At 42.5% G+C, this 72,089-nt stretch overlaps 1 protein-coding gene and 1 long non-coding RNA gene across 2 annotated transcripts; both read right to left on the bottom strand.

Annotated features, from left to right (window-relative positions):
- Positions 1 to 2,993: 2,993 nt before the first annotated feature.
- LOC131563658 (uncharacterized) lies at positions 2,994 to 27,009 on the bottom strand. The gene is made up of 4 exons (XR_009275308.1): positions 26,889 to 27,009; positions 11,629 to 11,769; positions 9,953 to 10,039; positions 2,994 to 4,507 (listed from the first exon to the last, which is right to left on the bottom strand). It is a non-coding gene; the product is annotated as an uncharacterized LOC131563658 (long non-coding RNA).
- Positions 27,010 to 34,344: 7,335 nt separating this feature from the next.
- Positions 34,345 to 37,474, bottom strand: CBLN1 (cerebellin 1 precursor). Its single transcript, XM_058813624.1, has 3 exons — positions 37,208 to 37,474; positions 36,894 to 37,013; positions 34,345 to 35,731 (listed from the first exon to the last, which is right to left on the bottom strand). Exons 1-3 carry the CDS (start codon positions 37,472 to 37,474, stop codon positions 35,534 to 35,536), a joined length of 585 nt encoding a protein of 194 aa, XP_058669607.1. The 3' UTR covers positions 34,345 to 35,533.
- Positions 37,475 to 72,089: the final 34,615 nt, after the last annotated feature.

Genomic DNA, 72,089 nt, shown 5'->3' on the forward strand with positions numbered 1-72,089 from the left:
GATCAAATTAATAGGAAAAAAATCAGTTTTCAATTTACTTTAATTGACTCCTTGTAAGTTCTAAAATTTTTGTCTGTCTGCAATCAGAGCATTTCTACTGTCCTCAAAAAGAGATATTATAACAGGATTCAGTGCCCTGCAATAAACCCTAAAGCAAACCCACCACAATTGTATTTGGCAACTGTACAACAAACTACTTCCCAGCAAAGCTCTAAGAAAAGCTCACTATTTACTAAAATTATACTGAATGAGCATCAGGGCTCAAGTCCTTGAATGAAACTTGTATAGTGTGAAAGTGATTCTCTTTTCAAAAGATTTGATAAAACTGACATTGTGTTTCCCTTAAAAACAGTTAAATCTGGGGTCACGGAAAGAGAAAGAAAAATCTCTGAATGATTGATAGAAGTGGAGAAGGTAGAGAGCAGAAATTACTCTGAGTTTGTAACTACAACATAACCACTCCCTAAAAGCCTTTTGGGTGAGTGTCTGGGATGCTTGACCAGTGCCAAAGTGGGCAATGAGACAAGGAAGAATTAAAGGTTTAGTGAGCCATGCTGTCAGCTACAGAGACACAGGGATCTGCCCCCCTTCCCTCAGCACCCTCTGATGCAGTAAAGGAAGGATGTTCTGTTCCCCTGGCCCCCAGCTGATTGAATGGGCCTCAGAGCTGGTTCTAGTCTTGTTCCATTTCCTATTATTTCCTTCCTTTTTATGCAATAAATGTTACACTGCTAGGAAAAGTATGTGTCTTCTTCTGGTACTGCAGCAGTGATTATTGGGAAACAGCACGTTTTCTAGTTATACATAAACACACAATATATAGAAAATTATATATTATTACTTTAAAATTTATTATAATTTAATTAGTTATATATTTTAAATTCTATAAACAACATATTTATATGCATATTTTATAGATATACCTTTATATATATTTATATATACCTTTATATATATTCGTTCATTAATACTTTATCTATTGGATGTGTTCTATGTTTATAGTATATAAATTGCTTTATAGAGTAGGACAATATTATGTGTGTATCAAATTATATTATGCATTTTCTCATTTTATATGGTTAGTATATGTCCAAAATGATAACATGAAGGCTTATAGGCCCTTTCCACCTATTTAAGTGGGTGGGCAGAGTAGGTAATCAGAATATTTTTCTAAATTTTTTTATTGAGTCAGTAATATCAGCTGCTCCCATGTCCCAGGCTCAGGCTGGTGTTCCAGGAATGAGTGTTGGGGATCTGGAGGGGAAAGGTTTGAGGCTACAAGTGTTGACATCTTATCGTAAGGGCTCCATACTGTTGTTTCCTAACCCCATAAGTTTCATAACTTCTTCGTCCTTCTTGTGGGCACCTCCTCAGAGCACTGACTCTTCCTTCTTCACAAAGCAGCCGGTGACTCCAGCTCCCTCTCACCCAGCCACCCCACTCTTTTATAGCACTCTTCTTCTCACTGCTTACAGCTGTGGCCTGTTAAAGTCAGGCCTGTTCCTAACAATTCTTTGCTAATTGGCCCAGCTGCAACTCCTTAGGGGTAAGATTACTTTCTGCACTATCTTTATATTCTTATATTCTATCCCCCTACATACAAGGGATGCAGCAGCAGCCATCTCTGAGCATCAAACTTGTGCTGCTCGCAGGGTCCCCAGTGGGCGGGTGATGGGGGCTGCACAGAGGCTTTCAGCACAGCTCAGCCTTGCCTTGGGGGGTGCAGGTACCAGCCCAGCCCCGGGGGTGCAGGTACCAGCCCAGCTCCGGGTGCTGGCTCTGTCCCAGGTCAGGGCTGTGCAGGACAGACCAGGGCCTGCAGCTCTGCTTGCCCAGCGCAGGGCACGGCTAATAAGGAGCAGGCTTTTGATATTGCAAAATTCTCCATCTGTTCCCGGGATTTCTAATTACAGGCATTAATCTGTGCCCCTCCAATGAGCCATAATTGGTAGGCGTTTGCCTCATTAATCATTCAGGTGCTGAGCCTCTCCACGCACAGCCGCAGCAGCTATGGCCGAGCAAATGTATCTGTACGAGCTTTGTGTGCGGCACCATTGCAATTCTTGGAATTGTGGTGGATTCCAAGGACATTCGCAGTTACTGTCGCTCAGGGGCGTTTCAATATCCTGAAATGCCACAAGATGGCACTGACTGATTCCGAGGCCCCTGGTCCCGGCCGCCCGGGCAGGGCTCTGCCATGGCCGCAGGTGCGCTCTGGGCTGCTCAGGGCCTGTTTTACAAACCAGCTGCACTCGGCTGCTCCTGCTTTGTTTTGATGTGGTTCGTTTTAAGCTGTGGCTATGAAATGCTACAACTCTGTGACAGTGACATAAAGCTTTTGGATTTAGGCAGATTTGATTTTCCAATGTTTATGCAATGGCTGTTGGCCTGTTAAAGGCCTGAGCCAAACTTTACAAACAGAATACGAAGCCCAGGCTGCCTAAGTCCACCAAGAGCTGACATTTGTTATTCTTACTGAAAGGCAGAATGCCATAGCTGTGGGACACGCACAGAGCCCGGCTTTAGGGGTCACTGAGTAGCTCTGTAATTCACAGTGTGCCACCATGGCTACTTCTTTATGGGCCTCTTCCTGCCACCATGTGCCAATGTGGCTGCTTCTTTACAGGCCTTTTCCTGTACTTGAGCATTGGACACTCTTGTCTGGACTCTCCAGGTATCCCCAGTTGGCTCGTAAAGTCTCTTCTTGTTTTCCTATCATGGTAAAGTATCATTCCCTGCTTTTGCCCAAACGGTGCCTTTTAGGCTGGCTGTAGCCTCCTGAAGGGTGCTGCAGTGGCTCAGTTGATCAATGAGTTGCAATAACTACTTTTGAGTCCCTTTGTTGTGACACTGGTTTTGAGTTTCCTCCATGTATAATGAATAGCTTAACAAACATAGTGTATTATTTCATTTCTTTATTAAGTCATTTATTATACAGCAAGTTCTTTAACTGAATCAGAAAAGTTTCTGCATAGAACCAATTTACTGTCATCATGGTGTAACATATGGCTCTTACAAGGACTTATTTTCAGCAAATCCATACATTGCAGAACCTGCTCAACACTAAAACAATATTTTTTTCATTTAACAAACTTGTAGTCAAATATAATCCAAATATAATCTTTGTTTTGCCTGGGAACTGATTTTTTTTCTGATTACTGAAAAGAGAAAAATTATCTTTTAAATTACCTTCTCGTCCTTGAGAAGATACACATTGGCCACATGCTGAAATACTACCAAAATTCTACTTCTTTAAAAATAAGATGAATCCCACACTTTTTCTAGGTTTAAATCAAACTTTTAGTCAAAAGAAAATAAGAAATAAAGAATAAATAATAGAGTCAGTACAAACACAGAACAGATGCTTACATTTAAACATATGCCATTCGATAGTTAAAAAAATGATTCAGACACCATCATATCAAAGGCATATTAGTGACATATGGTGTCTGACATGCTTCCACAAATGAATACATACACTGGCTTTGATGACAACCATGAAAATTGTATCTTTCCACATGAACAGTTTATTGGGAACAGTCAGATTTGTGCCTGCACAGCAACATGTACTTTGGATTTCCTGTGGAGGACACACCATGTTGTAAGCACACAGTATGTCAAATCAGGGGAATGTGTGTCAAATCATTCTCCTCCTTGTTTCCACTGAGACCCAGGCTAAGACTTTAAAGCATGTGAGCCCCAGCAAGCAGCTCTGCTTGGCAATATAGGCCAGCTGGCAGCTGTGCTGCTGCATGGGACTGCATTACAGCTCCAGGAAGAACTTCTTCTGGGACAGCAACCCTGCCCCCAAAAGAAGGTTCAGGGCAGGGAACCCTCTAAACCAGCCAGACAACACAGGCAAATTTCAGTCAGCCACACCAGGTTGGTTATTTGCCCTCTGCACTGTAGATTTGCCAGGCTCCTCCAGTCCCTCAGCATCTCTGAGAATACAAAACCCAAGCACCGTCTCCCAACAGTTGTCACAACACAATCCTCATTTGGTGCATTTGCTGAAACCATTGCAAAGCATTCACATTGCTCATGATAAAACAGGAGCCCAGGAAGAGCAGAGCCCAAGCACTGCTGCTGCTGGGCTGTTCTCCCAGAGACAGGCAAGCAGAGTGAGTTGGACACAGGGCACTTTCTCACCGAGGGCTGATTTCCTTGGCAGATGGTTGGCACTTCCAGCACATGGGAGGGGATTATTTTACCACAGGAGAAATACGTGTTAAAGTTTATTAATATTAGGGGGAATGGTCAGGCTAACATGGGGCTACATGTCAAGGCACTTGAGTCCTGTCTAGACTTCAGCCTGTTTCAGTGGAAAAAGCATAATTTCAGGTGCTGGCCAAAATTTGAGGTACCAACTCAGAGACTCTCAAAGGCTCCTGGGATCAGATATAGGGTTAAGGGAACTTTTAAGATTTTAGCTTTAGAACCCCATGGCTCAATTTTGCCTATGTTCCTTTCTACAGAGTTGTCAGGGGATAGTTGTTCAGTTCAGAGCCTGTAAAAGCAAGAACAGAATAAGCAAAGGTCATACTGAAGTTTACACAAATAGCAGCCAAAGAAGGTCAGGTTGTTGAGAGAGACTTTACTGTGCCCACATATCTAAATAAACAGGGACAAAAAACCACCCCAACAAAAGCCCCTCACTTAAAAAAATCTAAATTAGCTCCATAGTTCTCCACAAAACAGCTCCAGCTCTAACACTGATTTCAGTGGGCAGTAGCTTAAATAAATATTTTTCTCCATTAAACAGCTATTGCATTTCTTCATCAGAATATCCTTGAGACTGTCAGTTAATTCATCATTTTTAACAATTGCCATACAATCATGGAGGGTCTCCTAAGAATGCAGTAAATAAGGAGAAATGCCAAAGTGTTATTCCTTCTCTGGCTACATTTAGAGCCTAACAGAGTACATGTGCTGGTCCCACTGATGCCTGGACAAGGCTTTCAGCTCATGGCTGGCTCACATCCTGTCACTTTAGAGAACAGAGAGCAAGCTGTCCTCCCTCCCTGGGGACAAGAGTACATCTGTTCCTCAGGCCAAGGTGCTGAAGACAGGCAGCAGCTCACCAGTGTTCAGCATAAAAATGCCAAGCAACTTGGGCTAGCCTAAAGATGCAGGTTTGATTGCAGGAGCTCTGCCTTGACGTTTTCTGTATTTTGGCTCCCAAGCTTACTGCCCTTAAATAAAAATAGTGTTTATAGAATTTCCAGTTTATTTTATCAGCCTCTCCTGTGTATTCTCTCTGGTATAATACATTGCACTTTTCCCAAAAGGGGGAGAAAAGTGCAATATATTGTCTTCTAGTCACTAGTTGGTCCTCCTTTAAGGACCTTGTAAGACATTTTTTGTGTATTGTTTCCCTGCATATGTGAGCAGCTTTACTACTTCATCCCCCTTAGGACCACTTAACAACATCAGCAAAGCAATTAAGTGTAGTTTTCAGGAAAATGCCAGAGGCATTACACTGTCTGGATGGGAGTCTCAACCCAATTATTTTCAGCTAGTTGTGAACTGTGGAAAGTGGACTTTACTTCATTATAACTTCAGTTCCCACTGATTAAAAGTCTAGTATGTTACAGACGGTAAGGAAAAATGAAACAATTAAACTTTCCATCAATAAAATTGCTGCATATTCTTCAACATAGGAGTTTACTTCTCTCCAGAGAAGTGATTAAAATGAACTGATTGAACTATAATTTGATTGACTGAAGAGCTGCAATCCATTGCACTAAAGCTGAAATTCCATCTTATTGCTCTATTTAACTCTGAATATAAAAATTACTCGTGGTCTTGCAAAGCCCTTCTGCAGTCATGCAGCTGAAATTTCTTGTTGCTCACAGGGTGCAGCAGGTTCTGTTCTTTCACTGATGTGTCTGCATGATTCACAATGGATTGATGTTGAGAAATACACAATGACATGTAAAAAATTATATCAATACAGCTTTAGAAAGAATAGAAAAGGCCTGTTATATTATCAGGTATCTTCTACCTATTATGTAATCATTTGGGGATTCTAAACACACCCACAGATAAAGCGAACCCAAGAGACTGGAGAGAATAATTGCCAGGTAATATACAGTTGTTGCAGCAGAAATTAGCATATTCTCCTGATGAAAAATGCAGCTGTGATGCTCCTTCCCGCTGCAGAGCTGTCTTCAGGAAGGTGTGAGGCTGCCAGATGCAGGGATTTGTAGGTGTGCACACATATGGATGACTCCTCCCTCCCAGGGGATACCAGAGTGCCCCACTGGGTCTGGTCTCAAGTAAGCTGTGCTGGTTGTGAATTAGGATGCCTGAGTTCCAGTGCAAACACTGTTTCTTGGGACTCAGCAAGTTTTAATGGTTGGCTTATACTGTGAGGCTTTGTTTCCACAGATGTAGAATTCTGCTGCCAGAGTCAGGGGCTCCTATGGCAGAGTGAGGGCTAATGAACACCAGCTAAAGAACAATGAGCTGCCTCCTTCTGTCAGCAGGCTACCAGGGTGTTCTGGTCTATGAAGTACCCAGAATATCATTCCCCCTCTGAAGCTTTAGTTGAATTGCCATTTCCTGTTATGAGGTTGCCCCTCTGTTGTATGACACCTGCTTCTCTATTCTCACCATGTATTTGGAAATAAAACACAGTATTTAACCTATAGTTACATAGGGTAAGAATATAATTCTGTACTAAGTCACAGCAAGAACACCTTATATTGGTAATTAAATGCCTCAAGCTGGGTAAGATGTGTGGATGAAGATGAGCAACAGCTGGCTTAAATACTTAATGCACTTCCTCTGATAGGCAGCTCAAACTCTGAATTCAAGACATGTTTTCCTACTAAGATCACCAAGAACCAGGGCATGTACCCCCTGATAATATTTACTACTGAGCTCAGTTTGCTGTGGAGCTTTGAACTTCTGGATGTGCTGATCTACGAGGCTGGCTCATAGCTAATCAGGCCATGGATGTGATTTGTGCCAGCTTCAACCCTTGCATATTGCCAGTCCCAGTTTTGCAGCACACCTGACCACAGTCAAGACCTATTGGCAAGGTTACACAATACCTGACCACAGTCAAGGTTCATTAATCCACTAAGTTCTTTGGTCTTAATGTTTACACCTAGGACATATCAATTCTTCTTATTTGTTAGCCAAAAGCTACCAGAACTGTGCTGGTACTGAGGCAGTATTGATCTGAAAAAATGCTGCATTCATCCAATTTAGAAGGAACTCCTTTGACAAATTATATTTGGCACTTAATAATTGTCTTGTATTATTGGCCTTTTCCTTTGTTTCCTTGTTTCCTCTTTCCTTTTGATTACCAATTACTATAAATGTTCTACTCTGCCTCACCAGAGGTAACTTTGAATAAAGATGTGCAGCAACAGGAGCCTTTTAAAGGGAGACAAGGGCAAATACAGAACTACAAATTTGTAGGTATCTCTGGAGGCTGCAGAATGTTTGTTACATTCCCTGAGCTGAGCTTTATGTACACACAGCAGAGGCACATAGGGCTCCAAACAGCTTAAATGCCTGTTTAATGTCTATTTAATCTTTCAGTTCTTACACGCATAAATTCTCTCAATTATAAGACCTTTGCATCAAAGTTGAAGCAGAAGGTGCTGTGCTTGATGTAATTTGAATCTTATTTTCTTGCAGGACAACAAAATGGCAAAAAAGAGGTGCCTAAAGTGTGAAACTGGCCTTGAGACTTCTCTAATTGCTGCATGAGAAAGTGGCAGGGATCTTGCAAAGCATTTATTCATCTCTAACAGCACTCCTACATCCAAGGCAGCAAGCAGAGCCTGGGAAGGGCTTTTTCTCACACTGACACAAGTCACAAGAAATCTGGGCAATGTGCAAACAACATCAAGAGCAGGGCAGGACCTTCTCCCAAGCCCAGCCTTCACTGCCACACAAAGGAGGAGGCACAGACATCTGGTGACCCAAGCAATTGCTTAATGTGGTTCCCCAGAGAAGTGTCAGCAAGTGTATGGACAGGAACTGCAAACAGTTCCACCAGACCATGCTGGCCTAGCACATCATGGAAAAAGGGAAGAATGATTCAAGCTGGATGTGTTTTCTGTACCCCTGGGCCTCCTGGCAGATGCACAGGAATAACCACATCTACCAAAAAGAACATAATTCTGCTATGGATGCTGCAAATCACACATGTGACTCCTCTCTCCTTACCCTGTAATGGAGAGGCAACAATTTTCTGTGTTTCAACAAGTTGATTTCAAAATCTCCAATTACAAAAATATACAAAAATTTATTTGCCAGCAGATTTTTGTTGGAAAAATACAGCACTTTAATTACATAGTGCTGTAATAACTCCCTATTTTTACAGAAATGTGATTACTGCAATTTCTTCATTAGGGAATAGTTTCACTATTTAAGAAAATCTTATTTAAGAGGTGTGGTGTTATCTGTTTATCCCACACTGTTAACACCCCAGCAAAACATAAGCAAACACTTGAATGCTTTCCTCCTAGCAACCAAGGTCTCTCACATCAGAAAAGCAGCATACTTGTCTTTTTCTCTGCCTTGTATTGAGCCAAATTTCTAGTTTACAGCCCCTTGGCCATTCAATAACTATCAGATTCTTGGAATATAATTTTAGGTGAAAGGCTAAACCAGTAACTATGGTCACAGGGCCAGATTTTCAGGCTTTTGTGTATCCCTTACTTTCGCTGATGGAAATATTGTAAAATTTATCTTAGGAACTAAGGTTCTTTACATTTCCTAACCTGCTGCATGACTTAACTCTTCAAATTACCAGCAGCTTTTACAAAGTGCTGAGTTTCTGCAGATCCCACTATGGTGAGTCTAAAATACAGACACTGAGTATTGCCTTGGGATCTCACTCTGTCTTTCAAGGCTGGGATAATGGTGCTGTTTCTACTGAAGAAATGGGGAGGTTCAGATCTCTTGAAATCTTTGTAGGATATTGGGGACCCAAACCCCCCCCCAAAACCAGCAAATACACTATCAGAATCCTCTCCTTTTCTACCTCCTTCTTTCCTTACATAAGGGTAAGTTCTCCTTTCTTTTTTTTCTTATCTGAGGGAGACATGGTCTCCCTGCTAACTAGAAAAACAGAGGAGCACCTGGGAAATCTGTCTTCCAAGGAAAAGATGAAAGCTGTAGCTAAGTGAGAGGATGTGTCCTTCTCAGCACTGACAGTGTGGTCAAAGAGACAGCTCCCCCTGACTTCTCCCTGAAGAGTTCACAGACAACTGTCCAGAAGAGGCCCGAGCTCTGTGAGCAGCAGGAATCACTGCAGCACTCTGGGCTGCTGCTGCCGTGTCATTCCAGTGCCTCTGGGGTCACCTGAGTGCATTAAATTAACACTGTTCCCAGGCAAAGCAAAATGTCTGGCAACAGGATGGTGCAGCATAATAATGGGATAGGAGGGGTGGCTCCACACCTAAATATGAAATGATTGGAAGGAGAGGGGAGTGCTGATTCTGAGTGACATGACTTAGTGCCAAATGCACGTTCTCACACACATCTCCCAGCAGATTACGTGTCTCTTCACCAGCACTTAACATTTTTATAGCTTATTTCAGTATTTTTGCATTTGTTTCACCTGTAATAATTTATTTATGAGTTTTAGATTATTAAAAATTTGAATCTTCATTACAAACTATCCTGGGGGAATCTCACCTGCCTCATCCTATTACATTATTATTACCAAGTGTCTAATTTATATTTAATCAGACATCAATTGAACATCAATAAAATAATAATGAATTAATAAGATATATCTTCCTAGAAATACTTGTAGCTTAAGTATGTAAGCAAAGGCAGTGCACTGTCTGTCGGTCAGCTATCAAATCTCCCTAAGACTATTTGACAGAACAGTTTAGTATTTAGAATATGATAATAAGCCATAAAAATAGTTAATTGCTATGGTCTTCAGCTAATTCTTGTGATAATTATGACCCAGACCAACCTGTGAACCTGAGCTGAGAAGTGACCCAGAGTTCCAGGTAAGACAGTCATTTCCAAGCACTGTAAATGCCTAAGGGACTCCGTGTTCCTACAACATGAAATTACAAAAGAATTTTGGTTTGGATAAATGCTTAATTTTTCACTTTAGCATGACCTCTTAAACTGAAATTATTTCTTTTTCTACACAGAAAAATCAAAAGAATTTTTTTTTACAAATTAATATAACATCTACCTATGAACATTAAAATAGCATAGTTCAACATCACTGGTTGACTGTTCTAACAAAATATCAACCCAATTAACAAGCTCTGGAAAATACTTCTTTACAGACTGAAGTAGCCTTATTTCAGTCTGGGGAATTTCAGTAAAGACCCTACTCCTATTCCCCCTATGGCTCCAGAGTGTTTGTCATCCCTAAACAGTGATGAATGTCACTAATTGGGGACTACTTCCATGTGCACTTCTTAGGCTTATATGTTTTCCCCTTCCTCTGCTAAGCCTCAAGAATTTTCATTCTGGATCTTTTTATTTCTTCTTCAATTTCCTACTATGTATTCTTCTTTATGGTTCAAATTTTATCAGAGATTGAAAAAGAGCCCTAGATGCAGAAGATAACTATGTTGTCAGTATTCTTCTCTGTCCCAGTCCACTAAGAATCACTTAACCCTATTCTTCAAAATGATCCCACTGAAGTCAGGGGAACTGTCTCAGCCCCTCACTTCATCACATTTACATGAGGGCTTTAAATACCCATCTGTGGAACTTGAGCCAAAATACAATGTTATCCTTCTATGACAGTGGTGTTTTTTAATATTCACTGACTCTCCTTTCCTTTTCATCCACAACACATTTGTCTCTTTTAGCTGCTTGGGTCCACTCTGGCTGTCTGTATTACCCAAGCAAGGGTTATAAGGCCAAGTGTCCTCAGGCATGCAGCATGGGCTCGTGCAAAATTACAGTCCCATGGAAGCCTCAATGCTACTTGGGCTATTGTGAAGTCCACCAAGAAGTGCCATTCAAATCTAACATAAAGAGATTCCAGTTTAACATTTAAAATTTTAATAAGATCTAAAGTGGCCATCAGACATTCTGGTCTAATCTCATATGAGATTTTCACTCAGTTATTTCTGCATCAATCCCCACAACTCCTGTCTGAGTAAAACACATCCTATTGAAATGCTTCCAGTGTTAATCTGTAAATGGAAAATCCATTGTCTCAGTGGCTTACACCAGTATTTATTACCCCACACATTTATTACCCCACTTTTCATCTGAACTTGTCAGGCTCTCACTCCCACTCTGACTTGTCCTTCCCTCCATGCAGGGCTTTGGCAGCCCACGTCCTGCTGGTACACCACAACCTGAATGGGCTGCACTCCTCAAAGCTATGGGCAGTCCCACCACTCAGAAATGTGAAAGCCATTGCATGCTTATGTTCCATCCTCTTTACCATGAAGGATCCTCAAAGTTCAGAATCAAGGACATCTCTTCTTCCTGAGTAGACCTAAATACACTCCTTTTTGGGACACGCTCATGGGGAAATGATGACTAGTTTAACACAGAGAGCACCTTCCCACACCTCTGAGGGATGCTTCTAATTTTTGGGCAACTCACTTACTGGACTTCACATTTTCTGCCATACAACCACAGTCAAATTTTGAAAAAAATGCCACTCACCTCTCTTTTTAAAAATCTTCCACCATAGAAAGCAGTTTCACTGCTCTCATTCAATCAAACCACTCAGTGACTTGACAGATATTTCTCATGAGTAAGAAAGAATAAAGGTCTTCCTTTACTGGATGTGCTTTGCAATGGATCCTGTAAAAATCAAGATAAATAATGTGCACTAATTCATCTTTAGTGAGCACAAAATTAGTCCCCTAGAATGACAGCTATCAGGTTGTAGCCAGTGAGTGCTGCATAACCCCTTCTGTAAACACAACAATGAGTAAAGATCAGTTTCTTACTCCTTTCTTACTCTCTAGTGGGACAGACCCTTAATTATGGCTATTACATTAATAATGACTTCAGAGAAACCCCCATGGCTGAGGCTGCATTCTCCTCCGGACATCAAAGACAATATTAAAACCCTGCCTGGGGAAACTCCTCAGTAACTTCTGCTGATGTTCATCCCAACCAATGCTCTGCTCTAGACAGAAAGCACAAATGTCCAGCTTACTTCCTCTGCCCTGGGTGATAAGGCAGTCTGCAAAAATTGATACACTATTGAAAAGGGAAAGATTTATGCCTGAAAACACTGAGAGAAAACACCACCTCTCATTAAGATCTGAAAAACTGCTAGAGACTTTGGGTGCCTTACCCAGGCCTATAGATCCTGCAGAGTTTGCCCATCTTTAGTAAGTCCCTGACTGACAGTGTTTGTGACACAACAATGCAAAAAAAGTATCACAAATTGTGATTGTGTAACAGACAATTGAACTAGAAACCCCCACTAGGGCCCTGTATCACCCTCATCTCTCACTGCACCACAATAGCAACATTTTAATTCTGTATGAGTAGCATTTATGGGCACCCTTCAGGTACAAACATGCTTCTGCAGTCAGCTGGGGAGGATGTCTACACAAGATCCCAGTGAGGGGACAACAGGACAGAATTGAGATTCAGGTTTGCACCAAACGATGAATAATTCATAAACTCTTTACATGTAGGTAGCTTGTAATTCCTACATAACAATTACTAGAAAATTAATGTAACTGCCTCTCAAGAGAATTACTAGAAAACACCATCATCCTCTGCAGGTATGCACATGCAAGCTAGAGATAAGTTGATACAACAGGTGATGACACATTTTGTGATAAAATATTTGGTTTAAACTTGTTTTGGAATATGCAGCTTATTGATAGACATCTTACAACATTGCCTATGTGGAAAACAATGCCTGGCAAATTATCAATTCTTAATACAGCTATGTGCTTCTATGTATCACTGTTGATGCTGCTCTTGATTTAGATTCAGTTAATTTTTGTCTAGACTCAGCACTGTGGCTCATCCACGTTTCTCCATTTCCCTGAGGATTTGGAAATACAAAATTTGACTTGATGAGCCTATTAAAAAATTAAGAAATGCATATGCAGCACTACCCTTGTCTGTCCATGAAAGTAAAACTGATTCAGGATGATAAAGGCACATATGTGTACTAAAAGCCCTGCCCCCAAGATGGATACTGTGTTATCTACAAGCAAATTATACTGTCCTAAAACAGCACTGTCAAGGTGCACTGCCACACTTAAGTAAGCCTGGATGTGCCATGCAAGAAAAGAATTTTCAGAGAAACCAACTCTGTAAAGGTAAGTTTCCTCAGAATTTCATAGCCATATGGTGATGCTGCAAAAATAAGCAGAATCAAACAGCTCTCTGCCAAAACTTAACACAGTTTCATACCTGTATATTCACCACACAGCACGCTTCATCGTCAAGAGCTGCTGTAAGCAACACAAATCTCAGTTATAACCTTAGCAGTAATATTTTTTGTGAATGTTTGCCCTTCCAAATAGCTTTTACCCAACACCATATCCAGTACTCTGTAAGCCATGATCCTCAGCTGTGGGAGCTTAGCAGGTTGCCATTCATTTAGTCAGCTCTGGGCATTGCTAAAGATCAGGTCTCCTGTAATTCTGAGTTAAAAAAAAAATCTTCTGAAAAAATAAATTTAAACTATTTATGATCCTTTTAGCAGTGTCAATCTTGTATATTTTTGATGGCACTTTTTTACTTCAAAAACCCACAGTTTAAACTAAGGTCTAAAAAAACCCCCTCTGATTTGCCACAGAAATCAATCTTCTGCTGTCCAATTCCATTCTTAATGAAAGAGACAATTCAGAAACCTACAGGAACATGCTTTATTGATTCATTCACAAGTCACTAAAGCCTGTGCCTATGTTCCCTCCAATAAACCTAACCACATAGTGCTTCTCATGCACTGAATTGCAGGGAAAGACAATGACCCCAGATCTGTTCTGCTGCAAGTCCAGTGAGACTTAACACACCCAATAAATGGAGACACAGCACACCACTAAGTTAATGACAAATGCGTGTAGGAGAAAAGAGACTTATGTTTCCTTCCTTTCTATTTCCTTTATTATTCCTTCAGCTGAGCCTCTGTCTTTATAATTTATTTACCCAGGGCAGTTGTACCCAGATGCATACCTGTTTCTTCATGAAGGTCCTTGTTTTTCTCAATTTTGTAGATGGATTAAACAAAGCAGGAGGAGGCCAACCTCCATGTGTGAGGGCACAGGGTGACCTGTAATCTGCACTGCAGCAGATGCCCGAATCCATTCAGGTTCAGCACCTAATTTGGCATAAATCTGGAGTGTAGCTGCACTGCACTAGGTATTTTATAAATATGTCTTTCAATAATCTCCCTCACTTCTTATGAAAGCAATAAGGAGCCCTAAGAACAGCAGAGCCCATATTGGGTGAGCTTTCCTATTAAATTCCTCTAATGCATCTCAGCTGTGACCTGCAGTAATTTGGGTAATCTAATAAGGCTGGATGCCCTGTAAGACTCTGGGATGACACACTGCCTACCTGCCAGACAGAAGTACAAGAGAGCAGCGAGATACCAGGTATCACCCAGCAGTCAGAACAAGAGTGAACTTAAAAAATAGGTGTTAGAAAATACAGGAAAACACATTATCAAGAAAATATGCTTTGCACAGTCCTACTGGTACTTTCAAGTACCACCAATACAACTTGCATTTCCAATTCAAAGCATTGCATCTACTTGTCCTGCTTAAGGGAATATGCTACACTCAGATTTAGCATCAGGTTTAATGGTAACTACAGTTAATCCAATTATTCCAGTAGAAATACCTTGAAGTACAGTATTTTTTCAGGTTCACCCAGGTTTTGCCAGAAATCCAAACAGTCTTTTGCCTTCTACCTTATGACACAATAGATTATAGGGAGCCCACTTCTATCATTCCAATATTCTTCCCCCTTTACATATGCTTTTGATAAGTGTGCACAGACCCAGTCAAGAACACCATTATTTACTGCAAAACTTATCTGTCACCTGCATTAAAACTTAGTGGGTTTAGTAATTCTAGTGAAGAATAGTTTCAGAATGCAACCTCTGCTGTTAACTGGATAAATAAGGTAACAAGTGTATAGTGGTGTAGAGAGGAATTAAAGTAGTTTGTTATGCTCTTTAGTATTTCCATTAATTCTAAAATCAATCAAAACTCCAGCATAAAAATGACTTTTCCTTTAGAATTGGCTGTCAGCAGGGTAGTGGGCACAAGTTATCGCTTTGTGCCATACTGTATGTTCAAAGCCATCAGCATTCAATGTGCTAAGAAGTGACACTGAATCCCACAATCAGAAATAAAAATTAAAGTTTCAAAAAGATTTTAGAATTTAGATGCATATAAATAGCTGCTTTGAAGACGGAAAGCATTTTACAGATTTACATTTTGGTCTGTTTTGTACGGATAAACAGATGAAAATATGTTTTTGTAAAGAGCAATATGATTTTCAGTTTAACACTTTCCATAATAAGATTGTAAGAAATACTTGGAGCCACAGAAAGAATTATTTATATTCACTGTACAGAGAGCTTATGTTTTGCTTCTGATATTACTTGAGCTTCTGAAAAGGATCTCATTTTATAACCTTAACAACTATTAATGTAAGCCATAAGCTTTTTGCAAATTCCAACTATCACCTTTCCCAACAAAGAGGATTCAAAGAAATCAGGGCACTATCATTGTTTATTCAAGAGACTCAGAATGTTTATCAAAGGTTTTCTTTTCTTTTGAAAGACACAACTAAGGTTGCCAAAGAATTCATAGAAACTTAGAATTAAAAATGTTACAAAAAGTACTCTGAAAGGAAAATTAATTGGAAGGATTCATACTCTAACACTGCTTGCTGTCACTTTGCTCTTAATGACTGAAGTGTTTTTATAGTTTTCTGTGTTCTTCCTTAGTGCTCTATGATTTGATTTCCAAATGCCCTGAGAGCTCTGTGACAAACCTGCAGGGTGTTTCCAGGATGTAAAGGTCGGAGCTGAGGACAATGGGCATGGAGTGTGCAGAAGACAAATCTCAGAACTTTTTGCTTCAAGTCTGTCACTGACACACAAGCTAGGGTCAGTAAAGCACAAAGAGAAGTCTCTTAAAGGAAAATCAACGTCGGTGGCAACTTCCTAAGGAAAAATCAACTTTGGTGGGAACCTCTTAAAGATGTTAGTGTAATTGCCAGCAGAATCGAAGTGACATTAATTTAAAAAAAGAAAAAGCCAGCTTTCCCAGAGGTCTGCTGCATGGAAATCAAACAGGCTTCCAAATTTCTTGAACAAAAATCATGTAGTGGGAAGCCCAAACTGTGACTTGCACACTTGTCTCATGTGTAACATTTGGAATTTAGGGAAATTCTCCTGTGCTATATTCATGGACTTTTTCCCACCCCATCCTCCAAAGAAGTCTTTCCTCAGCCAGCTGCTTCCCTGCCCTCACACCAGCCTCTAGTTTTCTGACAAGATATTGCTCTTTTGGGCTGGACACCATGACCTGACCTTCCCTGTGCTGGCTGGCCCCAGAACTATTAACTTAGTGCCAGACAATCTCTATCTTAGGGTTAGCAACTTTATTATCTTTTTTATTGTTTAATTAACATAATGACTTCTTAAGAACATCTGTAATACTAGTTAGTGGAACAGGTGCTGTAACTGGTAAAAAGTCTATAAAGAGAAAAATCAATATCCCACCAGATGTGTGCAGAGGATGTACCTTTCAACACCACAAATTCCCTTTTGGGGACCTGAAATATTCTCTGATGCTTCTGCATGATGTGCCTTAGTTTTAATTCACTTGTTATTCTTTGCTTAATCAAGTTCATCTGTAGTATAAATGTGAGCACCATTATGCTAATTTCTGCACTAGACATGCAAATATATAAACATTTGTGTGCCAAATTATTAAGGTTCTGTCTATAATGTTATGCCCCTATTTACTATCTATATTTTATGTCTTATGGATTTCTAAACATTTAAATTTATATCAGTGCTGTCACATATCTGCAAGCAGAGACAGTTTTATGAGCACTAAAAAAGCTGCAACACACAGCCACTAAATACTAATGACATAAATGGTATCCACTAATGGTCTCTATTTTTATTACAATGCAAAACTTCAATACATTGCAATTACCACTGCTCTGAGGCTGAGCCATACACACTGTATAACGCCAACTTCCATCTCTAGAGCAGAAAATGACATTATTTGTTGTTCAGCTCTGTACTGCAGATGTTGACTGAATGCTCAAGTCAGCAGTTGGAGCTAAAATTCACTCTATTTACAAAGTCTTACTGTTAACTAATACCCTAAATTGTCAGATATGCCAATGCATTAGACATTTTTCAAAGCCTGCTGCACTAATAGCATGTAAGGGTAGCACATGTCTTGTTGTACCTGTCAACAGCCCAGGAACTTTGTAAAGGTAAAGCATGTCAAAAAAAGAGAATTATCTTCATATGCTTCTGGGTTAAAAAAATCTTTAGTTAGTAGTTTTTCTAAAATATTGCAATACAAAAGTGCCTTCAGCAGAACTTACTCTCTTGTAACTGGTTTTTTTTTCACCTTTTTAATGTTAAATTTTAAATTCTGCATTCATAATTTCAAGTGTCTCGTTTTACTTCAGCTACCAAAGGGACTAAAGCTTCCTCTTAGAACTTTGAGACAGTGGAAATCTCAATGTTCATAAAACTGGATAAAAACAAGTGCATTGCAAAATCTCTCCTACATGAGCGGAGGCATTAATTTCATTTCGTCAATTCATTTTGCTTGCCAGAAACTTTCACCAAAATAAAGGAGAGCTAAGTTCATCTCACAGACTTTCTCAAGCTGGTTCATCTCACATAAAACAAGTACAATTAGATTCCCTCCATTGACTTCAAGAACGACCTCCAGAATGCTGAAAGCTCTGTTTGAAACAGGAGACATTTTCCTATTTCCATGCAGCTGGGAAGTCATTTACACAAGGAAAACACTGGAGACAAAGTAGGTGTCAGACTGGGTAGCATTTTACATGCATTTTCTGACACAAGGCAGACAACAGAAACGTGCACACAAAATATTTCCTTTCAAGGGCTGGCTAGTGCAAACAGCAAAATCAAGGAGACCTTAGTGTAATTATTACAGAGTTACCAAATACTCCTTGTCCCTAGAAACAGAATCCAATTATCACTCAGCTTTTAAGCATGGAAAACCATTCCACCTGAAAGCAGGACTTTCTTTAAATTTTCTCACTCAGCTTGCAAAATCTAAAGTTACACAACTGACTAGAGAAGAGCACATGATGTAAAATGAAGAGAATAATTATATCTAAATCTTAAAACTGGGAACATTGACATAGAATCGCTTATTTTTTTCTTCCTTTCTCTGCCAAGAATCCTAAACATAGCAAGTGCTCTCTAATGCAATCTGAACCCACTTCAGTGTCCTAATATTTTGACTAAATGGGTTTTATAAAGAATCCCAGTTGCAATTGTACCTCTGTTGTACAATTACAACAATAAAATATTCCAATTGAAAATCAAATGGCAGTTTTAATTTCAGAATCCAGGATTTCTCAAAAGAAGAAATTCATTACTTTAAAGAGCTGTAGGAAAACATAGCTTTTCTAAATAAGTAAAATAAGCTATACATTTTCTCAACCAGGTTTTAAAATAAGAATTCTAACATAATAGCTCATTTTTGAAATTCAAAATGTTCGGGGGCAAATAATTTTTAATCCTCTCTACACATCTTGAAACAAATCAGACTGAGTCCACTAAAACAAAAATGAAATATTTGAGTACGTGAAAAACATTTTTCTTTAATTATTCTCCATTTTTCTTGAGGAAACTGTTGGGTAACTGCAACAAAATTGAGGAATATTTTGGACCTTTTGAAATTCCATCTTTGAGAATCTGCATTGTTCACAGCAATTCTTTCTCCTTGCTTAAAAATCACATTGTAACAGAGGAAGTGAGCTCTTTATAATAGGACCTCGAACTTGAAAGAAAATGTTAACTGTGTTTCAGTTTGTAAGTGTAATGAAAAGTAGCAGCAGGTCATGGGTTGGCTAACACCAACAAGTGCCTGACCCATTTTTTGTGTGTGGTTTTTGCTTTTTAGTGTGGTTTGTTTGTTTGGTTTCCTTTAGTTTCATTCCCCTTTACTTTGTTTTCACAAGTTTGCCCTCATAACTCTCAATGTGACAAAGCCCATTGTCATTCCCCTACCAGACCACACTTGATGAGGTGCCTAATTAAGAAAGCAGCTGCCCTAAGAGCTCTGTAATATCAAGGAGAGAGAATGAGACACCTGCAGAGGCCGAGTCAGGTGTCTCTGCTCCAGAGCTCCTAATGCAGGTGTCTCAGGACAGCAGAGTTACACGCTCTGAAACCAGCCCATGACCCAAATAGGGAGCTCTGCTTCAGCCCAAAACATCTCCATTCCAGGAGGGCAGGAAAGAGAGCACAGGTAAGGGCACAGCTGCTGCCCAGGATCAGATTACAAAGCTCTCCATGGGCATTACACACATTCCCAGGATCCGTGGGTTTCCAGTCCTGGCAGCTGTCTCTGGGCATGTCTCCCACCCTGTTGCTCCAGTCTCTTCTACAGTAACAAAAAACATCAGCTCTTGTGGTGCTTATCTCTACCTGGGTACACGCAGTGAAAACATTCTCCTTCACTGAAACAATAAAAAAACATGGGAAACAATAAGAGGCATTTTGTCCACTTCTCTGGATGGTCAATTAAGCCCTAAACTAAAGAGTCCTGGCCCTGTTCCCTGCTCAGAGTACTTGGCTGTAGTTTTGTTTTAAACTGCAAAGACACTATTTTAAAAAGCACTCTAGGAAGGATGGCTGGCTACATTCCTTCCAAAAAGTATTTACACCCAAGGCAATGGCTTTTTAAGGTGTTGCTTCTGATTATAACAATACAATGAAACAGCTATAATACCTGAAAGCTTTAGACTTCTGCCTTGTAACCATGCAGATGAATAGCTTCAACCTTTGCAAGAAATTGCAGTATGAATGTCTGTTTTATTCCACAGTTGTGTCTGAGCAGACTATTAATAGAATACTGATAAATGCTACAATAGCTATTCTTTTTCCTCCCCTTTTGCTTTTATGCTGTCATCAATACCTATCCTTCCCCTGGCGCTGTCAGCTGATGTCTGTCTCATAACTCTTGGGGTAACAGCATTAGGTGAAAAAGAAATTAAGTTCAAATAAAACTGCCAGATAGAATCAACATTATGAGATTATGGACTGAATTGTTTTCTGAAGAGGCACATATATGCACTGTTATACCACTAATGACCTACAAAGAACTTACATATTAAAATTTAATTACTATAATATTATTTAAGAGAAGGGGAAAGATACTAAAGCTGAATTTGTTTTTTTTTTATAGAAGCTCTGCAATTTTTAATGGCAAGCAGTAACTACATCTTCTCTATACATTTCCTGGGGACTGTGTAGGTAGCACCACACACCACACCATGTTCACATAAAACAAAAAGGTGCTGTGAATTCTTGGTAAAACGTGCACATGGCTGGGAGGACATTTACCCAGGCCTTTGCCAATCTGTGCCATTCTTGGGCACATGGCTGCATTTGTACAATTCTCTTGTTGGTATTCACTCCTGGGTAATCAATCTAAAAAGACAGAGAGCTGCCACTGTTGGTTCTGTGAGTAAAAAGAAGTCAGTGAGATTATGGAGAACACACAATATAAATACTACACAATAATTATGAAGAAACCAAAAAAAATTGATTTCTTGCAACTACTTGCAAGCTATGCAGCTAAAAATAAATTAATATTTTATTACCAACAGCCTCAAATTATCAGTATAGCATGCAAATGAATGAAGTTGTTTACCATATAACAGCAGTGTTATCCATGCAGTAGTCATTGTGAAACAGATAACAAAAGATAAAAAGAGGTCTAAGTACATCTGGGAAGGCAGGTAAAATGGACAGAGGGTACCTGAAATAGGAGCTGACAGGAAAGAGGGATTGGCAAGGTGCGGAAAAAACAAAAAGAAGTTGAAACCTTTTTCAAGAGATGCTTATTAGAGGATTTTTTAATATATCTTATTGTTTATAAAATGTAACTGTTTCTCTTCAGCTGGGTTTTTTGTGTATTTATTTGCAGTTTTAGAGACTGTCAGTTTTGGAGATTACATCTTATGCATATTAGTCTCCCAATATATTGAAACTTTTTTTGGCCTTTCACAAATAATAAGTGGTATTTTTATGTAAATTAGTCTTCAATCTTTGTTGTGATATCAAATATCTTAAATATTGGGCATGCTTCCCATAGCAGAACTATTCCAAAGAATGAAAAAAATCCTAAGAATGAAAAAACATTGTAACTTTAATTATTTCCCCAAAACTGTATTTTAAAAGCTTGAAAAGTTGCAGTTTTCTCTCACAGAAGCCAGAGACACAGCATCTTATAGCCAGTCCCATCAATATCTGCTCTAAGAAAAGTTGAAATGTTCAGTTCTGCAAAGTCAGGCTGACAGGTTTCACAAGACACAATGGACCAGTGACACTCTGAGGTGAGGGTTGGGACCAGGTTACTGCTCATCCTCAGCCCTCCCAGTCTGTGTTTATGACAACAGGCATTTACCTGCTACAGCAAACCCTCACCTGGCATCTTCTTCACCTCTCCTTTCAGAAACCCCAAACATCTGAGATGTCTAACGAGGGGAATGGATCAGAACAGATTTAGAAGTGTTTGCACAAGGAAGGTTAAGAGCCTCAAATCTCCCCACACAGCTCTGCACTAAGCAGTAAAGAGCTGAATTAAATGCAAAATTAAAGCAGATCTGAACTTTGAGATGCATCCCCTGCACTTGCTCTGCCTTTCCTAGCAACAGAGGTTCTGCTCAAAAACAGAACAATACTTGCTGGCGTAAACTAACTTTACATAAGCAGTTATGACCTAAACAAAGTTTGAACAGCACATAGCCTCTGGGTATACTCTTTTGAGTACATTTTGAGTTTAAATTTAGATTTTTTATTGCCCTTGGAATGCTGAAATAAACTTTCAGTCCCATTGGTGCAACTCCAGGAAGAGACTTTATTAAATTTCTCTGTTCATGAAGGTGTGTGCCTTCCTTCTATTCATTACCAGGCATGCAAGTCACATAAAGCTGAGCTGGTTTTATTCTTATCCAATATGTACCTTATTATGCTTAACAGAATTCTGCAAGGGCAGTTCCCATTAGCAAGTGGTATCAGGTAAGAGCTGAGCAGCCCATCAAGGCTCTCTGGAGTTAAACTCAGATCTGACACACCCAGGGCCTACCAGGGAATGGTCACTCAGCTTGGTCTTTACTCCTCTAGCCTGGGATAGAGAGATTCCATTTCTCTGTTTCCATTTAGAATTAACTCAAATCAAATCAAACCAATCAGCTTACTAAGATGACATTGTGGAAACACAACAGAAAAATTAAACATCTGAGGTTTTAAAAGGCAAACCTAGAATTTGTTTATTTGTAAGGAAAGAAGGCTTGAATACCCCAATATTAGTAACATGCACTAGCCTTACATGCCTAACATTCAACCAGCAAAAGAGAAAAGTGGACCCAAGCAGAAGTAACAACTGATATAGGAGCAACCTGACACATCATAAATTAAAAATCATTGTTTTGTCTGAGATTTCATCATCACTTCCCAAATCAAATCTGTCCTGGATTTAAAATAATTTAGCTAACTGGGAAACAGCAACCCTTCTCTTACAGGAAAAGGAAAGATTCACCCATTTCCCTACCTGCTGTGCAACTGGAGGCAGCATTCCTTGTTTCCAACACAGCCTAATGCTGCAGGGCCCAGGGCAGAACATTTAAGGGAACAGTTGCAATATGCAGTGAAGCAGAGATTGCTGCACACCAGACCAGATGCAAACCACCATTTGCCTCAATAAATAAACAAACGAATTAATAAAGTTGCTATGTAAGTTGGAAGTTAGGCAGATTCCTATAACCTGAAAATAGTCTCTAGGGCAAGATGATGATAACAATGCTTATGACAAATAAACTAAATGTGGTGTGTCTTTTCATATAACTTATCATTATTTTATTGATGTACTCCCATCAAATCTCATTCAGTTCTGCTTTTCTTTCACCAAAGGTCATAAGTATTCAAGCGCTGGGATCATGCCACAAGTTGTAGGTCCACACTGGCAGCAGAAAAAATTTCATTTGTAGGAAATTTGACAGAGGTTATACAAATCTTTTTCTGGTAATAGCAGCTGTACCTGGTATGAAATGCAGTGTTAAATGAGAGTAGAGCATGGAACATTTTATAATTATAATTCTCCATTGAATTGTTTACTTTTCAAGGTGGCATTGAAGGAAATATTATGGTGTTAATCATGTTCATTACAACAGAAGAGAATTTGTGATCTAACCTCTAAAAGTAAGTTTAAAGAAGAATCTGTCATTTTGATGGCTCATTTTTGAGATTTATATTTTGTGGTGGTTTGTGGTGGTTTTAGTTATTTAAAGACAGAGAGAAAGTTTGATGAGAAAGCTGAGAGATTGTTTGTGTAGTTTTAAACATTGTCTGAGCAATATAATCAAATTGTATTGTCAGTGCTTCTCTGGTCCCCTTTACCCAGAGGAAAGTTTGTGGGTATTTTTTCTTTCTGTGTACAATGTAAACAAAAACTGCTTAACCTTCCCTTCCTGTTCAGCTCCTAACCTATTCACTTAGACTGGCCTAGATGGGCTTTCTTTTGCTGGTTTGGGGGAGCTTCTTCCATCTTTTGGCTTTATTTCTCACCTTCTCAAAGTATTTTGAAATTTAATTTTACATCTTTTACAGAGCTTTTGATTTTTTTAACCTCTACTGCTGCCTTTTATTTATGCTTTTATAGATATCAATAACATTATGAATTATATTATACAATACAGAAATAAAGCTCACTCAAATTGAAACTTCCTGCCATTTTCTTCCAGTTTCTGAGACTCCCTCCGAATTTATTTTAAAATCTCCTTTAATCCTCCTGCTGAACTGATGTTTCCTTTCAGAAAAGGAGGACACTGTTCCAGACACAAGAAATGACATAGCATGAAGGAAATAAGGAAAAATGTCCTGAGTCATGAAAGCAGAGAAGAAATAAAATGAAACAGACTTGAGAGAGGATTAAAATCCACAAACTGGAAGGGACAGAAAAGTAGGATGGAGCTCTAATTGAAAGGAATAGAGGACTGACTCTACATAAGGACTAGGTGGATCAAGGAGGGAGAACTTGACCAAGTTCTTGACACCTCTCACCTTTTAGTTCCCTTCATTATCCTCCCTCTGCCCCAGGGAGGGCTGGGAGCCCTCCTGGCAAACCTTTCCTGGCCACAGTCAATGCTGAAGCTCCCAAGGAAAGCATTCAGGACAGGAGCTGCTCTCAGAGGGTCACTCAAACCCTGCCAGGGTGTAGGGATGCACCTGCCCCTCCTTCCAAGGGTGGGATGAATACCTGGGCTCCAAGGAACACAAGTCAGTTCTTGTTCCCACAGCAGCAACAGAAGGGAAAAGCTGTATCTAAGGTCTGCAAGTCAATGCATTTTGTGAATAAATGGTTGCCTTTCCTGCTGCTCTGGATGTCTGATAAGAGCTAAGAGCTCACTGCTAAGACCTGCCCACCCAGCAGAGTCTGTCAGCAAGGAGAGCTGAAACAGCCCCTGAACCCACAGCACTGCCTGGGGCACTGACAGCACCCTGCCCCTGCCAGCTGCAGCTGGGAGCCTCCTTTGGGCCCTTACAGAGCCAGCCTGGCCTTTCCTCAGGCCCTAAAGCTCCTTTCTACTCCTGACCACTGTTTTGGAGAGTCCATGTTTACAGCAACTAAAGCACTCTGCACTCATCAAAAGGAGGGTCACAGTTAAACCAGAGACCCCAGCCACAGATGCACTGCTGGATCTGCCAGCAGTGACCACTCTGTAGTGTGAGCCATCAGCAACTCAAACAAGAGCTGTGCCAACTCAAAAAGCTGAAAAGGGCATCATTTTCTTCAATTATTCCCATGGAATACACAACTGGAGTTTAAAAAACTATGATCTTTAAACATTCATCCTTCTGAATAGCAAGTTAAAAAAGTAAATCCCTCTGAGCATCACAGCTATACTTAAAAGATGAATCCCACAATAAAAAAGATTTCATATGGATAACTGATACATTTTCTACTAGGTGGAGAGAAAAAAAATTACCCCAAGCTATGACAAGTTTGCTGTGTAGGTGATATATGGTAGTAATTGACATCCTAACAATAGGCGACTATAAAGATACCTTGAATTATTTTCTTTTCTATTTCTTCCCTATCTGCTTTTCCTCCTCCATTTCTTCAGTAAGGCAGATCTACCAGCAAGACAATTTAATCTTCCAGGGATAAAGAAAGGCTTCCTTGTCTAAGAAAAATAAAAACTTCTACTGGTCAAGGACAGAAAGCCCAAGAGAAGGAATTATCTCCTGACAGTGAGCTATGTTTTTTTATCTCTAGAAACGGAAGCAGCAGTGTTCTGGAAGAAATAACATTGATTTAGCTGGAATGTAAGGAAGACATCTTCTCCTTGATGTATGTAGCCTTCTGGACAAGGGTAGGACAATAGCTTGTATTCCCTGAACAAAATACCTCCTACTGTGTTTTCTCTATCATTTAGTGAGAAGAATTTTATTCCCTTGTAACTTTTAACTCTGAAACATGAGAAACTTCATGCTCAGTCATGAGCCTGGATAGATACTTATTTAATGAGCTACCAATTGGATAATTCTCCTGGGCTCTTTTGCCATGCATTGCTGGGAGAGGGAAGAGCCATTGTCCCATCCAGTATGGATAATAAAGCAAACCACAACAGCCAAAGACACTGGTACAATTTACCTCCTTGGCAAAACAGACACAGAAACCAAACCTCAGCTATTGTACAACTTTACAATGTAGAGAAAATCTTTCCATGAGTTTTGCTATTGCACTTCCCAACATAGCAGCATGCCAGCCAGGTTCAACAGTATTTACTGAAGCAACTTATTAGCCAAAGAAACAAACTCACTCACTTGGGCTTATATGTAAACACAGAACAATCCTCCACATCTGTCCTCGTGAACATACTTTTGCCATCCACCCTAAAAACAGCTGACTGTTGCTTGTGATTCCTGCTAAAGGAATGTTCCACTTTTCAAAAGGCCACTTTTATCTGCTGGCTTAAATATAAAACAACTCTTGTACTTCCATTATCTAGCTGAAGGCATACAGAGCTGGCAAGTTTATGTTTAAGTGCTTTAACTTAAAAATCAGGAAGCACCTTGTTGCTTTCAACTCCATGGACACATGTTTTGCAAAACGGTAGGGTCCTCAACAGAGTAACTAGAGATATCAGTATCCATCTCCATCCTTTCCTGAGGAGCCAGTCAGAGATGTGGGGAGCCAATACTTCAGCCAGAATGAACATATTACTGGTTTCCAGCAGAGACCCTAATACTGAATATCAACAGGGTTCTTCCAAACAAGAAAAAAAATTAAGTTAGAAAAGGAAAAGCACAGCACGAACAACCTACAAAGGTAGTGGGGAAAACTGGAAAGGGCTACTAAAGGCAAGAATTATTTTAAATTAATCTCAGAGATGACAGGAAGTCAATACACAGAGGCAGGCACAAACTTAGTTAGCACAGCCAAGAGGCTCTCCTCCTGAATGGCAAGGCTGAAGTATTGGGCCTTTTGAGAAGAAAGATTACCAAAGCAGTTAAAACTGAAAAGCTGCACAACTCATGGAGGAAACTCAGCAAATGAGCAACTGCAACAGAAGGAATATACAAAAAATATACCAAGATATAAAGGACTGTTGCGTTGTGGACATAAACTGCTGTGGCAAAGGGTTTAAAACTCTGCTACACCTGGTCAGGTGTGGCCAGGGCTTACCTTGCCTGCCCAGAAGTGCTCAGTGCTTCCTCCCAGGTAACATCCCTTTGCTCCAAACTTGCAGAAACGTTTCTGTGCTGCTCAGCTGTGGAAAGGAGCCTCTCCCCATCCTCCTCTGCCCCTGAGAACAGACACAGGGTGAGTGCAGCCTGGCCACAGGGTAACAGGGGGGAAACTGCCACAAACTGCAGAGCTAAAGGGCTGAGCAAAAGCCTCTGAGTCAGGCAGGAGCTCACTCAGCTGCTCAGAGAACAGCAGCCTTTGTGCAGCAGCATTCATTAGACACCAGTGAGACAGAGACACGGTGTGATGTGATATGCTGTCACCATTAAGGTAGGATGTGACAGATACATTTGGAAAATATAAAATATATTCACACAGCTTCAAATTGAGAGAATACACAAGCAGCCAACCTGAATGAACAGCCCTGCCTTCTTTGGAATGTGCTGACATTGATAGCACTGATCAGACCAGCTCCTAATTATATCAATTTATAAGCCATACCCCAGTGTTGTATTTGCAACATCTTCAGTTTTGCTGAAAGCACAATACAGTAAGGGAACATTAAAAACATTAAACTAAAATTACCATTCTGCAGTTGATTTCTGATTATACAGGACTCATCTTCCCAGCTGCTGAAGCATAACCAAAGGGATTTGGCTGCATTTCCATGTTCTGGGCATAAAGCAGCCATGATCAAACCTGTGGGCACTGACTGGCTGGCCTAAAGAGCTGCAGCTTCAGTTTGCCTGGTGTCAGGAGCCAACATCACCTCACACTATGACCATCTCAGCCACAAACACACAAAACAGTCAGAAACAAAAATTCCGTTTGTCCTTGATATTGTGTTCTCCAATACACTCGTTTTGTCTTAAAGCAACTCCAGAAAAGTACAGCTATTTCCTTTCCCACACAGGACAAGTATTCAAATCTTCAGTGCCATCTGAAGAACTGCTAGTAAACGGAGAAGAGACAGTTTCTTCCTAAAACCATTGATAGTTTCAAGAGAACTACTACTATTTAAACAAATACTTTACTTGATATATTCAGTTCCAATGCTTTTTAATGGATTTTTTTTTGTCTTCAAAATATATAAATATTTTAAAGAGGAAAATTTGTCATGGAACTAAAACAGGTTATGCACCTAAACCCCTACACTGATAGAAATTTACATGACAATCACCAGTTAACACAGGACCACTCTGTGACATTCCAGTTATTTAAAAAAAAACCCAAACAAACAAACAAACAAACAAACCAACCTGCCCTAGGCATCTCTGGACAACATTTTTTGGGACAACAGCATCATTCCAGCATGTGTTTACTACTGAAACCATTGACTATCTCAACAGTTATCCAGAATTCTTACATGATCTTGAAAACATGGCGAAAAGAATTCAGTTGTGTTATATAAGGCTCCATGAAAAAATTAAAATGAAGTGTGAGAAGAAGAAATATTAATGTATTTCTTCAAAAGTTCTGGTGATCCAAATAATCCCTGTCTCATGCAAGTGTATCTACTGCTCACAAGAATTCAGGAGATGGGACTGGAATGTATTTCTGGGACAGCAGCTTCCTGAGTTCTGCCATAATTTCCCACAGTCAGAATGAGTTGCAAGAATCTGCACTGCAACACAGCTATGCAAATTTATGTCAGCAGAAAAAACTCATTTAATGACCCGCTGGAATTAAAACCATATCTTCAAAACTGAGCCCTGGCATTTCTACTTTTAAAAAAAAGATCCTCCTCTTCCTGCTAAAAGGGAAAGCTGATTTTACTCTCAATATATTTGTTTCAAAGCCCTTTCTTGTCAATAAAGTCCTTCCATTATGTATATTAGGAAAATAAATATGACTTTCACAGGTCAAAATGCTGTGTTAAACCCATGCTTCAAGACAGTGATGTCTTAGTTCCATAGAGGGGAAAAAAAAATTAATTCCAAGTTCGGTCGGAGCTGTGCAATTGTTCATGTACACGATAGGCTAAATGCAAAGCTGGTAGGTTTACATTTATTAATGGTGGTTAATTCCCAGCAGAGCTCTCAATTAGCTTAATCAAGCCACAATAGGGGCCTGGGAATATTGCAGGAAACTCAGTGAAGGTCTCTGCTCAGTGCAGTACTGCGAGAGGCTGCCCGCAGGACAAAGAGCGCAGCTCCAGCAATTGGAGTCTCTGCTGTGGATGTAACAACTGCTGAGCCTCGTCTCACTCTTCTGGACAGAGCTGGTCCTGCCATTTCAAAGGAGGTGTTTCAAAACTAGAGGCTGAATCCTCTGGGTTGTGTGAACAATTGAGCCTTTGGAAAGGCTCTTCGAAGACTAAAATAGTGAGATTAATCACTCGGAAGACAGCAAAGGAACAATAAAACCAGATTAAAAAGAGAGACATCAGAAGCTTCTTTTTCCCTCCACCTCAACTAACAGAATTGTAGGGAAATTCAGCTCTATTGTCAGCCAGGAAACACAAAACTAAGTAAAGAAATGATAAAAACATTCACAGGGGAATTATGAATCCATGCCAATGAAAAATTTTAAAATATAATTCAATGCATGCTGAAAAATTTGGGGAGAATCAAAATAGGAAGGATAACTGACCCATGAAATCTCAAGTCCTATGGACCAGATTTTAACAATTACAAAATCTGGAACAGTACCACATGCATGGCAAAGAACAAAATACTTCTCCAATCTTTCAATGGAAATGTATTTATCAGGTCAATATACCAGGCAGTGTGACCAACATCCTGAAGAGTTATACAAAAAATTTTGATGGAAGAATTGTAGAGTGAGCAACATTACATGTTCATAACTCTTTTTTTTAAGCTTCAGCATTTTTATTTCTTAACAAAAAGAAATATTGACCTGCTTTGGTGACAGCAACACCAAAACCAGTGGCCATGCAATTAATGGCATAGGGATTGTATCAACAGAAAAGGTTCAGGACAATGTTAATTTCCACTAAAATATTTGTTTTTGAGGGAGTTGTTACTACTGGAAAAATTGGAAAACACTGTCAGTATAGAAGCAGCTCAAGGAGGATGGCCCTGACTTGGATGACCCTGAAGCCCAAAACATTGAAAGCACATTAAAATGTATTAGCATGAAGCCCAACAATGCAGTGAGAATTTCCACTACAAGCTGGATGACTATTAACTGCAAACAAAGCAGGAGTCCTCCCATGAACCTTTAGTCCTTGAGTGAGTGTTGTGTAGACAAAAAAAAAAAAACCCTGGAAATACAAATGCAGCTGAAGCCCTGATACTTCTTTGAACATACTGTTTGCAACATGAATTACTAATGTGAATGACAATTATTCACATCTTTTTTCTTCATTTTGATCAAACTCTTCCAACATCTCTTTCTTGGGTCTTCCTTTTTCTGATAGCTTAACAGAATTTCAGTCAATTAGAAGGTCACCAACACCAAGAGTGCCACAAGCAGCATGCTGCCTGAGGACTCATGACTAGGTCTGAGTCCTTCTTTGTTAATGATGTAGCACAAGAGGCAGGACACCCTTGGGTATATTCTTCAAATCTACATGCTGATGCAATGTTAGACCCATTCTCCAATAGCTCCACAATTCCCTCCCCAAGAAAAATTTTACAAACTGGATTTTTTAGAATCCCAGGCTCATCCTGAGTTCAGAACAACTGTGTCACTTTAGGAACCCCATACTGTAAGAACCTAAGTTCTGCTGGTGAAATGGGACATGGTAAAATGGGACACCACATTTCCCCAGCTATATAAAGCTGCAGAAAGGCAATGGCATCTTCCTCTCTTGTCCAACAACAGGCTCAAAGTTGTCATGGGGGAGAGCAAGAATGCTCTGGATCCAGATGTGCACAGCTGCTCACACTGGGATCAACACTGCTTTTGACTCTGGTGCACCTGAGCAGAGGAAGCCCAGTGCCCTGTACCCTAGGAATACAGCAGGAAGGAAGGAAGGAGGTACTGGAGAAGCACCCACTGCAGGCACCACTGCCTCCAGCCCACACTGGATTTTCAGCCAGTGCCCCAAGGCACAGGGACTGATTGCTGCCAGCCGTGCCCGACCCCTCTCGTCTCATGCAAGGCACACAGCTTGTTTCACTCCACCAAAAAACACAAGGCCTCTTTTCTTTTTGGGTAACCATCATCAGAGGCCTTTTAGCAACTCTTAGCTAGCAGAACACACACCACACTTCACCCACTGACCCTGTCTGAGGGTGAAACTAAAACAGTTCCACAAGTGTGTGTGTCCCACCCAGGATTTCTGCACTACAGGGCTTCCTCAGAACCTGAGCCTCCCTGCTCTCCCTCTGCACATCCCACTGGAGATGCCTCCAGCAAAGCCCTGATCTCTCCGCTCCCGGGACACCTTTCCTTTTCAGCGGAAAGGACACTCTCGGAGGTCACCCTCAGAAGCACAGACACAGATGGAGTACACAAGCTGCTTCCAACTCCCTCACGCTCAGCCCTCACAGTCCCCTCACAGTCCCTCCCTGGCTCCAACCCCCGTGCCCAGCCCGCTCCGCTCCCGTACCTGTTGCAGCCCTCGCACGGCTCCAGCCGGGGCTCTCCAGCACTCTCCGGTCTCCGTGCCCGGCTCGCAGGAAGGACGCGGGCAGGGTTCTCGCTGCCGGGGGCGGCAGTGCCGCTCCAGAGCCGGGCGAGCCGCCCCGCCGGCCCCGGGCAGGGCTCGGCTCCCCCGCTCCAGCGGCGCTGCCCCGGAGCCGCGCAGCCGCCGGCGGGGCTGCGGGAGCGCCCGCCCGGCCACGCACGGAGCGAGCCCTGTCTCTGCCGGCTCCTCGGGAACGAACTTATTGGGCTTGCAGGCGTACCTGGGGGGCAGACGAGGGGAAATTATGTCGAGTGTGCATTAACTATTCCCCGAGTTAACTGCGTTTGACTTGTTCTTCTGTTGGACCAAACTCCCCATCTCCTGCTGGAGTCATTAATCTGTACATTCTCATCGTTTGCGCAGAAGAGAGTTGGTTTGTTTCTCCCTGTGCACCCCTTTCGCCCCCACACGCCGTCCCTAAAAACCCAACAATTAAAAATGCGGATTCTCCCTTTAATTCCCCTACATTGTGTAATTATATTCACATTAGAAATCAATCAACATTGGTCATTACCATTAGCGATATGCTCATAAAGCAAACACTAGACATGCTAATGAACTGAATGAAACATAATTTCTTGTTGTGTAAACTCATGCTCAACGCTAATCAGCAATAAATTCAATCAGACATTACATACATCAACTGAAAACACATTAAAGCAGGGTACAGAGCAGCGGCTGCTCATTTCTGGGGGCAGCGCGGCCCCGAGCCCGGAGCAGCCCAGCAGTGCCGCAGGGGCCGGGACCGAGCCCGCCGGAGCCCCGAGGGGGCCTGACCGCCCTGCGAGGGACCCCTCGGTGCTGGGGCGTTCGCGACTCCCGCCCGCTGCTCCCCGCCCGTGGCCGGGCTGCCGGACAAGCCAGGCCCTTTTCTGTCTCCGGCTCGGCGCAGCCCACACAGCGGAGCCCGCAGCCAGACCCCCAGCTTGGCCGGCTCCGCCGCCTAAAATGGCACCTACGTCCAGTTCCTTCGGCCTGGTCACCCCTCGGAGCCCGTTCTCCTCCCGCACCGGCTCGCAGGGCCCGGGGGGCCCGGGCAGGAAAGCGGCCTTGCCTCGGCCGCCCAGGTGCGGGCGGTTTCCAGGATGAGAACGGGCTCCGAGCAGGGGCAACCAGGTGCTCATTTCACATTTCCCTGCCAAACACAGAGCCAAAGTACCGGGTACACGGAGAGGTGGCGATGGCTGCGAGCCCATGGGTGCGACCGGCTGGCCTGGGGAAGCCCAGCGCGCCGTTTGCCCCGGAGCCTCGGCAAGGCCGGCTTCCCTCGGCCGCCCCCCGCGCCCCCCAGGCTGATCGGGAGCACCTTGGCGGCCTTCCTCTCCCTGTCCGCCGGGGGCGCAGGGACGGCAGGAAGGGACTGCTTTAAAACAAAACGCGTCTGCTGAAGTAAATCACCGGCAGCAGCCCGGCCGCGCTTCCGAGCACCGCGGCCGGGGCAGCTCCGGGCCGAGCCGGGGCGGGGAGGCAGCGGAGCCCGCCCGCCCCTCCAGGGAGCCGGGGCGGGTCCCGGGCCAGGGCCCCCGCCCAGGACACGGGCAAGGGCTCCCCGGGCCGGCGAGGCGGCCGAGCACCGCGGGGTTTCGGGGCGGCGGCAGCGGCTTTACCTCCTCAGCCAGGGACGCCGCTACTCCCGCCCCAGCCCGGGGCCTCCGGGCGGCCTGAGGTGCGGGGCTCGCTGAGGGGAGCATCGCTGAGCGGGGGGCTCGCTGCGCGGGCGCGGAGCAGACGAGGCTGTTTCAAGCAGCCACGGCGGCGTTTTATAACAGCCGCAGAGCAGCGATTTGCTGCGATCGGAGTAATGTAATATCCAGCTGCACAATATTAATGAGACGCTCAGAACCAGGGGAAAACTTTCAGCGGAAGGTGGCGGGTTTATTTGTTTCGAGTTAAGGGAGAGGAGGGAAAAGGAAAAAAACAAAAGACAAGCATCAGCATCATCAGCCCCCGCACCTGCGGCGATCGCTGGGATCCCCCGCGGCGGGCCCAGCCAGGAGCTGCTGCCTGGCTCCGGCGCGATGAGGCGGGGAGGTCACAGGGCCGCCTTTCTTTCTCTTGCAACCGAGTAATTTTTGTTCCTTCCTCCCGCCTTTTTGGTTTTCCCCCACTGCCCGCTCCCCGCGGTCACGGGAGGCAAGGGCGGCTCCTCTCGCCCTGACCTGTTCGGGAGAGGAGGGCGCGAAGGGGGCCCGGGGCTGGCAGCCGGGCGGGAGGGAGGCGGCGCGGTGTGGAGGCTTCAGGAGAGAGTGATAAAGAGTCTCGCGTTGAGAGAGGGGAGCTTGCAGCCGGAGAATGCGACGTGTTGGTTGTCTTGAGCAGTTTGTCACTCCAGGTGGACGCAGTCCGGCTGCTTTCCGTCACGATTCCTTCTCCTGGTCTCAGCTGTCCCCTCGCACGGCTCCTGGCCAGCTCCCGGCGAGCTGCTGGCGGGGCTGGGGAGGGCCGGCCCGCGCCTCCCCTGCTCCTGCGGGGCGCGAAGCACGGCCCGGGCCAGGCGGTACCCGGGGCCCTGAAGGCGTTTAGGCCCGTGCGCCGCAGGGTGACCGGGGAGCAGGAGCTGGCAGCAGGCTGGTGAATTCCACTTGAAGTCCGAGGGCCGCGGCCATTCCCGGCTCCGGCCGACCCCATCCCCACCGCCGCCCCTCGCGGAGCGCGTCCCCGCCCGCCCCGCCGGTCTGTTTCCAGGGCAGAACCTGTGAATAAAGCGAGAAGCGTTGCTTATTGTGTTTGTATTAATCCCCCAGTCTTGGAGCTAATTAAATTCCTTCCCGGGAGCCGGGGGTTGGCGCGGCTGCGCTGGCGCCGCAGCCGGGGCAGCCCCGCTCCAGCCGCCGCCGCGCCACGCACACAGCCCGGGGTCTTTTCACCGATTTATTTCACATTAAGTTTAGATACAATCGAAATCCTCGGTACGCACCTTTTAATAAAAGTAGTCATCTCTTTGAGTACTGCAAAATTATAGCATTTATGTCTTCAAAAGACGGTAAACAAATAATACCAGCGAATCAATAGTACCAGCCTCGAGTGCACATGGTCAGGTGGTTTTAGGCAGCCGTATAAAAGGCGATCTGGTTTAGAGAATATAATACAGATAATTGCTATAAATAAGTGGGTATCAGAGACGGCGTGAAACTCCCTCGTATGGACGGGTCCGCTCGGGCTGCGGCACCGCCCGCAGGGCTCGGGGAGCTGGGTTAGTTAGCTGACCCTAACCCTAACCCGCGCCCCCCGAGCCGACCCCGCCGAGCCTCCTCCCCCGGCCTACCTGCAGTGAGAAACCTTATTTCTGGTTAAGAAAAATAAAAGTCCCATTTAAACTTTATTGAATTAAAGCAAAAATTAATTTTCAATATTCACACATATATTACAGAGTAATAGTAAAAGTTCAATATACTTCCTGGCGTTTAGTTGGGCCACGTTGTACAAGAGCAAAACAAGCATCAAAACATTTAGCAGCCTTAAATTTCACAATCACTCAGAATTACATAGAAATATTGAAATACTCTAGTCAGCCTTGGCTGTGGATAGTTCTTCATGTAGAAATTTTTCCTTTTGCCAGCCAGTACACAGCAAGAATTGCATTTCCCCTTCCATCATGGCATCCATGTATTCAAAAAATACTTTGCTTTTTTCTTTTTTTAAAAGTTAAACTCAGAGAAAGAGTCAAGATTAACATGTTTTAAAAACAAAACTACAAAATATGCTGTAAAGAACAATGAAAATATCTAAAGTCTACTTGTGTGAGGCAGAAGCCATGGGGGAACAATGGCAAATTACACCAATGACACAGAGATGGGAACTAATTTTGTGGGAGGAGAGAGAAGAATATAAATGGGGGTTTGATCAATTATAGTGTCTCCTGCCTGTTGGCTGCAACACAACAAAAATAAGTAGTAATTCTTCAAAGCAGATGTACACAAACCTAAGCAGGATTAAGCTTCTTTAATATTTGAATGTAAAAAGTCTGCTGTCCATGACTCTTCAAACCCAGCTTTGACTTGGGAACTTGTAAGAGATTTCTCCCTTTTCTTGGACGAGAAGTGATTTAAAGTGGGAACACTAGAAATCCAGAGAATGTTGAATACTTCCAGCCTCCCATCAAGTTTCCTCTCTCCAGTTTTAGATAAGCTCTGTCTCCTTTCTCCATCTGAATCAGTACTCCATTGCTAGCAGCTTCTCGGGTCACATCTTGGTCCCCTGCAAAGGCAGAAATCACTGGCCACCCGTTTAGCATCAAACTCACCTAAAGAGCAAGATAAAACAAAGCCCTCTGTCAATTAAAGTCAGACAATGACACCGCTGGGGCTCGCCTAACAGGCAAAATGCTTAGTTAAGGAAAGGCCTCTTCTGACAGCTGAAACTCCAGCCCCATAAAAAAGAAATACCAGTCTAAACCCAGCTAAGGTATGTACTCCAAAGGAAGAAGTCTTTCAGCACTGTTTTAGACTGACAACCACATCAAAACACCCGGTGCATATAAAGCAGGACATTGATCCTATTTTGGAGGATTTCAATAGGGTGCCTGTGTTTTCAGGCTATGAAAAGAGGTCTGCTTGTACTTATTGAAAGATGGCTTTATGCGAAACCTCAGAGGCAGCGAGGAGCAGAGCCACAGCCGCTGGAGTCAGGGCCTTTGAAGTGTATTCAAGGGGTAGTTTTCCTTTGTTAGGCAGCAAAGACAATATGCCACAACACAGTCAATAAGTTCTGCTAAGCTCGCGGTAATGATCCCGGGACTACACACCCCACATTAATAATGCACTACCTGCCCAAGCTAGAGCTGTTAAGCCACTTGCACCAGAACGGTGCTATATAGCTGTCCACACACCTTTGCAAAGTGCATCATTATACAGTCAGATTTCCTGCCCTGATTACACTACCTGGCTTCAGGCCGGTAATTTATTAACCCTACCTAGAGCAGCATATGCATCAAACCCCGTAGAAAATGCAGGTACATACAGGGTAGTTGCACAGACATGCACAGATTCATTATCGTTTCCATGTCATAGGCACCTCCCTGAACCCCAAATCCCTATGAAACCTTCTGCCATAGCAGAGTAGGTGAGAAGCCTGCCAGGGACGGCCGTTCCCAGGGGCTCTGAGCAGGGATGCTCCCGCCAGCGTTCCGCGGCACTGGGCACTCCGAGGGCCCGGACAAGCTGGGAGGCAGCGGCAGGCGGCCGATCACCTCCCATCCCGGGACGGCTCATGCGGAGAGGGGCGAGCGGAGGCCTGGTGGGGCTCCGTGGCCCCTTGGGCACCGTCCCCCGGGGCGGAGAATCGCCGCAGGTCTGCGCTCCCGCGGCTGCTCGGGGGCACGTCCCGCCCCGCCGCCCGCACGGCCCCGTCCCCGCCGACCCGTCCACTCCCGCCCGCGGAGCCCGGCGACGGCGCTCGGGGCTGACCTGGATGGTTTGCCTGTTGTACACTTTCACCACGTGAAAATTGAAACTGTAAATCCCTTTCCTGGGCGCGATGAAAGTGCTCCGCTCCGAGTCGAAGTTGCTGCCGATATTCACTAGTACCTGTAAGGGAAGGGCACCGTCAGCACCAACGCGGGGCCACCGCCGCCCAGCCCCGCTGCGCCCCGGCTCCCAGCGCCCCCCCTCCCGCGGCAGGGCCCCGCGGGGCGGCGCGTCCCGGCCCGGCCCCGGCAACTTCTCCCGCGGCGGCGCGCCCCGAGCCCCGGAGCGCCCGAGCCCCGCCGCGCCCGCCGCACCTGGTCGAAGTAGATGATCATGGTGCGGTTGCTCATCTCGGAGGGCTCGTGGTTGGTGCTACGGATGGCGGAGAAGGCGACCTTGGCGCTGCCGGAGCGCACGGAGATACCGAGGGCCGTGCCGGTGGGGTCGGAGGTGGGGTTGGAGTCGCACACCACGAGGCACTTGCCCTCCAGCACGATGGGCTCCGTCTCGTTCTGCCCGCACGCCACCCACGCCGCGCCCAGCAGCAGCCCCAGCCCCAGCCCCAGCCTCGAGCCCCGCATGGCGCCGCGCTCCCTTCGCTCCGCGCCGGGCGGCACCGTCCGGGCTCCGCTCCGCTCGCTGCCCTGCCCCGCCGCGCTCAGAGCGGGGCCGAGCGCGCCCCGCCGGGTGGGAAGCGGCCGCGAGGAGGCACCGGAGCGCCGGCACACATAGCGCGGAGCGCCGCGGCGCGGAGCGGAGCGGGGGCCGAGCGCTTCGGAGCGGAGCGGAGCCGCCCGCCGCGCCGAGCGGGGCTGAGGGAGGCGGCGGGAGGCGGCGGCGCTGCCGGGGCTGCCGGCGAGCACAAAGACGGCGCGGGGCGCGGCCCCGCCTCCCCACCGGCCCCGCGCTGGCGTCAGCGCCCCGCGCCCGCCTCCGCCGCGCCCGGCCCAACCGGCGCCCGCCGCGCGCCGCCGCCGCCAATGGCCGCGCAGTCCGCCTGCCGCCGCCCGCCGCCGCCGCTTTTGTGGGGCGGCGCGGGCCCGGGCGCGGGAGCAGGTGCCCGGCAGCCGCCCGCACCGCACCGCACCGCGCCGCGTAGGTAGGAGCGCCGGGGCGCGGAGGCGCCGCGCGGGGCTGAGGCAGGGCGGGGCTCCAGAACTCCCGCGGAGCGGCTCGGACCGGGGCCGTCGGGCGAAGCCGGGCTGAGGGCCCGTGGGGCGGAGCGGGGCCGCGGCTCTCCGCGGTGCGGCTGGGCGAGACGGGCTGGAAGGGAGCGGGCTGCTGCCCAGGCAAAGGGCCGCCGCCGCCTCCCAGCAGCCGGAGCATCACCGGCTGTGACCCCGCGCCCCTCCCGCCGGAGATCGCACCGAGGGACGGGATGCCGCGGGTCCCCCTCTCAGAAGTGTCAGGCTCCGCTGTCTTCTTCAGCCGCCTCGTTCGCATCCCGGGGAGGAACAAACCGCACGGCTTCCCGAGCAAGCAACTCCGGCACCGTCTGTGCCTTTCGTGGCCGGCAGAGCGCCCTGCTGACACGGACAGTCCCGCCGGGCCAGGACTCTGTGCCCTGCCCCGCCACGGGACCCGCCCGGAGCGCGGCTTCAGCGTCGGCGTTGTTTCCTAAGGTGCAAAGATTGCTTCGTCTCGGTGGCCGTCTGACCTGTGTTCGTTCTGGATGTGCTGTCAAGAAATCATCACCCGGGATTGTAAATGAAGAGATTAGAAACAAACGACTGGAACAGAGTTATTTTCTAACTGGCAGATCTGTTTACAAAGTTAAACTTCAGAGATAAAAACTTTTGTGGAGGTTTAGCATCTTCTCTGGGAAACTGAATGTCATCCAAAACTGGGCTCCAGTGCAAATCATTATAAATTTTGGTAAATGCTTTACTTTATTTTATTGTGCTGTTCCAATTGTGTGATTCGTAAGATTTTTTACTTGGGGTCTCTCTCTCTGAAAACTGCCATAAATAAAACTTTGTCCATATAGCTGCCCTGCAAAGTTAAATGAGTGTCCGTAAAGTTGTTCAGACAGTCTGTGAAGTCTCAGTGTGCCCGTGGGTTGGTACTGGCTGGCTCGGAGGGGACGGGATGTAGCGGGAGCCAATGGCATCAGGAGCCTCCCAGGGAGGGTCCAAACACCCCGCGCTTTAGATGTTCCGCAGCGAGGCAGGCTGGAAACCAATGTAGTGGCAAGATGATTCTAGGGGAAGAGCAGTGGTCAGAAGGAAGTTGGGGAGATAATAAAATAGAAACAAATATTCTCCTGAGAAGTAGAAAGTGAGTGGGTGGAGCCACAGCCTGTTAGAAGGTGTGTTACGTTTTACTTCAAGACAGGAGCTTAAGATTTACAATGTATTGTTGCTGCTGACAGTCTTAACAGTCTGAAATCAGAATCAGAAACTTTAAAATCAAATTTATATTTCTAAGGGGTACTAATAAGGCTAAACCAAATAAAAACTAGTGAAAATGAGCATTTTGCATTCTTGTCATTTTGGCAAAATGACTCGGGGAAATGGAAACAGAAGGAGCATGATGCTGCCTTTTTAATTTTTTTGAGCACTTGACTCAAAGAAACATACGTGTTCTTTCAACACACATGACTCATAAAAAATATTCATGTATTTCTCTTGTAAGACACTTCTTGTGCATGACAGAAATCAATTCTCTTGTGCTATAGAGCTCTTCAGGTGCAGCTTGTGGGTTTGAGGGCAGGAGAGTCTGCCAGAGCTGGAATTGTTTGGTGTGGTGACCCCGTGGCAGGAGGCTGGGTGGGCCTCCTACCCCCAGGCTCCTTGAGTACTCCAATGACTCTGTGGATGGAGTTAGCAGAAAGAGCCAGAACAGGGCACCTGGAAAAATGAAAAAATATGTCACTTTATCTCACACAGGAGGTGGGCAGGCAGACAAGGGGGTGCCAGGATTCCTGTGCCAGACACCCTCTTTGTCAGTGACATTCATTCCTGCACACCTGACTAGCACTGTAGCACCCAGCTTCTGCAGCTCTGCTGTAATAATGTAACACCTGCCATGCAAATTAGACCCGACTTCATTTTCATTAAATGTCACATGCAGCTGACTAGGCAGTTGTGTTGATTCTCTCTGTGGTGACAACAGTCTCTGACTCGTACTGAGCACAAAGAAGAGGGGCTCAGCAGGAGGGTGTGGGGACTGATACATAAACACAGGGCATAATTTGTGATGTGTAGGAAAGAGCTCCCCATCTAGAAGTGGAAATCTGAAATCCAGATGCTTACAGAGGGCCAGGAGTTACCCCATCTAATTACAAACTGCAGTGTTAGTCAATGTCATTGAGATCCAAGAGGGCAATGGTCATTGAGATACACTGGAAATGGTGTCAAGGTATTAACAAATGGTAATAGATGTTGTAGATGTTGGTCTGAAATGGATATATTTGTCAAGCAGAGATCTTTGGTCTTTGGTGTTTGCTTTTAAGAAAAAACTGTTGTGGATGTGGTAAAAATATGTGAACTGTCCATTGTGTGGTAACTCACCCTGACCTCAATATTGACAAATTGACTGCAGACTATGAGTTTATAGAACTCCCCTAGTGTTTCACCCCAGGTTAAAGAAACAAAAAAACCCCAAACAAAACAAAAACACCAAAAAAACCCCAAACAAACAATTTGGAAATAATCTGGACAGAAAAAAAAAAAATGGAATGATCCTACTTAAGTCCCTGAAGCATCACTTCAGGACTGGTTACTATCCTGCTCAGATCATGACAGGGTTGCTTATTTTGTACCAGAAAAAAAACTATGGAGACACTAAAATAACCATTTTTTCTTACCTCTGAAGAAGCAAGCTTAAAGCTCCTAGATACTGAACTTTTATATGTAGAAACCAAAATATAGTTTAGCCAATAAGCAGCAGCAGCACTACCTGGCCTCCATTACAGTGTCAGTGAGCCTTAATCCTATTTTAGGAAAACCATCCTTAAAACTCAGTCTCACTACACATCTAACTTCAGCTTCACTCATGAAGAAAGTGTCTAAGGGGAACAAGCATAAACTTCTCTGAAAACATGTATAGAGAAATCTACTGGAAACCTTTTTATTTCCTTCAAGAGAATAATTTAGCAAGAGTTTAGCTTGCTGTGTATAAATTCACCTTTTCACAGACCACTTCCCTTTTGATTTAATCCTTCTTGAATAAGAAATTCAAGGTCTGGTCCATAACTGGATAACTTATATGAAATGCAGTTTGTTCACAATTCTGAAAATGCAGTTTGTTCACTGCTGTATTAGTTTATGAACTATAAGCAGCAAAAAGCAATTCAAGAGTTTATATATGCCCACATAAACTTAAGATACTTGTCTTCCCAAGCATCTGCTGGGATTCTGTACAAAGTCTGAAGATGTGTGAAAATGAGATTTAGAGAGAACCCGCTCTTGCTGATCCATACTGTGCTCTGTCTAGAACAATCTGATTTGCTGTTGTAAGAGAGGTTTGCATGTATTTATGGTGATTTGCCCATGGTGTCACCTTCAGCTTCCACAGCAAGTGAGGCATCTCGGGAGCAGGCTGAGTTCACTGAGAGAGTGCACAGCAGGAGCAGATGCACTGCCAGGGTGCCAGCCAGCAGAATTATCTGTAATGCTCCACGCTGTAGAATAAAAAAGGCCCAGGACTTGCTGTGCCTCTTGCTTGCCTGTGCAGGTTGTACTCAGCAGAGGAAATTCTTAAAATGGCACAGACAGGTTTGGGGCCAGGGCAGAGCAGCACCAGGCCAGGGATGGACACCAGAGAGTGCCTGCGCTTTCTGAGGTGTGTGCCTGACAACAGCCAGGTGATCGTTTCTGTATATTCCTGTCTCAAACTTCTGTAATTTTATTTGATCAAATGAAACCAGGTTGTTTCCCAACATTAATCATGCACTTTTTTTTTTCTATAGAAAAATAGTTTTGATTTTCACTTTTAGATATTGCTTTTGCTAGAGAATATAAAATAATATAAGCTTAGTGTTTTCCCTGTGCCTTCATGTGTGTTGTAATGTTAAGAAAATTGATAAAATGTTGAAATAAAAATTCAACTCTTGCAGTTCACATTTTTGGCAAACCTGAGTCTCAGGAGTGGGAATTTTTGATGGATACAGGTAGTTACTAACAGAAGGTCAAAGGGGAAAGAGTTACACAGTCTTAACCAAGTGGGGATTGCAGCAGTAAATTAATGTCAAATTATCTACCTTGAAGGATCCTTGGGCTACACAGGCCTTATACTGGGCTTGTATATTTTGAAGAACAACACAGCTCACAAAGATAAATTAATAATAAATTTCATCTGCTGAATTTTACTGCCTGCTTGCAATACAGTGTTTGATTTCTGATTTCACATATGTATTACATAGGGCAACTTTGGAAATGGGAAGGAATATTAACTCACTGCTAAGGACATTTGAAAACCCCATCCCTGAGACAAATATTAAACATTCTGGTTTATACAATTGTAAATGTCCATGTCTAGAATAGCACTATCAAGATATATTTTTTTAAAGTAACATTGGATTTCAGTCTTACCTTGAGATGTCTGTTTTACAGCTGCATTTACCTATGGCATGCACAGCAACAGATCTCTGTTGCTGTATTGACTGATGATGTGGGATAATTTATTACTCACGTGGAATATCAGCAGATTTTCTTTCAGGTACAAAAATTTCCAAAGTGAGTGATGATGCCAAGGTCAGGAGCTCAGTTTGTTTTTCTTGTCATGGACTTCTGTCAAAACAAGTGCATTGTTACAAAAGATTAACTCAAACTGGAAATTAGTTGCAATTCAGATAGGTAATTGTATTTTAACAGGGCAAAATCCCAGCCCAAGCTGCCAGAGAAGGCTCAGCTGAAGCCACCACGGGCTAGAGCAGCATGTGTGCTCTCTGTAATTGTAAATGGGGCCACCTCGGTCACGCTGCCTCTTCAAACTTAAAAGAATTAAGACCAAAGCTGTCCAAATGTTAACTGAAACTCCTAATAATTAAGGGTTATTAGGGGCTGTTGGCTGGCTTTATTTTCTACTGCAGTGCACTTGTATTTGTGGATTCTATTTATACACAGAATTAAGAGCTCTGTTTGAACAGGTAATCCAATCTCCTCTGTGTAATTTAGCCAATGATTTTTTTCCCTGGCCCTTAATTTTGGCTGTGTTTCATGATGTACAATGCAACTGCAATACTAAAAATAATCTCATTCAATATACTTTATCTGAAAGGATAAATTAGACCACCTTACAAATGCTGGGTAATATTCTGATTTTTTTTGTTTGTTTTTACTTACAAAGGAAGCCCCAGAGGTGCTAAAGGGGAATTTTTTGTGTGCATCTTTCCCTCTAGTGGCTGCTCTTCTCAGGGAAAAGCAGCAAGAGCAACATTTCTGCACTTCTGTATTGGGGACAAAGGGATGGCAGGATGGAGGGAAGGAGACAGACAAACTTTTAGGTAGCAGGAAATTAAAATTGAATGATGAGCCATAGAAGACAAAGATAAAACAACCATGGATTTGACTACATTTTCATGGAAAATGCCAAGTGTTCTTGAAAGGTTATAATAATTTTGATCAATTGCATGCAAGACCAGCTTCTCAGCCACTTCATAATCTATCACACTGATCCTTTTTGTCAGTCAGTCATATTCCCAGTGCTTGCAGGACTCATGGAGTTGGAAAATACCTCAGTGACAGCCCATAGACCAGCTGTCCCTCATGTACCCATTCCACACCCTTTTCTCCAGTTTGCTAAATACTTTCTTCCTTTTGTCTGTCCCTTTCTTTTTGGCAGCATTAAACCCACAGCCAAGTGTCCATGCTCTCTGTGTCCTTTTGGCTGTTCCTGCTCTGGGTCAGTGCCTATCCCACACCTCAGCACCCCTTCCCAAATTGTGGTTAAAGGAATGAGTTGAAGCAATAAATCCACAACTGTTCAGAGGATGTGGTGGCTGAGACAGCACTGCAGAAACACAGCTGGCCCAAGCAGAAAACAAGGCTGCAGGGGAACAACCACCACGTGGAATATTTCATTAGGACTTATTTATGGTCTGCATGCAGCAGTGAGGGCTCACAGGCAGTGAAGCCCATGCACTGTATTGCATCTCTGCTCACCTTTTTCAAGTGTTGAACCAGTGACTGTGTGGAGGCTAAACACCTCAAATGGAGTAGGCAGAGAAAAAAATCCTAAAGACAGAGAGGGAGAAAAAAATCTGCTGTAACTTCATTCATCACTCACATGGATGCCAACCTGGGTTAGTTTTCCAGTCCTTTAGCTGGGGACATCTTTATTCCTCTTTGCTTGCTTTCACCCCTTTGTTTTCTTCCATTTTTGCTAGTTTTATAGCGCAGTTGCTCTCTCCAGCCAGACTCATTTATTCTGGCTCAGAATTGAATGGTTTAGGTCTTTGCAAGCTACAGTAGCTGAGAGATTTCCTTAGCCCTTGTCGTTTACTGCTCTGACAGTCTACAGTAACAAAGCCTGTTAGATACCTCCCCTTATTCACTGCACATATTGGGCATATGTGGAATCCTGGCTCAGAACCTATCACAGGGCTACCCCAGGGTGCATCCCAGGGCACTCTTCCATCAGAAATCACATCTGACAGGACTAGCAGATCTAGGAGGTTAACTTGGAACCATAAGCCACAAACAATTAAAATCCTGAAATATTGGTATTTAATTAAGGGCTTCTTCTGAGTAACTTATTTGCTATTCAACTTGTTAAAAATGTCTATAGCATTTCCCAGAAGAATTTAGACCAACCCATGGTTAAAAAAATTAATAATAATGGATTACTTACAAGATCTTTGAATTTCTAGTGGGACAGTTCTTCCTGCACTTATTTCTCTTTAGGTTTGAATGGGAAAATGATTAGTAGTTATGTCCATCTCAGCAAAAAAAGTAAAATAGTAAATTCTATCAAACACTGACTACAGCTACTTTTTATCATAAAATTTTACAAAGTCCCCACCAGTGAGCTCATTAGTGTAAATGATAGAGCCTTATTTCAGGTTTAAAGTCAGCAGTTTTCCTTAGCTACCAAGCAGCCTGTTTTCTTTAGTGACATGGTGATGGAGGACCTTACTCCAGAGAGCAGGGAAAATTTCCTCTCTGTTCTTGCAGGGCAGGCGAGTAGGGCTGCTGAAAGCAAGCAGACTGGGTGGGACTCAGTACTGTCAGTGTCCTTCTGGAAGCCTTTCTGAAAAGGAGCAGAGCCTTTGTAAGGGAAAGAAGTGCACACTGCACCCCAAGCTTGTTGTGAGGAGCAGATCTCAAGGGACGATGGAAGACAAAAGCTGTTTCGAAAGAAAATAATAAATTTTCCCTATTCTACCCCCTAAAATCTTTGTGGCATACAAGCACTACATGACATACACATTAGCATCCCAGGATACCATTTGTGTGCCTCACCACACACTGGAACCTCAGCAGAGCTGGGGACACTGCACTGTCCTGCTGGCAACAGACACAGCTGGGACTGGTCTCAATTTCCATGAGCACCTGCAGGGGTAGAGGCAAGAGGAATGGGTTGAACTGTTAAAGACACTGGCAGCTACAGATAAAGATAAAAATATTCAACTGAAAATTATTACTTAAGTGTCAAAGAGGGGAGGGGGGGGGAGGGCAAAAAACCTTGAATACCAAACAATTTCTCCTGATTTTCATCTGAAAATCCCCTAACCTGGTAATTGTGGGTTAAACGTGTTAGCCAGCACATGGACACTGTGCCATGCTGCTTACTGAACTCTGCTTTTCACGGACAGTGATTTCTGCACTCATCACAGGGCATCACAATAACTTTAATGAGCACGGTCAGGGGCTGGGGCTGGATTGTTCAGATGGGTTTGTGCAGGAACCGGGGGCTGTCACTGTGTCCAGTGCTCATCTGCTTCTTGCTGAAACCATAACACAGCACATTTCCATCCTCTGAGCACCCGGGGTATTTTAGAGCGCTGTCTGTGGTTCTGAAGGAGAGCCCAACCCCGCAGCCACCGCGGCGCGGTGCGGAGGGGCTGCGGGAGCCCAGCCCCTGCGGGGAGCCCAGCCCGTGCGGGAGCCCAGCCCCTGCGGGGAGCCCAGCCCGTGCGGGAGCACGGCCTGTGCAGGAGCTCAGCCTGTGAGGGAGCTCAGCCTGTGAGGGGAGCTCAGCCTGTGAGGGGAGCTCAGCCTATGAGGGGAGCTCAGCCCGTGCGGGGAGCACAGCGGGGAGCTCAGCCCGTGCGGGAGCTCAGCCTGTGCGGGGAGCACAGCGGGGAGCTCAGCCTATGAGGGGAGCTCAGCCCGTGCGGGAGCTCAGCCTGTGCGGGGAGCACAGCGGGGAGCTCAGCCCGTGCGGGAGCTCAGCCCGTGCGGGAGCTCAGCCCGTGAGGGAGCTCAGCCTGTGAGGGGAGCTCAGTCCGTGCGGGGAGCACAGCGGGGAGCTCAGCCTGTGAGGGGAGCTCAGCCCGTGCAGGAGCTCAGCCCGTGCGGGAGCTCAGCCCATGCATGCCCCGCTGGAGCTCAGCCCGGGCGGGCCCCGCAGCTGCGGGCTCCGGGCGCTGCCGCCGGGCCACGGCGCCTCTGCTGCCACCGAGGCACGGCCGCTCTAAGGGGAATCCAAAGCTGCAGCCTAGAGAGCCTTTCAGCCCGGAGAGCCTTTCAGTGCAACCAACAAAATAACAAACTGGGGGATGTGGGCGCACGGATTTTCAAAGTTTGAGTAAGTAAAGGCTGGAGGAGCATAACTTTGTTCCATTTCTGAAGGAAACCCGCCATTCCTAGAGGCAAGAGCAATCTAGTTTAAAAAAGAAAATAGAAAATCCTGGAAGCAAACCACCGTGACTTGGTGAGGAGAGAATATATCTCACAGAAAACAAAATGTCTTCCACTGACTAATCAGAGCAACATTGTTTAAATATTAAGCTGTGAAACAAAAAGTCACTATTAATTTCCCCGGGGTTAAGCAGTGAATTCTTGCCTCTCAATTCTAGATTTCTAATTTTGCAGGCAGCTGGGCTTGTGGTACTCCCCACAAAAGCATCCTTTGGTGTGCTGATTCCCTGTAAAGTTCCATCCAAAGCCTATCAGGCTGACAGTCCATTTTTTTCTTTCATCTTCTCTCAACCTTGAACTTACCTCACCATCCATGGACTTGAGTGTTTTGTGTCATTTCTGGAACTGAAATTGTGCTACAAGATTAGGGCAGAAAAAGAATAAAGGGAATTGTTTCAGATGAGGAGGACTTCTATATTGCAGTTTTTTTGAGGTTCACAGAGCACAGGAAAGTGCCTGTAGGTTGCAGTAAGCTCCAGGCCTGGTATAAGGCTCAGAGGAATGGAGAAGAGATTTTTTTATTTGCTGACCATTGCAACCACCCCCTCCATGACTGGTGTGAAGGTGGCTGGGAAATGTAGGGAGAACTCCTTTTCCTCAAGGGCTAAATCTACTTGTTTTGGAAACTTCTTATATAGATGAACTTTTGAGGAGATACAGATTGCACTTCATGTAATTGTCACCGCTAGTTGGGCCAAATTCTTATTTACACTGCAGTAATTTTTGCATATATATTAAATACAGCAGTGGTGGAAAGAATAGTTAATGAATATGGGTACCTAGTTCTCCATCAACACTGCCTCCACAGGTACATTTCATCCTCTGAAACAAAAAAATCCAAGTGAAGCCTGTCACATATATCATGTCTTACATATTCCTTCCTCTAACAGTACCCACCAGCAGATTGTCCATCAGTGCTGCAGGCAGCTTGTGACAAACTGCTGCTTCAGTAATTACTGAAGGTCTGTACCACATTTGTGATGCTGCTCACCAGAGGGGTTCAAACCTAGAAAGACAGACATCATCATTTTTCTTTTGAAGCTGAGACCAAGTCTGAGTCAGTGGGCTGGCCACTGACTGGCTCAGCAGATCAGCAGTGGCACCAAACATATTGTATTTATTGAATCTGTGAGGGAAACAATGAGAGGTAGGATGGGAACAGCAGTGATACAAAGGGATAAGGAATCCAGTCAGGTATTGGCCAGCCATCAGCATGAGCATATTTAGAACAAAGATCATTTGAGGGTCATAATCAGGACATAAAGGGAATCTGCTTTGTTTGCACATCATCATCACCATTGTTCAGCATATTTTTAAGGTACAAAAATGCACATGTATTTTCCAAGGTTTTAATAAGAAGTACATTTTTCTTTCTGCACGTAAGTTCTTTATTATTTTTGCATCTCAATTAAACTGGGAGTTCTTCATTTAGGTTGTGTAAAATATCTACCTACAGAGAAACCTAGCTGCACTGAATGACTCTGCACCATCCCATTTTCTTCCAGGGTCAGCAAAATTCTTAAAGGCTGAAGTGTAAAAATTGTGTTGCCCTGCATTTGCGCATTGCCTCCCCTCCATCCACAGGAACTCACCTCACTTGCCTCAGTCCTTTTGCATCCTAGGGCTTATTTACAAATTGGCAGTAAAGTGCTGTAGCCTCTTTGACAGTCTGCAATTAATTGCACACAATCTGTTCAGGTTTCAAGATGCACTGTTCATAAATGATGATATATTCCAAAAGGCAGTCCAATTGGCTGCTTTGCATATTGCATATATTTTTCATATTTCTGAGACAGGACATATGCAAAATCATTTTACTGTGGCACAAACACAGGCAAGATTATTTGGAAGAAAGGCCAGAGGTTCTGTATCTGATTCTTTCACTCACCTGCTGCAGACTGTGGGTAAGTCATCTAATATTTCTCTGCCTTTCTTCTGCATCTGCAGAAGGTTGTTTATTCTTCTAAGAGCTGGAATTCAGTGAATGAAACTGTAATTTATTATTATTAATATATTTCAATAAAATGGCATTGCAGTGCTTTGAAGTCAGTATTAAAGAGTATTAAAGAAAGAATTGGAAGAAAAGGTAGTTAAGTCCATCTGATATGCTTGCATGGAAATGCTATTTGTGGGATAACCTCCGCAGAACATGAAACTGATAAAGGCATATGTGCTACATGGATCCCAGAGCCTTGACAAGTTTATCTTTTTCCTCATCTTGAGTAAAGAGTGCCATGAGTCATGTGTCCCAAACCAAAAAGCAACTTTTACAGCATAAAGCATTTAAATGTGCCAGTAAATACCTCATATTGACATCATATCTCTCACCATGCTTGCAATGAGCTCCTATTCACTTTAATTTTTCTCTCTTTTCTCCAATCCTGCCTTCCTGTTGTGAATTATGGGCACCTCTCAGAAAAGCGACACCCTTTAATGATACATGTAATACTATAATTGAATCAAAGTACTTTGTTTCCCCAAAAAGCTATTCTTTATTTGCTGGCAGGCTGCTTGTTTATCCTACATAATGCTTCCTAACATTGTCAGTCACATCAGGAAAGTCATCCTAGTCATAAAATAGCTATTGTAGAGGAAGCATTACTGGTTCTGTACATGGCTTTTTAGCAGTAATTATGTACAGCTTTTAGTAATTTTGAAAGTCACCCAAGCATCATTGATACAAACCATTTGCAATGACATGCAATGATGCCTGTATAGTATTTTTACAAGCAAAATCAAATAAGACATTTTGGTGGTAGCATGTAAATTAGCCTTGAGGCTTGCAATGCAATGCTCATCAAGTGTGTAACATTTAATTACAAGACCACTGAGCATGAGTGAGGTCCCCTGAGCCTTTCATCCCCACAACAGATTCTCCCACTGAACTGATCATTTCAATCCTCTCATCAGATGTGGAGTGAATTCACTGCTCTCTCAGCAGGCCAAACTGGCATTTAAGGGTCTGCTGTGTTTCAGGACCCTGTTGGGTAAAGTACTTCATGGAGCCACTGCTGCTTGAGATCCCTTGTTGAATCCCATCTGCCAGGAACTAACTGCAGTTGATAGAAGTAGCATGTCAGGAGGAATAGAGTTCACAAAAATTTGATTTTAAAAATTGATTGAAATTAATTGAATTAAGTTCAATTGATGACAAGAATCAAATAGAAAACCAATTAGCCATTTCAAATTCCCAGAGTGATGTTGTTTTCCAGTAAGAGAGAAAACATTACTCAGTAGGTTTGCTGGAGATAGGAGTTTCATTTTTAGTGTCTATCTATTATGGCAAATAAATTTGGTAACTTACTTGTTATAGACAACAATATAGACAATATTATGTGTGTGCTGTCCCAGTTCCTAGGTGCTGGAAAATGAGAAGCCTGAGGGACTTGCTGCCCTGCTGGATGTGGTGAGGGACAGCTACTCTTAATGTTCTGCAATGTCCTGGCTTCCCAACACTGAAGTGTTACCTTTTAATGCAAATGGTAGTGGCAGCAGCATGCTCAATCTTTGCTATTTCATGATTAGTGTTTTCATGTGCAATCAATAAATGCCCAGAGCCTCTGTCTGAAATGGCCACCTTGCTCAGCCTCTCCAGTAGGAAGGTCTGTTTAGCAGCAAGTTTTCAGCAGACCAAAATGTGGAATCAATACCCTGAGAATAATCTGTCCTTATGAAATATTTGTATTTTTCCATGCAAGTTCTAACAGACCGAATGACTTTTCCAGTATGTAAGGCTTTAGTGCCCTGTATGGAACTGTGTCAACTTCACAACTGCCAGCACATCTGAGAGGATCTCTCAAGGTCACTACTGGATGGACTGAAGAGCTTCAATAAAGCTTTAAAGTCATGCAGATACAGAACACCCACATAAGAGGTTACAACTGCCTGTGAGCTACACCAATGTGTAGGTGAGGAGAGTCTGGGTAGGACATGGAGCTTTTCTCTCCTGAGCTCACTCCACACCTCTTCTGTCACTTGAGGCAAAAATGGGAACCTCTCTGCATCCCTCACCTAGGGAAGGGACAGTGACTCCAGCCTGCTTTCTCTATTGTTTTTACCTGCTGCATGGTTTCAGCCCAGTGTGGGACAGCAGCCCTCACCTCAGTCTGTCCCTTGGGCAGGGGAATCCTCTGCATTCTGTCCCCAAAGTATCCCTCCCTGGTTGTAACTGTACCATGACATCATTTTTTTCCTTTGAAAAGTAAATACAATAATATTGTTATTGATAATTTTAATAAAAATGGTGATTTAGGAGGACTTAAAAGTTATTCACAATTAGTTTTTTTTCTTGACTCCTTTAATATAGTCACAAGACTGCAGTAATCTCCACATGCCTTTCTGATCCAGGATATATCTTTCTCATCATGGCTTTCAAAGGGGAAGCCCTCAGCAAAGGGTATGAGGTCACATTTTCATTTTTAGCCTGGTTTCCTAAGGAAATGAGGGTCATGCCATTACTGTCTGTCTATCTGTTCTTATTTTTCTGTCATATTGCCTTACAGGAACTCTTGAGCCTGTCAGTCAGCCCCAGCCAGAGTAAAAAAACCTTTGGAAGTCTCAAGAATAAATCCATGCCTGTAAGGCTTCGTGGCCAGTTTTGGCTGGGGAGCAGAAGGACACACAAATTAGAGCTCTTGCTGAGCAAAGGTGAGGAGAACTCAGCCAGTGCCATCTGCTTGGCAGCAGCAATGGACAAACCAGGGCTGGCCACTCACCAGCACGAGGCTAAATTTGGACAAGGCAGGGCAGGAGCAGCTCTGGGCTGGAGAGGGTGGCATGGTGGTTCCAGCTGCTCCCAGGAGTGGGAGGCTCCCGGAGCACAGGGCACCTCTCCCTCACAGGCACATCTCTGATTCTGTGCTTCACTGTGGTAATTAAAAATCTGTCATCAAATTCTGCCTTCCCTGCCAAAATAGTCAGAGTGTTTTGCAGATTACACACAGTGATACCATTCATGTTCTAGAGAGATTATAATTTAGGGATATAAATTATGGTCATTCCTAAAACATACTGCCTGCCTAAATTTTGAGTTAAGAGACTGGAATATAATCACATGGCATCAAAATCATCCAGAAATTCTCAGATAGTGTTTAATCCAGCTTTTTATGTAGCTGAAGTAAAGCTATCACTGAGTTTAGTGATGCAGGACCAAACCTGGGCTGTATTTGTATTTGGTTAGACAGGATGAAATAAGGACATTGTTTGTATATAATTCATATGAAGCAGCACTGTGTGGTATGAAAAAGCACTGAGAGAAATCCCCACAAAAATAATTAAAAAACCAAACCACCAATGATAACAAAGAAAAAAAATTCACCCTGAAAAAAGCCACAAAATCAATAGATTATGAAAGCTATGCTGAGGCTTCCACTGCTATTATCCCAAGGCTTTATTATCAAATATCAAAAAATCATTACTGCAATATCAAAACAGCCATAATAACAATATAAAAACTCCACTCAATCTGTTCCTGCAGGGAACTGATCTAAAAATCCACAAGAAAAAAACCAGTTGCTGTGAAAATGGCAGCTAGCCAGTTCAATCATGCTGCCAACCTGGTTCTATAATTGTACACCAGTCACTGCACCTCATGCCACTTCCATAGATAACTTCAAAAGAGGTCTTCAAGCAAACAAATTACAACTAAATCAGACAAAGAACGAAATCTTTTGGAAAGGCTCATAACTGCTATTATCAGGTGCTGTACTTATGGTTTTGGCTTTTTCTATGCAGTGCAACTGATTCCATATCACTTAAAAATGTAACTTAGACACTCTGCCTTGTGTCCTCCTGCAGAAGGTCAGTTCTTACCAACTTAAATGTTCTTCAGGTTTCCTTACCTCAAAAGTGAGAGTCACTTCAGCTTGCATGGGAAACCATCATCCTTGCTGCCTATGGGAACAGAGTTTTAAGGAAAACAAGTTTCTACATGAAAGTCTTGTGTTGTTTGAGATTTCTGTATCTTTAATGAGTACTTATCATAGTGTTTTCAAAAATCCTCTTGGAACCTACATGCAAATAGAGCTTGTAATTCATAATGGCATTTGGTGGGTGGGAGAGAGGGAGTGAATGCCATTCTCCATTTTTTAGTATAAGAAGAAAAGAAAGTTTTCTGGTCCAGTTTGTCCAGAGTGATTTGCTTCATTCTTGTTTGACACCAAAACACCAAGTCTGGCCTGAGATTTTTAAGCCCACTCAGCTCTTTGCAGTGTATTGTTATATTTAACAGTTATTTATAAAAGTCTCCTGTATTTAGGGACAAATAATAAATACACACTAGTAACAGATGTTAGTCTTTTCTTAAGCTTGAAATCAGTAAGACTCATTATAATTCCATTATAATTTTCAAAAGTCATACCTTTTTTGTGTGGCTTTCTTCTTGAATGTGTGGGTAGCAGATGGCCCTTCTGAATTCCAGAAAATGCACAGAGTTGGCTGACTAGATCAAAACCAGAAGTGACAAAAACTGAGGGGTGGGCAGAGAAATGACAGGGTTAAAGTTTTCAGTTTCACAAGCTCATATGAGCTTACTCTGTGATTTTATATTGTTGGAAAAGACCTGTGGGAAAAGTACCCAGACCCCCCCCCAAAAGAGATCTTTGTAGGTGAGGAGCATGAAATCAAACCAGCCTGTGAGCAGAGAGCAGCTCTGCTTTATATTCTACCCTGCCTACATGTCCTTGGCTTCTCTTGTGCTGCAGGCAGACTGTCTGAAGTCACCCTGCAGCCTTGCAGCCCATGATCTACTTCCTGACAATAACCAGCAAAAGACTAACGCTGCACTGGGCTCTGCAGTAGACTCAGAGCAGCCCAGAGGCAGCAGGGCCAGCCTGCTGCTAGGCTGTTTGTTTATTTTGCTTGACATTTTCCTTTGTGGAGAATCTGTTCCTTGTTATTCAGGACGTACAGCCCTGCACATAGCCTATGTGTTTAACTGCCTTTGGATAAAAGTGGGTATTTTCCCATGTCAATAAATGTTATGGTGTGAAGCTGTGAGCTGGACTCTGAAAGAACCACCCCTGTTGAGCATCTCACTTTTGCATTGAGTTTTCTTTGTTAATCATGTGCAAAATAAAAAGGCTTTCTGTCTAGCAAAAACCCATCATTAATTTTTCATATGAGCACTTAAATTTTGAACACAATCCTCAAAGAAGAGAGAATAATAAAACCAAAGAGCTACATTTTCTTTTTTGGCATCTTAGTTATTTGATATTTTAAGAAAACTTTTTAATGCAGAATTACGGTTCTCTCAGCTTCACAGTGACACATTCATTCTGAAGGCTACATTTGACCTTCAACTTTGTCCTTCATTAGCAGGATTACACCTAAACACTCCTTCATTTTACTGCAAATGAGACAGATGCAATGTGTATTCTGTTCGGCCCCAGCATTAGGATTATCCCAAGAGTGGCATTTATGTTCTTGTAGTTCCTTGGTATAAATAAATATCAAAGTAGGAAGACCAATCTGTACTCCACTAGGAATAATAAACTAAAATAATATGGCACTGATTCTGTTTGGGTTGTCTAAATGTGTTTTTATGATTGTATATGTTTATGGCTTTCTCACACAGCCACCATGAATTCCAGGCAATTAAAAAGGACATGAGTTCTGAAGCATTTTAAAAGGGGCTTTGCTTTCCAAATGGTGTGTATTAAAAGTAGAATATAGTTTTTGACAGAACTACTGCAAAATCAACAGCTGCACACTTGCCCTGCTTCAAATTCCTTTCCCTTCTCCCACCTGAGATAACTAATTAGAATATTTCTGTGAGTTGAAAAGAAAGGCAGGGAAAGATTCCTTATGTTTGCACATATATCAGATGCAGGGCTAGCTGAAGCTCAGCCTGGAGGCCCCACATTTGAAAGTAGCTCAGAGCGAGAATTTAGCAGGGCTTGTGTCAGGTCTATCAACCTACCCATACTCTGTACAATCTGCTTTTTTCAGGCTGAACCAGTGCAGTATCACCACAGGTGGGATGGAGAACTCTGTGCTGCTCACACTGCCTGGCCTTCACCCCCACTTGACTGAGGGACACAGATTTTTCAGTTATGGGTGCTGGATTTAATTGGACAAATAACCACTGTGCTCTAACCTACCTCAAACTGGTCAGTCTGTGTGGTGTCATGAGTTATTGAACAAAGAAGTAAAAGTACAAATAGTGAAGATGCAGTAAGTTCGATCAGACTGTTAAATATTGTTGACTGGCTTTTGTTATTAACATCATTTCAAACACAGGGGAAAGGGCCAGGAGAAGAAAAATATTTTTAAATAATTTTCCAGTTATGAACCAAGTCCAGTTTCAAATGGTAATGTTCAAGAAATACTTTGGAAGGCTAGAGAAAACTAATTAGATAGGTACATCAAAAAGGTACATTTTTAAAGGCAAAAATATCTTGTTTCTCCCTCAAGTAAAACCATCCCACATAACTTTATACATGAGAAAAAGTGAATAAATGGAAGAGAAAGGCTAGTAAAGCTTGATAATTTGCTGCTCCACACAGTGCCCCAAGCTGTCAGAGGAACAATTCATGGACTTCAGTAGTAACAGTATAAATTTCAAAATTTAGAATTCAGAATTAAAAAACAACTTATTGAAGAGTATGGCTACAGCTGTCACCAAACTGTTAATAACACATCTGGAACAAGCACCTGGAATCACTGCAAGGTCTGGAGACATGATGTAGTTCCAGCAAGTGGATGGCACAGCCTTGGATGAACAGTGGATGTGGGCAAACATACCTAAAAATTCTGAGCCAAGAGTATTGAAATATGACAAAAAGTCATATTTTATGACAAAATCACTTGGGATTTCTGCCCCTTCACTTGTAAGATGTTGCCTCTGCATTGTTCACTGGGCTTTGGTCCATCAACCTGTTGCACAAGTACTTTACTGGGAGAACAGTCATAAAGGGAACTATTAGCCCATTGTGCTGAAGTGCAGAATGTCAGCTGTTTAGTGGAAATGTATCATCATGTCATTATTAAATATTTATTTTGTTGTAGCACCAAGAGACCAATCCTGTCAGGTTTCCTCTGTTAAATTTTTTATGAATGATAGTCCCTGACAAGCTGACAGGAATATGAAAGAGCAGAAATTGACACAAGCTTCTGGTGTTTCCAGAGGAAGGGTGCAAATCCCGCCCAGGACTCTTGTTCAGCAATGATATCCCTTCTGGAGATGAAACAGGCACTGCTAGGATAACCTCTGCCAGGAGCAGGGCAAAGAGCAAAAGCCCTGAAGAGCCAAAAGTGTTTCCAAAGGCAACAAAAAGCAATCTAGTCCCTCTGGGGGGTGAGGAGGCAGGGAAAAAAAATGTAAGCAGAATGAGGGAAGTCTATCCTAATTTGTTAAAATTATAGCCCAGTTCTGACTGGTTTAATCAGGCTCTGAGCCCTGCCCAGCTGGGCACAGCCAGGGCTGGAGGCAGAGCCAGCCTGGGGGAGCTGCCCTGCAGGAGCCCAGCCCTCCTCCCTGCCTGGCTGGACAGTCCCTGCCTTGTCTATTACTGCAGGAAATGTTTTTAAAGCTGAACAATGCAGCAGATCTGAGGGCAGACAGCTCAGATAATGAAAAGAAAAAAGAACTATTACTTGGAAATGATTGTTGCTTTGTCACTTTCCCTTAATTTCCTCAGCAACTGGTAGAAACCATTCCTTAGCAAATATTTAGGAAATAACATCCATAATGCCATTTCCCTGCCTCAGTCTTAGCTATTGTTTCCATCCTTTTACTTTTGATGACAGGTGAGTTTCAATTGTAGTCCTTTTTATGAATTCCCAGTGTATAAATTATGCAGATTAAAGTTTCTAATTTCAGAGTAAATTTCAGAGATTCTTTTCTTCTTGTGGTGCATAACAACTGGAGAGCATTTTTATTTAGTTCTTCAAAGGCTTTGTGATCAAAATTTTGCTGTAAAATAATGTTAATTAAGTCCCCATGTTGACTTATGAAAGCAGAAGCGGAAATAATTAAATAAAAAGGTATAATCTTCAGTTAATTTGTTAGATTCAGGTAAATAATACTGATGTTCACACTGTAAAATGTAATTTGGATGAAAAACCACTTTTTGTTGTTCTTAACTGAGAATGGTCCATGGTTGGAACAAACCGACCATCAGTCACATCTTCACCTGGTGCAAATATTTTTTAAATTAATGCAGCAAAAGCAATGCACATCAGCAAAGAACTAAAGTACTACCAAGGCTCTGACTCTGAAAAACACCAAATCTTTGTTAATCCAGAGTGAAATTAGGGAGTTTCATGGAGGGGACAAGGATTCAGCTGTTTGGATTTCAAGGCTTAAGGCTCAAGGTTTGGAAGTAATTTCCTGCATGACCATTTTCATTTTTAAGTCTTTCTATCTGTTTCACTGCAATACAATGAAGAAAACCTTCCTCATTCCACAGAACAAAATTTTGGCTCTCAAATAAACTTCTTGTCAGACATTGATATGGAAGAGACCTCTCAAAGCCACCAACTCCAATAGCAGAACTTCCCTGTCATTCCTAGAAGAGCAGCTCTCAATGGTTATTTCTGTACAATGGAGTAATTGGAGCAGCAGAACACAGCTCTGGAGCAGGGCAGTGCCTGCTGGCTGGTGCCTTGGTAAGGATGCAAACTCAAGTATTTGTGTGCCTGGTTAATCTGGCACAGAGATCTGAACAGCAGGCTCCTGAATTTCTTGCATGAGCTGCCTGACTACTGCGGTGCTGGACACCAGTGCAGACCAGGGCCTCATGTAATTTCAGCATTGTAAAAATCAGTATTTTAACTCCTACAGAAGGACTCAGGCTTTGAAATTTGGTACCTTACAGTGACACACCATTTATTGGAATATTCCCAGTTAACCTGAGCTGCATGTTTTGCTATTAAAGCCCAAAGAGTTAATATGGCACCAAAAACCATAGGAATACAAATCCATCTTGAAAATCATGCACAGCTTCCTTTTGTGTTGGATCACAATAACACTGCAGAAAGTCGGTCACAGCCTTGCACTGTTAGGTTTGGATTGCTGTGCATCACAAGCCTATTCACAAGCACCTGACAAATCTTTCTCATTAATAACAAATGACAATCTCACTGGTGCTACAATGCATGTTACATTTAATCAATTTGCTATTTATATTCATTATGTACACCTCCTATTTTGAGTCATGAAATATTGAAGAGTAATTACAACATGGAAGAGCATCATGGATAACAAATGAGACAAGATGAGAAAAAGTACTAATAATTGGTGAGTTGTGCTTGTCAGTACATTTAAAGCAATTAAGGCAGGAAATGAGATAAGACAATTGTAAGCTTGAAGTGAAACAGAGCATCAGGAAAACCAATGGTATGGTATCCTGGTTATGACAAAAATGCAACCATCCAAATACAGGCTTTAAAGAATTGTTTAACTACAGCTGTTACTTAAAGAAGTCAAAGTAACTTCCCTGAGTGAACTGTAGTTGTAATGCCTGGCAGCATGATCCTGCTGCAAGTCTGTCTGTCACCATGTCCATTAGCCCCCACTCTAGCCAGGGGCAGCTAACTCATCTTTTCCACATTTCGATGGCCTCAAAGAAGGCAAACAAATTAATGACTCAGATGTCTATTTCTGCACTAAAAATAGGAAGACACATTAAACTGTTCATAATCAAGAGAGTACCAAGATGCTGAAAAACTGTTAGGATTTCAATTGCATTTTCTTGTGAACTTTATAAAATAGAAGTGGGAGAAACCATGTTTCTCTGAGACAGAACAAGCTGATGCAGTTTTGCACCTTGGAAAGATGTTGAGAAGTGGAACAGCCGCAGTATCTGATTTAATGAACAGCTGCTGAGTTCCTAAGGCTTTTACCTTTTACCAAGCCTATTAGTTTGCATTCCCTCTGTTGCTGGAATACATAAACACATAAGATCAAATGTCCCCTTTAAGAGAAAAATCTGCCTAATTTATTTTTGATCAGAATTTTGAGGAACTTACATGTCCACAGCTGACACAGCAGTCCTGGGAAGGCCTCTGTGCAGCGAGTTCCTGTGTCCCAGGGTCCCTGTGCCAGGCAGGACCAAACTGAGCAGAGTGCCACACCTGGGGCCAGCCAGGGCATCCAGCAAGCACCCTGGAGTTCTAATAAACACACTGTATTTGGCTCCTTAATAGTGCTACTGTGGACTCTACCTCAAATGAACATCTCTAACACCTGAGATAGTACTCAGAAGAGTGGACTGGTCACAGGCAGCATTCAGTGTCTGCATGGAAGATCTTCAGAAACAAGAAAAAGGAATTAAAACTGATACATCAAGTTCTTAATAACTACATTTTTTCCCTTCAGAATAAAATTCATCCTTATAGCATGATTTAGGTGAGGTAGGGGGCAGAGGTTCCTGCAATGCAGAGTCACAGGTATAATCTCCATTTCTGCTTAAAAGGGTAGCTTTAGGGCTGAATTCAAGTAGAAAACAGAGTAAAGACATAACAACAGAAAAAGACATGGCTGACAATCACTTTCTTGAGAGAGCTGTAGTGACAAGGGAGGACAAAAGTGCTGAGGAAGGTGATGACTGTATTGCTGTGACATCTGGAAAGTAGAGTTTGGTCATAAAAAACTGCTCAGCATTAGCAATTATAGTAGCTTTTCTTTGACATTGCCCCTGAAGTTTAGAGGGAATATCATTGATTTCATAATGAAAGCTATTCATTTTGCAAAGGTTTATTGTAAAATGTCATGAGGAAAGGCATCCTCAAGACACTAAGAAATATAATGAAAAACCTGCAAAAAGGTGTAAAGAATTCCAAATCACTGCATTGTCTAGATATTAATGTGAGTAGGTACTAAATGTACTGGCTGATTATTGCTTCATTCCTCTTAAGGAAAGAGAATTAGTAAAACAATACTTAAAGAAATGCAGATGTGAGTAAAACCTGTACTAGCAGCACAGTGATTACATGGGAAAGTAGACTCAGTAAAGCTAATGGGCTTTTTAGGTAAGATTTGATCTAAAAATTGAGGGATAAAGCTATTCAATGAGGCCACATGAAGTCTTCATTACCTTCAAGTAAAACATTTTTTATCTCCTAAGTCTCTTTCCTGCTCTGTGTGTGTATAGAGTCTATTCCCCACCAGCAGTGGGGTGCAAAAATTCTCAGCTTTAAATCATTCCAGAAAAGAGTCTCAGCTTTTTGGGGAGCTTTTTAAAGCTGCCTGTTCAAAAGGATTGCAACTGTTTATTTGTCACCACCCTGTAGTCAACAAAAATGATAGGTTTTTGTGGAAATGTAGGAGTATGAGCTTTTTGAAGAAGAGACTGTGCATTTATGTCTACTCTGAAGGAGGACAAGGATGTCTGTGTGCTGGATACAAGGGTTTGTAAATATGACTCCAGACAGTTTATTGGTATAAGCAAAGGAGCAAAGGCAAAGCTAAAAAGAGAAAGTGATATACAGGACAGGATTTTCTAGACTGGTGTGAATTTCAAATGGAAAGAGAAGAGGTTTTTTGTGTTTTATAGGACATGTCCCCACCAGCCTCAGCACAATAAAATGTGCTGGCTCCCAGCATTTCCCAGCATTTGCTGGGCCAGCAAGACCTCGAGCTGTGCTCTGTGTGTCCAGCTGCTGCATCCATGCAGACCCTGCCAGGCTCTGCAGGCACAGAGGCCCAGAGCTTGGAGGGCGGGGACTGGAGTTGGTATATTTTATATGCAAGCACATAACAGATATTCCAGGTACTACAAATATTAGGTGATGTAATTATGTAACTTAGGACCACACATCCAGACTGCTAGATTTATTAATATATTGTAGGTCTTGGTTTTATTTGGAAGAAAATGTATATATCAAGCTCTCTTAATAGTGATATGTACTCAACTGCTATTGACTCCCAGCTAGTTGGAAGTAATTATATGATTTCTCAATAAGCATCAGAAGTCAGCCATAAAGTTCAATTATTTTGACATAAGAGATCAATAACAGGAATCTGAAGCAATTATAGGCCCATGATTCAGAAACTGCTTGACTAAAAACAATCACTGGTGACTCAGTCCCTGACAGCTGCTCTAAGTCCAGGCAGTGGTGTGGCTCTTCACATCAAAGCTCATGTAATCAATGCTTTATGCTACTAACATAAGCTGTTGTTATTTTGCATTTCCAGAGCACACCTCACACCATGGACTGCATCCTAGGCTCAGCACATCCTTTCCCAAAGTAATTCTGAATGTGGTATTGAAATCTGTCATCATTGATATCTGTGAAAAGCACAGGAGATAACTGTGTACATTGACTTTTAAATCTGCATCAATGTGCTGTCTTACTTTAAATATTAATCAAACTTCTGAGTTAACAGATTTCATCACTGGAGCAAACAGAGCACCCTTCAAGTTTCCTGGACAGATGACTACAAAGAAAGGGTTTTATTTAGAAACAAGCAGAAAGACTATGTGTAGACAAACACTTTAGCAGCATAGCCTATAAGAAAAATACCTTATGTCTTTTGAACATTGCATGTAACTCTGTTTTATATCCTTAAGAACTATAAATGAAACTGTTGGTTTTACACTAGTGTCATCACGATAGCAGTATGGTCTTTATCAGTCATCATGAAAGCAGATCTCATTTTCAAGTGTGGGCTCATTAACCAGACAGAAAGATCATTCTTCAGACCATGCCTTAAACAGTGGGGCCGTGTGCTGGTTGTGCTGTGGGGATTTCTCAAATTAGAGCTTTGCTCAGCTATTTTCCCAAAGGCTGCTCCTGTAAGCACTCATGCTCCTGCCCATGCAGACGTGCAAGGTCACTGCAGCAGCTCCTTGTTTCTCTGGAGCCCTCCTTGAGAGCCGTGCTGGGAAACTCCCAGGCTCGTTAAAGTGTGCCAGCAACCCAAGCAGCCAGCCAGCTCCTCAAAGGAATCTCACAGCCTTGGCACTACTCAGTCCTTTGTCCAGGGACAGAACATTTGTTTCTTGAAACTGGAGCAACCAGCATAACTCCACAGCCAAACCAGATCTCACTGCTGGACTCCTTGCTGGCACCTCTGCCACCTCTTCCCAAGCCAAGGCTCATCTGCTCCCTGCAGGAGGCATTCCAAAACAAAGCTCCTTTCTGGCCTTGCCCCAAAGAGCCACTCACTCATAAACTTCCCCTGACCACTGGGACATAAATAAGGCAGCAGAAATGAGACTTGAACTGCCTCTGTTAGAAGGAGGCAATGCCTCCTGCCACCTGACACCAGTATGCAGGTTCAGTGCTACTCTGTGTTTTCTGCTGTGGTGTTTGCTGTTTCATAAATATGCATATGCATATTTTATTTGGGAGCTGGTTGTATTTTTTTCTTTGGGGGGGGGTTGCTAATTTGTAAAATTTGAGGTGAAGTCCCTTTGTTTTTTCCTTCTTGGGATCTGTGGAAGGCAACAGTGCTATTCTGTTTGTGTGAGCACCAAAACCCATCCTTTGAGAGACAACTAATTAGTCACAGGGAGATTTAAGTCTTGTTCCTTAAGGAAGGAGACAATGTCAGGGCAGAACCTGTCACCTTTGCCTGACGAACGTGAAGGGAGGAAGACTGTTACACATCGACCAATCCATTTGTGTGATGGGGAAAGGATGCTGACTTATCTAGGGTGGGAAACGTGATACGCTAAAAAGATTCAAAGAGAAATTTTCTCCAAGCAGCGCTAACATTTCCAGATAGCTCTCCCTTCCAGTGCCACAAATAAAAGAGAGTATCAGAACTAATTGATGGGCAGTTATTTAATGAGTTAATCTCATTAGGATATTTGAACTCCCAGAAGAGACTCAACCCATTAGCTACATAAGAGCTTGGAAAAAAAGCCTTTCAAAAGGACTGTAAAAACATGTTAAAAGGTGGTTAATACACTGTGGATTTAACCAGGCTGTCTGGCAGGAGGAAGAGCAAGAGGTTATTGCTGGTGAGCTCCTCTGTAAGCCCCACAGTCACCCCCTGAGCCCACCAAGTAACATCACTAACAATTTGGATTCCTGATTCTAAGACTATGTTGGCTATTCTGTACAATTCCACCTTGCTTTCCAATTATGAGTCCTACAGTTTTACCTGATCTGGATAGTCAAATCTGGACTAGTCTTACTTTGTATATAAAACAAACACCATCACCTCCCATAAATAGTTTAAAGTTACTTAACCTCACATTCTCCAAAGCGATGAAATCCCTTCTAACTCTTTAACTGCACTAAGAACAACATCAGTCTCATCTAGCGTCGTGTCATTACTTTGATTTCAGAGGGACACCTTAGCTTACACAACTGCACCTTTGCAATTTACATTCTATAACTGGTTTTGCTCTTTATAGTTACTTACATTAGCTTCAGTAGAATTATTCACATTGTTAAAGTGAGCAGTATTTGACCCTATAACATTAAATGAAAAGCATTAATGGCAGAATCTGGAGAATATCTTCCAGCAATAACTAAAACACAGAATTTTTTTTCTACCACCATTGAAAATGTTCATTTTTCCATCACATTGAAATGTGGTTACCTAATGCCTGATTATCCAGATCTGCTCCACAAAAGCAGTCAAGAAATTTCTACCATATAATTGCTAATGCTAATTGCATTTAGTCTATGGTTTCAAAAGCAGGGATATGAAAGGTTCTGACTGTTTAGAGTATTGTAAAATGTAACTGGTAAGTAATGCATTTTCAAGAGTTTGGGGAACATTATTAAGGTTCATTTCCATGCTGCAGCTGCAGGAGTTGGAATTATGAAAGTGAAGAAGCTGTAAAACTGAAAAGGTCAGTAATGACATTCATCTATTCCAGCTGTCAAATCAAGGGAATGTTAACAAAACTAGACTCTGGTAGAAAAGCTAATTGTCTCCTTGTATTTTGCTGCCCCAATACACATATGCTACTGTGGCTAATCCATAAGAAAGAACACAATGGAACAGTGTATCATTTTTTGAACATGCCTCTTGCAAACAAATAAACATAATTTCCATAAATGAGCAAGCTCTAATGATTCTATAACCTAAATTTGTCTACAAGGCAGGCAAAATTTTCAAGTTTGAAGAAAACGGTATGTGAATAAAGTTTACATAATCCTGGAAGCTGAGTTTCCAGAGTGCTCAGAGTACAGAGCAAGTTTAAAATTTTGCACTAACGCAGTCCTGAAAGCAACATTTCTAAAATGTCTCCTACCAAGGCATGTTTTATTATAACAAAACAGAAAAGTTTCTTTCCTAGATCAAATATTTTCTAGATTATTTGGATTTAATGATCCCACAGTTGAGAAGGACCTTGTCTTCGACAGCCCTTGCCCATGAGGTGAGACAGTACAAATGGAACACACCTAAACACAAATCACCAGTGGACACTGAGTCTAAGACCTTTTTATTGAATGACAGGCCCCTGCCATGGGCAGCAAGAGCCCTCATCAAGAAACAGTGAGAGCCTTGTGCTTTTTATGATGCACCAAATCCTGCCTTATTGAGAGAACGACATTCCTCAGCAACTGAGGCCAAAGAAAAGGGCCCCAGATCTATGGCATGCCACTCATTCAAGGCAATCTTGTGATTAATCTACACAATTTTATTGCAAGCCCCTCTGGCTATTTTCTATTGCTGTCTGGTTTTATATTTTTACTCCAGCTGTTAGCAGAGGTTTATGCTACTACTGGAAAAGGCTCACATAGCCAACACTCAGTGTGAGGACAGGATTCCCGTTATATGCACCACCTCAGAGTTTGATTTGTCCTGCTTTATGTAACAGAAATGTGACAGAAACAATCCAACTTGACCAATGACAACATAATATTAGGTCAGTATGTAGCTTTCTGGGTAAAATGTTAAAAATCTTTGTTATCTGTCTCCTTCCCTAGGCAGAAGTATTGCAAAGGCCAGAAACAATACTGGCAATTCATGAAATATTCAGGTGTACAGTTGCAATTCTTTAATAAATGGAAGTGACCTTCAAAACAGACATCCCAAAGATTAAGAGAACTTCTCAAAAGATGGCATTTGTCACTAATCAATGACTTACACTCTTCCTAGCAATGAATACAAAAAAAAGACCTTTCAGAATTATTCGACTTTAAAAGCAAATAATTCATAAAACCTACACAAAAGAACATTAATGAGCTAGCAAAACAACAGATAGAAAACATCAAACAAGGAAATTGAAAGGATAAATCCCCTATGCCTATCAGTCTCCATGTCTGGAGTGCTGGGAAGCCACTGGCACATCCAGCTGCTGTTTCCAGGCCCTGGGTGATGCTGCCTGCACTAACTACATATCTTTTATTATGATATTGTACATCAAAATATTTATAACATTTTACAAATGGGTTTCCTTTGTCACAGTCACACAGGTGTCTTGGCTCTAACTGGGTCACTGTATGGGAACAGATGTAATCTCAGCAGAATACAGTGGGAAATCTGGGCTACATTAATAACTGATCCAATTATAGTGGAAATCTCCAGAAAACCCAGATTTATTAAGAACCTGGAGATAATTACAATGTACTTCTAGGGATGACCAGATGGACAAGCCAGTCTCAAACTCTTTAAGGGCAGTGGAGCTGAACAAGAGGTGCCAATGCCATTGCCTACGTAGCTGGAGAAATTCCCATTGTGAGGATGTGGTGAGAAAGCTGCAGATGAGACTCACTGCAGACACCTGGGCAGAATGAGTTTAGACCCGAGTCCAAACACATCCTAGGCCAGCAGCATGGCTCACCTGCTGCTCTGAGGGCAGGGGGACAGAGGAAAACGTTTCCAGGACAGAGTGTAGCAGGAATGAAGAAACCCCAGGCAGCTTTTTGTCCAAGGAGACTATTTACACAAAAGAGCTCCTCATGATTTAATATCAGGGCCTCTTGATGAGCTACATTTTCTCTCCTGAGTTGGAAATAAGTGCCATCTCCCAGGCAGCAATCTGATCTCACACTTAAACAAACCCAAGCATCTTCCACAGAATTGCACCCAAGAAAAGAGAATGAAATACACTTGAGAAATCTGAGTATAAACATCTCTTTTTACCAATGCAAAGGTAGATAAAATTTCATAGCAACCTCTGTGATCTTGATAACATGCTTCATCACAGGGGCCTGCCCTTGTCTCTAATAAAACTGCATCTGTGAGTAGTCCCATTAAGGTAATTTGGATCTAAGAGGATGGCTGACTTTTAGCATTTGGTTAATTAGGAACTTTGCTGACTCAAGATTTTTTTTTTCAGCTTAATATTTTATCTAAGAAGATGAATTAAGTACTAGAAGATAATATTTCTTATTTCTAGTACTTCCTGCCAGCTTCAAACTAGTAAATATTTACGTTTCAGCCACTGATAGATAATGTGACCTTTCTGTTGCACACTACACCCATGCTATATTTTCCTCTCATGATTAACATTCTTTCCAGTCCATCTTTCATTAACAAGCAGTATTTAAATATATGCAAATTTCCTATTTTAGCTGATGTTTTAGGAACATTTTTAAGGTCACCTTGTTTGATCTATCATACAGACATAGCAAATTTATGCACCATATATCCTATCTCTACTTGTTTTTTACCTACATCTGTCTTCTCTGATTGCATTTGAACAGAGTTATTTTCTATTTTAAATAAAAGATTTATGCCTTAGCTGTCAGTTTGCCTTTATTTGAAAATTTAATTTTGTTTCTAGAAGTCTAGATTAAGTTATTAGATTTAACTGTCCCTTGTGCATTGCAGCAATAGCAGAAGTATATTTTCCCTGGTGGATAGAGAACATAAACAAAACACTCTCAACTTAAAAATAAAGAATGTTATTACTAAGACCAATATAACACAGTCCAAGATACAAAAACTGGTGGTGTCATTTTTAATAATGATGGTGAGGAATGGGAATTGACTAATAAATATGACAAATCACAAATCCAGCAGCCTCTAAAACCTGGAAAATGCTTTGCAGAAAAGGCGTGTTCCCCCAAAGTGTCCCCTGCACTTAGGCTAGTAAATATCCCTTTGCACCACAGCACCACTGGGACACACAACTTGATCTCTGATACTGAAGGGTTTATTTAAATGAGGCAGAAATGAGAATCAGCACCAGTTTCCAGTTGGTCAGAGGGCTATTTATTGATCCAGTGTGATGTATCTCAGCTTCAGTGTGACATCTTCTTTAGCATCTCTCAGCAGTGCTACATTGGTTATGTTTTCTCTCAATTTTAGGGCTTTCCCAAAGCCATAACCATGTCACTGCAGTTGCAGCCTTGCAATGCCCAAACCAGCTGAGCTCTCTGGGGCAGAGCAGGGGGTGGGGTTTGGGGGAGTGTGATCTTATCAAATGTGTTCACATGTTTTCAGTCTTTTTCTCCATTTTCATTTCTAGAAGTACCTGGGCTTCTAATCAGTTCTGTTATCTTCTCCTCACATGGTAACATCCATATAGACCCAGTCAGAATCTGGTCTTAATCAACCTCTGCACCTCTTATAAACACTCAGACCCTACATCTTGTGATTCTGTGCTCTCAATGTGCAGTGTGAACAGAGAAAACAAAGAGCTGAAGGATAAATATTTACCTGGCTATATCAGTAAATCTTCAGTCACATAGGGGAAACCTTGCACTGATTCCATTTTTTAAATACTGAATATCATGAAAACAGGTCCTTTGAGGAGAAAGGAGGAATTCCTTATACAAAGAAAACAAATGCTAGCACAGGATGCCTTCTGTCATTCACAAAGCATCAACTAAAGGTTGAATGGCCCATATAGCTACAAATTCCCCCTCTCTCCCAATTGAGGACAACACAACAGCTATTTAATATCAACAGTGAGGAAGAACAGTGTGGCCACCTCATGTTGAGGGAGGCAGGACAGGGCAAAGCTAAACCTCTTTAGAAACCTTCAGTCAATGCACCTGTATGCATAAAGTGCTATCAAAGGCAAGCAGTCCCAGCAGTAACTAGTCAGTCTTGACATCAGCTCAGTAAAAAATAAGCAAAAGTACCACAAGGCACTATGGCCAGGCAGAGAGCACCATCAACATGAAAGTGGAACCTTCCTCAGGATTTGCTTGGAAAATCTTGTCAGCTCAGAAATACTCTAAGATACACATTCTAGACACAGTTATGAATATGAGCCTCCTGCTGCCACATCCTGGTAAAGAATTCACACAACCTGTATGACAACACTGTGGCACAGGATGACCACACCAGTGGGGCACTGGGCAAGGAACCATCCAGGCTCACTGTCACCTCCTCTCTTGGTAGCAGGTCCCTTTGCTGGGAGCATGAGCCAACTGCTTCTGCTCTGATAGCAAAAATTCACCAAAGATGTGTTACATTAACCCTTATGTCAATGACCTTTCAAAACATCATACAAGAAGAAAGTAAAAGGCTAAGACCTGCAAGGAAGTAAACTCTGCACTACACACTAAGTAGAATATATTATCATGACAATTACTTTGTTACAGAAAGCACCTTCAAATACCAAATAAATTGCACAAATCAGTGCTCTAATGCAGCTGAAAAGACTGCTCCTCCTCTCTTTGATTTAACAAGTAATTAATGAATACATAAACCCTGAACAAAACTTTAATCTATCTCAGTGTCAAATAATTAATCATTCGTTCCACGTTTAATCCTGTTCTGATAAAGGTAATTAATATTTCACCATGACACTGCAGAATAGAACAGTACCTGGGAGCAGAGAAGGCAGCCTTCCATTTCTCCTTTGTTGTAATGCTGAAGTGATAGGTGCTTGCTCCCACTGACAGGTAATCCAGAACACAGCTGTAAATTAAGGTTTATGCTTGTCATCTATTGTGATTGTAATGAAGCTTTTCTTGTTCTAACCAATTATTAAAAAAAAAACAAAAACAAAAAACAAAAAACCCCCCAACAAACTAATAACAATAACCCAAAACCCAACAATATGAAAAACAGGCCACCTGAACTTGGTCAATCATTTTTCTGACCTGACAGCATTTGGGAAACCAGAGCTTGCACAAATGTTTTGGCCTATACAATGTCACTGAACATATGCCAGGGATGTGGATAGAGAACAAAGCATGTGCACATTGTCTGCTTCTGTCCACAGAGAGCTGTGCTGTGAGAAAAAGCAACTGGATGAAGATTTAAATCCTAATTTTACTGCAGGAAAACAGTGACATCTTTTTTGAAACCTTGAAGTCTAATCAAGAAATGTGTTGATGTGCACAAAATTAAACTGAAGGAAATACTATGTTGATTTTTCACAGGGTGACACATCTCAGGTATCCACATATTTCAGCAAAGAGTTTCACAAGGAAGATTCTATAAGAAACAAATTGCCTTGGGAGCCTGCTACCCAATTACTCAAAAACAAAAAAGAGAGGCATACCTTCAGAGTCATCTCCTTGCTCAGCATTCTCCAGTAGGACCACAAATCCTTCTCCCTAAACAAATGCCAAATATACTGTCATAATTTATTCTCATTCAAATGCAAGAAAAAAAACTAAACCCCAATCCTTGATTGAGAATACCAATTGTACTGACAAGTTTTCACAAGAAATCCAGCTTGTGACACAAATCCCTCCCAGAGTCATGTAGTGATACCCATGAGCTGTAGTGTCTCCTTTTCCTAACATGCTATATCAATGCTACTACCCCAGCTGTCATTAATCTAATTCTCCATTATGTCCCAAATCAATAAAGAAAAACTTTCAGGTGGGGGTCTCTGGTGGAGTAGGGCTAAATAAACCCACATGAAATCAGGCAGTTTTAATTTTGGGACCTGTCAAGAGCTATTTTATCTGCAAACTAATTTGCACACCTCATAACAGCTTATCTGAGGTGACTGATATTTTTAACACTTAGATAGCAATTCTAGCCAATTATGCTGGACAGAATTTGCACAGTTACAGAGAACTTTGATTTAGGATCATGGTTCTATCAGCCGAGATGAATTTCAAAAGACTCTGTTTTCCATTAGCTCAAAATACTTTGAAGATGCACCTAACTTCTCACTGCTTGAATAGAAACTACAGCTGCTAGGAACCTGAGTCATACTCCTTTCTCAGAGCACTTCTCAATGCTAAAATAAAACCTAAGTATCTGGTAAAGTGCTGGTTTTAGGTTTATAAGGAACACCTGACCTGATTAGGGGCAATGAATCATTGAGGCAAATGTCCTGTTCCTGGCAGGAGCAGCTTCAAAGGAATGCTCTGGCCCCACAATAAAGCCTTAGCAATAGATTTTATTTTTGTGTTTCTTGATTGAGTCAACAGTTCTTTTGCACAGGAGACAACTTAAAAACTGATTGTCTATGCCACATCTTTAACTTGTGCTTGCAGCAGTGGGTGATATTTATTGCCTTGTACCAATAGTCACACGGATTTGTTGGCCAGCTGCTGCACTGTCACTTCATTTCTGACTCCCACAAGGAAACCTTTTCCATATTCATGAACACTGCATTAATTTCTAAGATCCTGGAAACTCTCATTGAAGCTGTGTGTTATAATCCAATTGATTTTTTATTGCTTAAGATCAACAAAGCCTTAATTCACTGCAGGAACCGTGTTGTGTGATATTTTGTATACATGCACACATAACATTACATCTTTGCTATCACTTGGATTTTATTTCTACTCATTTATGCTAATTATTTTAAATGGGAAGGATTAAATTATTGATATATGTAAATGTACTGTTCTACATTAGATTTGATGAGATTGCATTAGGAAGGGTTACTCTTGTAGAAAAAACATATTTCTACTCTATTAGAAAACCAATGCTAAATTGCAGTGGTAGCTATCAGGCAAGGCTAGACCCATTCATGCTAATATGACCTTCAATTAGTGAAGCAGACATCTCAAGACCCAGCTATTTTATCAGACACACAGTAGAGGATGAGGAAATGTTGGTATCCTTGAAAAATTCTACTTTGAGGTGACCTTCTACTTAGCCAGGCTCATTATGCAAAACAAAAATAATTGTGCATCTTCTTCCTAGTCTCTCTTAAGGAGGTTTTTGGCAAATTTCAAATTACAAATAATGATTTAACCCATAGATTTATGCTAATACATAGCAGCTCAGGCAGCACATGCATCCTGTACAATTCCCCAGAGACACTGGTTTACAGTGTTTTCTTTTTCTTAGCAGCAACAGACACAAGCTTTTACTTGAAAAAAAAACCACTACACATCTACTTAGGTCCAGATTTTTTAAATAATAAATACCATTGTGACATCCTTAGATATCAAAGGACTCGGTGGCCCCCACAGTAGTTTTCTCACTGCAAATAGTTGCAAAGTTATGCTGAAAATCTGGCTCACTTCAGTGCTTAAGTAGTTCAGATTTCTTTCATTCTTATTCACAAATATGGCACCTTTGACATGGCAAACAAGTGAATATATCACATTCAATTTGTAAGCTGTAATATACACAAAGACTTTTAAGGCTACTAAAAGTAGGTTTATTCTAGTCAGAAGGAAAAATCAATGAAATCACATGTGGAATATTCTCTAATTTTTATATGAGCCTTTTCAGCAACACACTGTGGGCAGAAAAGAAGTTCCATACAATGTTTATTTAATGAACAGTCACATTTCTTTTAAGTTAGGTATTAGAATACAGAGAATTAAATTAGAGAGAGATGCTTAAGTACCTAAATAGAAACAACAAGTACAGGTAAAAGATTTTAAGGTTAATGGTTTTAAAGGTTAAAAGTTGACTGTTAGGAACCTACCACCAGGAATATGAACAGTGCAAAGTTCATGAGACTGGAAAGGATGGTAAATCTTCATAGGTAAATCCATTGAAAGAGAGAAGAACCGGTCAAATAAACGGGGGCTTCCCAAAAAGGTCAAAGAATTGACAGGAGTGGAGGGGAATATGTAAAGAGACACAGCTGGTATATATTGCCATTACTTACTGAAGCCAGGTAAGAAATAACAACCTAGATAATAGCTAAGGATTTGGCTGTGCAAAGCCATAGACAGGATGAGATAATAGACAGGTACAATGGGATCATGTTCTATTCTTGGTACAGGAGAGAGAATCTGAATAAACTTTCTTCTACAATATCTATACAAATCCCTTTAGTTTGCTGTCATATTCTGGGCACTGAAATATGTCACAATGCTTACTTTTTTCTTTCCAAACTTGCCTTCTCTTCTGAAACTATTTTATATGTATTATTCTTTGGCTGTGCCTATCATCATGTATATATATATATATATATATATACACACACACATTTTTCCAGCACTCCTGCAGTCAGATGAGGATGGAGACATTCCCAAGTCTTTCAGGACTTTCATGCAGGTCTTAGACAAGGGGTTTTGTTTGTTTGTTTGTTGGTTTTTTCTGTTTGTTTTGCGGGGGAGAGGGTGGAAGAACTTTTTCTGATTGGTTGGATTCGGGGCGGGGGTTTGTTTATTTGTTTGGGTTTATTTCCTTTCGCTCTTTATT

The sequence above is a fragment of the Ammospiza caudacuta genome, chromosome 13 (assembly GCF_027887145.1).
Source record: "Ammospiza caudacuta isolate bAmmCau1 chromosome 13, bAmmCau1.pri, whole genome shotgun sequence".
NCBI lineage: Eukaryota > Metazoa > Chordata > Aves > Passeriformes > Passerellidae > Ammospiza > Ammospiza caudacuta.

Excerpts from the sequence above, each read along its gene's own strand:
- CBLN1 (XM_058813624.1), bottom strand. The coding sequence starts at position 37,474 with ATGCGGGGCTCGAGGCTGGGGCTGGGGCTGGGGCTGCTGCTGGGCGCG. Across the intron at positions 37,014-37,207 it reads TGATCATCTACTTCGACCAG|GTACTAGTGAATATCGGCAG; the intron begins GTGCGGCGGGCG and ends CTTCCCTTACAG. Across the intron at positions 35,732-36,893 it reads ACAACAGGCAAACCATCCAG|GTGAGTTTGATGCTAAACGG; the intron begins GTCAGCCCCGAG and ends CTTGCTCTTTAG.